The sequence below is a fragment of the Erpetoichthys calabaricus genome, chromosome 13, assembly GCF_900747795.2.
Source record: "Erpetoichthys calabaricus chromosome 13, fErpCal1.3, whole genome shotgun sequence".
Classification (NCBI taxonomy): Eukaryota; Metazoa; Chordata; class Cladistia; order Polypteriformes; family Polypteridae; genus Erpetoichthys; species Erpetoichthys calabaricus.
The window spans coordinates 57,669,180-57,741,268 of NC_041406.2; the positions used below are offsets into that span (position 1 = coordinate 57,669,180).

The 72,089-nt window shown below is 38.6% G+C and overlaps 1 protein-coding gene across 1 annotated transcript; it reads left to right on the forward strand.

Annotated features, from left to right (window-relative positions):
• Nucleotides 1-19,278: 19,278 nt before the first annotated feature.
• LOC114663751 (sorting nexin-13) lies at nt 19,279-60,104 on the forward strand. The gene is made up of 5 exons (XM_051935549.1): nt 19,279-19,488; nt 44,095-44,207; nt 46,100-46,202; nt 59,390-59,479; nt 60,054-60,104. The coding sequence occupies exons 1-5, from the start codon at nt 19,477-19,479 to the stop codon at nt 60,102-60,104; spliced, it is 369 nt and encodes a 122-aa protein (XP_051791509.1). The 5' UTR covers nt 19,279-19,476.
• The last annotated feature ends 11,985 nt before the right edge of the window (nt 60,105-72,089 follow it).

Genomic DNA, 72,089 nt, shown 5'->3' on the forward strand with positions numbered 1-72,089 from the left:
GGGCTCCCTTCATGCCAATGCCAATGTCCTCTCCCAGGTTCTCACAACCTCTTTGTATGGTCCACCTGTCCCTCTAGGGCCAAGCTTTTTGGGTTGGGGTGTTGTGTCACATATGTGCACCAGAGGGTAAACTTCCAGGTTTGCATAAAGTAAGCAGTAACATGCTGGGATGAAAGGGGGCACTGCTACTAACATTCTTGTCTCCTTCGTCCCTCACAGTCTCGAGAAATTGACTCTTGAAGGCACAGAAGCAAAGGAAGCCCTGCCCCTTCTGGTCCAAACAATATGAAATGAGGCCACTCACAGAGGATGGTATCTCACTTTTAGATGCAGACCCAGTTTCTGTGCTAACCCGGGCAGAAATGATTACTGTTAAAGGAATATATTTTAAAGTGGTAGATTTTCATTGTTTTGCCTGATTTTTGCCTGTAATGAAGCAGATATTTTTGCCCAGTTGCCATGTGCCACCCCAAGCAACCTGCTTTATCCTGTCCCAGTACACACACAAACAGTGACCAGGATTTCTTCACATGATTTGGAGCAGTGGGGTAGCAAAACTCACTTCAAAATTATACTCACTGTAAAGGAAACATACAAAAATAAAAAATTATTGAATTGATTGACAGCTGACAAATAAAGTGCATATCAGTGTGTTTACCAGCTGATATGATATACTGTGTGTATCTTCTATATGACATATTAGTCAAGCCACCTTACTTTCTGTTACTAATGTGAACTTTAGAAGAAGTAATTCAGTGCCAATCTGAAAATCATTCTGTTGTTATGATGAGAGAGATGATAATGTGCCATTTATTCCTGCATTTTGTATGAGTTTGCAAGAGACTTTCACTATGCAAAACACCTGTACAAAATACACTGTGTACTGTTAGTAAAATACAAATGTCTTTCAGCTTTCACTTTCTGTCCTTAGGGAGCTGGCAAGCCTGTTTTTATGCTAACTTCTTTGAAAACACAGAGTGTGTATGTTAATCCTGAGCTAACTGTACTTTTCAAAGATTTCAGTTCATATAAATGAAAAGTTAGAAAACATCCCTACGTCCGTAAGTGTTCTGCCACAAAATGCCACCAATGCTTACCCTGTCTAGAATATAACAAGCTTTTGCTGCCCATAGGGTTGCCCATTTGTATAAACTACACATTGAATTATACAACTCACAGTCAGAAGAAAAAAAAAGCAGGCTGGCAAGTATTTGTAAATGATGTTTATCTTTAAAATGCTGATCATATGTCAAGAGTATTTTCTGTGCTTCTTGGAAAACAGCTTGATGGCTATTAAATATTGAAGTAATGATAAGGCATTGTTGGCAGTTCCATTATGTTAAAAAGTACAAAAGATTACAGTACTTTAAAACAGTCTGCAAATGAGTGTCACATTCTTGTGAAATTTTTTTTTTACTTTCAGTAAAGAGATAAGAAAAAGAAACAGACTGGTAAAAAAAAAAAGAAAAAAAAAACTAGCAGGAATGCTGAAGCAATCGTCTGAAATTTTAATTACAGATCCCTTCCCTGCAAGGATTGGATAATTTCACGTAGATGACAAAGACCTATTGGGCAAAGTGCACACACATGCAATAGATACTTAAAGACAGCGTGACCTGGAAAAACTGGTATCTGTTTCTTTAGTTGGGCTTCATGTCGGGAATGAAGAGACAAATCTGCCTTAAGTAGCTTATCAAACAAAGAAGGAGTCGTTTGGCACAAATGTGGAAGCATATAAACAGTGGGTTCTTATTCCCAATTAGGAATGCTGCAGAAGATAAAAATGTATTCCTTCCTTCAGTGGAAAATAATGACAGGATGGTTGATTTTAAATGTGACAGACTGTGGCACTACTTCTGCCGTCAGCACTTCCTTGTTTGGGATTTCACTGAAAGATTATGTAGTTGGAATAAGGTACAGTCTAAGAATTTTCTATTAATAGCTTTTGTAAACTTAAACTGTATGCAGGATTGTTTTTGTTTGTTTCGCTTTTAAAGTGAAAAAAAAACCTGTTCATTTATTACTGGTTCCTTAATGCCTTTCTAAACTGTTGCATGCAAATTGCAGTGAGAGTATGTGTGAGAGAGACCATGTGGACTAGCATATCAGATCATCTTAGCACATATTTATGAGAATATTTGAAGAAAAGCATACATACTGTATATATAGGCACATATATATTGTAAGAACATTAAGCACAATGAAAATAGAAGAGTATTTTCCGAGGACAGTGAAAGAATCTCAAAAATAAATTAATATTAAAACATTGTCAAGAAAAGTAAAAAACATGTATTATATTATTATATAAAAATTATTACTTTTTTGAAATAAGAAAATAATCAGGGCATAGTATGTTACTTCAGTTTATGGGGTTACCCCAGCAGTTTCGTTTCATCACCTGTACAACATGTGTTTGGGTATAAAGCCACTGTAGACATTTCATCTGGCAGCTGGATTTGCAATTAAAATTTATTATATTTAAATGTGTTTTAGGTACTGCAAAATGGAAAGACATATACATTTAGTTTAGAAGCAGTAGCTTCTGGAAAACTGTTACACTAGAAATCTTTTAGCTCAGTTGTTTCAAGCTGGAGCCTATCTTAGAAAGCATAGGGTGCATTAGCAGGAACAATCCCTGGAACTGGCGTCAGTCCATCACAGGCTGAACACACAGACAAACACACTCACAAACACTAGGGCCAATTTAGCATTGTCAATCCACATAAACTGCATCTGTTTGCACTGTGGGAGGAAACCAGAGCACCCAGAGGAAACCCATGTGGACACGGGAAGAACATTCAAAATCTGTGCAAGAAGGACCCAGGACATGAACTCCGGCCTCCATGTTTATATATACACTGTATATATATATATATATATATATATATATATATATATATATATATATATATATATATATATATATTTTGCAGTTGGAGATCCACAAAGGGAGAAAAAACGAATCACGTATCATAAAATAGTTTTATTCCTGAGCTTTCAACCCCTATCAGGGGTCTTCATCAGAGGATAATGCTTAGACTTACAAGAATCAAAGGCAATATATAGCAACACATTCAGTATTGGGGGGGGGGGGAGGGGGGTGGCAGACACTAAGTCAGTATGATCAAGGGGGGGGGGTGTATCGTTTAATTAAAGTGCATATGTCCTTCTTAAGTTGGCATATGCTGGGTTTATGTCCAAAAGTCTGTTGATGGCGTTTTCATCTGATAGCCAAGACTCGGCCAACTCTCTGGCGCTTTTTGTACTGGCCTTAAATTTTACTTTTACGTTGTCCCAGTTGAATGTGTGTCCTGTCGATTTAGTATGTGCATATATCAAAGATAGTGCGTCCTTTCTTCTGACGGCGTTGCGATGTTCCTGTACACGTGTTGAGATTTTTTTTGACGTTTGTCCTATGTATACAGCTGAGCAAGAATTGCATGGAATACTCCATATATATATATATATACATACAGTGATCCCTCGCTATATCGCGCTTCGCCTTTCGCGGCTTCACTCTATCGCGGATTTTATATGTAAGCATATTTAAATATATATCGCGGATTTTTTGCTGGTTCGCGGATTTCTGAGGACAATGGGTCTTTTAATTTCTGGTACATGCTTCCTCAGTTGGTTTGCCCAGTTGATTTCATACAAGGGACGCTATTGGCAGATGGCTGAGAAGCTACCCAGCTTACTTTTGTTTCTCTCTCTCTCTCTTGCGCTGACTTTCTCTGATCCTGACGTAGGGGGTGTGAGCAGGGGGGCTGTTCGCACACCTAGACGCTACGGACGCTCGTCTAAAAATGCTGACAGATTATCTTCACGTTGCTACCTTCTGTGTGCAGCTGCTTCCTGAAGCAACATGCTGCACGGTGCTTTGCATACTTAAAAGCTCAAAGGGCACGTATTGATTTTTCACTGTTTGTTTTCCTCTGTCTCTCTCTCTCTCTCTCTCTCTCCCTGCTCCTGATGGAGGGGGTGTGAGCTGCCGCCTTCAACAGCTTTGTACCGGCGGTGCTTCGCATACTTAAAAGCCAAACAGCCCTATTGATTTGTTTCGTTTTCTCTCACTTTCTGACATTCAGTGCTCCTGACGCGCACTCCTTTGAAGAGATATGTTTGCATTCTTTTAATTGTGAGACAGAACTGTCATCTCTGTCTTGTCATGAAGCACAGTTTAAACTTTTGAAAAAGAGACAAATGTTTGTTTGCAGTGTTTGAATAACGTTCCTGTCTCTCTGCAAATCTGTGACCCAAGCATGACAATATAAAAATAACCATATAAACATATGGTTTCTACTTCGCGGATTTTCTTATTTCGCGGGTGGCTCTGGAACGAAACCCCCGCGATGGAGGGGGGATTACTGTATATATATACACACAGTTGTATGTATAGGTACAGTAAATCCATGCCTATGCTATAATCTCTCATCCTTTCTATCTATCTATCTATCTATCTATCTATCTATCTATCTATCTATCTATCTATCTATCTATCTATCTATCTATCTATCTATCTATCTATCTATCTATGTAATAGTAAATATAAACCAAAGATATTTTGCTATCAGTGAATGCAAGCTGTAACCTCATGAGCTCCTGGCACTAGTTACTCTGTACTTGGAGTGTGAACTTTCTTGAGCTACTCCCATTTTCTTCCATCTAAGTTACACTAAATTATCTGTTTCAAATTTGATGGGAATAGTAAAATTTATGTTAATCATTGTGCATTGCAATTGAGTGCTATACCACCTTCTGTCTTCCAACTAATGTTGCAGGAATAGACACCAACTCAATGTTACTCTATGCTAAAATAAGTGAATTTAGAAAATGAAAGGATATTTAGAGGTATGCAAACTGACCAGGTGGATTAGGTACCAAAGTAATTTCCAGGACATTTGTTTGCTTTATTTGTACAAAAAGAAAAAAATGGCATTTCAATTACAACTATTTTTTTTTCTTGTACAGACATAATCATACAAGGTATGCCTCAAAGGTAAACAAAATTTAAGATATTCAGTATTATTTTAGTTACACCTATGTTCATCACAGGTATACAGTTTGCATGATGTCTTTAGCATCTGACAAAAGGCTACTGGTCTGTGAACCAAGACTTCCGATATACTGTATAGTACAAATCCCTAAAATTCCTGCTGTAATGATTAGACCCACAAGACATGCATTCAGATTGGTTTCAGAGAAAAAGCAACCTGACAATGTGATAGTAAAAGAAGACTCTACAGCATAATACATTCAGTGATCACTTCATTAGGCCTGCCTATCTAGCACCATCTATGACTCTTTCTGCCTCCAGAACAGCCTAAATTTTTGGAAACAATAATTTGACAAGCTGCTGAAAACATCCTTTAGGGAGTTCTGTCAATTCTAGTTCAATAGCATCATGTAGTTCCTGCATATGTTTTGGCCAGATATACAGTATGTCTGTGAACTCTAAGTCTCACCTCTTCTTTGTTGTTTTGAGATCTGGGGACTGACCTACACACTATTAGAAAGAACCAACATACTCAGAAAAGAAGTTCTTATAGATGCAGTCAGAACATACAAACTCCAGAAAGACAGAAATTTAATGCTTTGAATTTGACTTCAGAACTCTGCAGCTGTGAGGCAACAGCACTAATCACTGAGTTACCTTACTGGCCAAACTGAAATATGAAATTTGTATTCTTTACGCTTTTAAGAGATTCTACTTCAGATGATTCTGAACATGTCTGAAAAAAATCCAAAGCAGACTTTGAACATGGTAGCTTGCTCACAAAAGAAGTCGAAGTTTTGCTTCTAAACGCAAGTGTAGATGCAAGCAACAGGAAACATACTGAAGGGACAGGCTAATTGTGGACGAATGAAAAAATGACTTTGAAAAGAGAGAATTGTTCAGAGATAACAAAGATAACAGAAAAGCAACATGAACATATGTTAATACACTTGTTAGCCGGTGATTCACTAGACCAAGCTGCTAAGAAAATACAAATAGAAAAACCTTCTTTAATGTGGAATTCTAGAAGATATTTTAGAAATCATTGACTATTATAAGCAGCGCTTTTCAAGAAATGCAATTTTTACTGTATTCAGTACATAGACTGAACTCTACATAGTCTCACCTATGTCACAGTTTATATACATTCAATTTGGTACCATCAAATGAAAAGCTAGTCACATCGCGTCTCAGAATATGCTATCAACCTGGTATCATGAAATTAAAAAGTACATTTGAGCCATGAAAAAAGAGAATCAAACAGCAGGACCTCAGGAAACTGTACATATGAATAAGTATGGTTCTCAAATACAGGCTTATCTTATATTCTTGCAATCCAAAGCTTGTGACACTTTATTGGCAAATCTTTTATACTTTGCACAGTAGATTTGTTCAGCTATCAGCATGTGCAGGTTGTGTGCAGATGTTCACCATTTTGTAATTTCAAACTTCTTAAAACTTTTACAGTAAATAATTTGGATGCATCTCATGTCTTTCTGTAATCTGTACATTATACCTTATTCCTTAGTTTTCCATTTCTTTCAAAAGGGAGAAAGGCATCATAAATAAAACATTGCTGACTTTGGAGCTAAGGTCCAATTTACATTGACAAGGTTGAGTACAGTTAAGTCCTTAAGTATTTGAATAGTGACGCAATTTTCATAATTTTGGCTCTATACACCACCACAATGGATTTGAAATGAAGAAATACTTAAATGATTCAAGTGTAAGCTTTCAGCATTAATTCAAAGGGTTTAAAAGAAATATAGTATGAGCCATTCAGGAATGACAGCCATTTTTATACACGGTCCCCTCATTTTCAGGAGCTCAAGGGTATTTGGACAATTGAATGACAAGCTGTTCCATAACCAGGTGTGAGCAGTTCCCTGATTATTTCACTAACTGTTAAGCAGGTAAAAGGTCTGGAGTTGATTCCAAAAATGGAATTTGCTTTTGGAAGCTGTCACTGTGAACTCTCAATATGAGGCCCAAAGAGCTGTCCATGCAAATAAAAACAAGCCATCATTAGACAGAGAAAACAAAACAAAAACATCCAAGAGATAGCAGAAACACCAGGAGTGCCCAAAGCAACCATCCGGTACATTCTTAAAGAGAAGGAACCCACTGGAGAGCTCAGCAGCACCAGAAGGCCTGGACAACCATGGAAGGCAACTGTGCTACATGATTGCAGGATTGTTTCCTTGGTGAAGAAAAAACAATTCACAACATTTAGCCAAACCAAAAACACCCTCTGGGCGGTAGGCCTATCATTGCCAAAGTCTACAATCAAGAGAAGACTTCATGAACTGAAATACAGAGGGTTTACCACAAGGTGCAAACAATTGGTAATCCTCAAGCATAGGCAATTCAGATTAGACTTTGCCAGAAAATATTTTTAAAAAACAATCCAGTTTTGGAACAGTTTTCTTTGGACAAATGAAATTATGATCAATATGTACCAGAATGATGGATAGAGAGAATATGGAGAAGAGAAGGAATGGCTCATGATATCTAGCATACCACATCATCTGTGAAACATGGTAGAGGCAGTGTTATGGCATGGGCATGCATGACTGTCAACAGAATTGGGTCACTGGTGTTTATTAATGATATGACTACTGATAGAAGTTGCAGGATGATTTCTGAAGTGTACAAGGCTACAATGTCTGCTCAGATTCAAACAAATGTTGAAAAACTGGTAGGATGATGCTTCACAGTACAGATGGAGAATGAGCCAAAACATACTGTGGAAGCAAATCAAATGCTTTTCAAGGAAAACATGTGGAATATTCTTCAATGACCAAGTCAATCAACTGACCTCAACGCAACCGAACATGCACTTCACTTGCTAAAGTCAAAATTGAAGGCAGAAACTCAAATGAACAAGCAGCATCTGAAGATAGATGAAGTAAAGGCCTAACAAAGCATCAGTAGGGTAGAAACCCAGCCCTTGGAGGTGGTCATGGGTTCCAGACTTCAGGCAGCCACTAACTGCAAAGGATTTCCAACCAACTATTGAAAATTATCATTATATTCATGATTATGTTAGTTTGTCAAAATACTTTTGAGCCCCTGTATAAAAATGGCTGTCTTTCCTGTTTTTGTTAAATTAAAACTGCAAGCCCACATTTCAATCACATGTAGACTGCATAATTTCAAAATCATTATGGTGGCTAACAAAGCCAACATTTTGAAATTGTATCACTGTCCAAATACTTACCTGACCTAACTGTATGCCTGAGTCAGTCTAACTCTTATCTTTCATTTGATTGGCATTGCACCTGGCCCTCACACTTCACCTTCAGCACATTTAGCCCACATAGCAGCTCCATGCATCTTTTTCGGGGTGAGCCTGACTGGGCAGCATGGGTCAACCAGTTAACAGACATTCACCAGTGAACAGAAGTCCCAGGCCTGGTTCCAGACCTCCAGGGTCATGTTATCCTAGTTACAGGATTTAGTTACAATATTCATGAAAATCATATTATAGATTGTCTGTTGTATGACCTCCCACCTTAGTCCAGTTTCATTTGGGTACCTCTACCAGAAGCAGATATCTGAAGACCGCACAGCTCCAAGGATCATTGAAGCACAGTGGTTCCTCCACCATGCCAAACATGAGGCATGTCTATGGACTAATATGTCAATTTATCAGTCAGTCTACTTTTCTATCCTCACTTAGGGTTACAAGGTCATTTTAGTGACCAAAATAGTGAGATCACATATACAACCAGCCAAAATAAGGTTCATTCACAGAGTTGCTGGTCCAAAAGAACCTAGTAGAGGTAATTCAGTCATGTAGTTAACTATTCCTAGATACCCTTCACAGGAGATGCATAAGGCATGGTGCTCTGAGTAAAAACCGAGGGACAGGCTGAGGACATACTGGAAAGATTATACCTTTTGTAACTTGCACTGGGCAACATGGAAAGAAAATGATGATGATGAATTTCACTGTGGTTATTGCCATGGTTAAAAACAGAATAGCAAAATAAAAAGAGAAAAGAGAAAAAAAGTACACTTCAATATCAACAAAGATAAACCTCTTCTTTTCTTGTTGTATCCTACACAATTTATTAGCCAGGATATAAATGTATCAAGCTCGGTGTGTTTACTTGTGCTTTAATACCCCAGTTATCCACAGGAACATGGTTTCTAAAATGCCATGTAAATCCTTATTCCAGTTAGAGAAACTGGGTTATTAGTCTTTAAGAAACCTGGTGAACAGATGTAGATTTCTCCACAAGTGTACCGGTTATTTGACCATGTAAAGCCTTAACCGGGTTACACTTAAGAATTTTGTATTCTATGAATGCCCATTGCACTCTGTGACTGAGCACATGCTTTCAGAAGCCACAGGTAGAAGTGTCCACAAGATTATTTCTAGAAGAAAATGCTCACATGATCACATTATTTCTTCTTCCGATTGAAATCATCTGAAGAACTATTTAGAAACTGATAAGAGGCTATATGACACTATACTAGAAAATGGAAAGATAGGAAATAAGATGGTAAGATTATTTTCATAAACACATTCAACTAGTTTTTAATTAGAAAGGCAGCAGAGAAAGGATTTAAATATCAAGCATCCTACTGAGAGTTGCCTTTTCTAAAGTTGTACTAAAGAATCACTTTATGAGTTAATTAAGCATTAAGATGAATGGGCACGGGTGGCACAGTGGCACAGTGGGTAGCGGGTATAGACCTGGGGACCTGGGTTTGCCTCCTGGGTCCTCCCTGCATGGAGTTTGCATGTTCTCCCCGTGTCTGCGTGGGTTTCCTCTGGGTACTCCGGTTTCCTCCCACAGTCCAAAGACATGCAGGTTAGGTGCATTGGTGATTCTAAATTGTCCCTAGTGTGTGCTTGGTGTGTGGGTGTGTGTGTGCCCTGTGGTGGGCTGGCGCCCTGCCTGGGGTTTGTTTCCTGCCTTGCACCCTGTGTTGGCTCCAGCAGACCCCCGTGACCCTGTAGTTAGGATATAGCGGGTTGGATAATGGATGGATGGATGATTGGGCACTTCCAGTCTGGACATTGGAAATTTAGGCACTGAATGTGAAGTTTGAACAATGGAACAAGGTTAGCTTAATGACAAATATATTTGAACAGCATTTTTAATTATATGAAGCTTAAAGAAACCATGCAAAATGTTCTAAACTTTCCTTACTACCTACTGTAGAAATAATAATTTTAGCTGTAGAGACAGTATCTCCAAACTATACCAATTTTTTTTTTATTAAAGTGTGCACTTTTAGGTAAACTTAATGGGAAGTGATCATTCAATTGAATGGAAGTCAGCACTAAATAAAATATACTATTCTTCTATCAGTAAGAAACATAGTTTAATCCTAATTGTACATTACACACACCTCTCTCAACTTGGACTAATAAGTATCTTAATTGTGATAAATTTCATTAGGCAACTGCTTGGGAATTTCCCCTGTTCAGACCTTATCCAAATAAACACATTACTTATTTATCAGCATGTCCTGGATTCACAATACTCCCTAATCTTCTGTCAGCTCTGTTTGGGGTAACATTCCATAGGACATCACCAATAAGTTGTACCCCACACTGATAACACACTAAAATGGCCAAAAAGAAAGAATCCTAACTCACTTTCAATGACACAGCTAGAAAAGGATTTCCTATTTATTTTACCTAAAATTTGAAAAAAATTCACATCACTAAGAAAAATCATTACACTTTATTTTTAACAGTTAAGAAAAATTAAACTTGTACATTAAATATTTAATAAGTATGCTCTACTGCTGTTTAATTTTCTTTGAAAGGTTAATTTTTCTGTATATTTAAAAACATATTAAACAATAGACACAAGGATGGAAATAAAAAAAAACAATAACAAGTTAGTAGTGAGCCATCATTCATCATATATTAATGCAAGCTCCTTATTTAGCAAACACAAAATCTTCCTAATATAGTGGGTGTAAACTCATATTTTTTAGCACTTTCTTGTTTGGGCAAAATTCAACTAGTTGAATACATGTCACATCGTGTTGTATAACATTTAACACACGCCTCCAGCTGAGTTAAAATTTTATTTTCCCTTTTCCTTATAAATCATATACATAACATCCCTGTCAGTTAAAAAATCAATATAAAGAAAGGCTGTTGGCAGATTCTTCTTCTTAAGTAAATGCAGCACTCTTAAATTACATTTGCTTTTAATGAAATTTGATAAATAAAGAGACTATATGATAATATTTTGCAGTAAAAAAAATCTGTATATGAAATGATAAACAAAAAAAGGCATTTCTAAACTAATGAAAAGCTTGAATGCCATCGGCACTTTCAACACATTCACTTACAACAAAAAGTGATAATTGAAAATGTGTAAGGAATCGTCTGACTAGGCTTGTTGGGAGTGTTTCTGATTTTCTTTATTGAATTTAGCTGCTTTAGAACATTTACAGAATTTAAGTGTCAGATACAAGATGGTGTTCCTTTGTCTTGTGAGATCAAGTAAGTCTGTATATAAGACAGAGGTACAATGTAAAGAGATTTCCAAAAAAGATAATGTAAGTAATAAGGTGTCAAAAGTATACTTTGAATGTTTTATTATACACTATTCCTATGACAAAATCCATTTTCTAAACCCATTTAATTGAGTTGTGCTGTCATGGTGGGATATAAACCATCCTTGTAGCATCATGCATAAGGTAGAAAACAATCCTGGATGGAGTGCCAGTCCACTGCAAGGCAAGCACAATCTTTGGGAAGTGGGTGAAAAACTAGACTATTTAGGACATAGGAAGAATGTGCAAACATAACATCAGCCTGTATTTGAATGCTCTGAAGACTCTGAAGTTGTGAGTGCTAAATACTGTGTCACCATGTCACTGTGTGCATCACATGATGCATGACCCAATAACAAAAATCAGGACGTATTACCTAAAATCCACACATACATTTAAACGCTATACTGAGGTAACTGTAAACAATCGGTTTCTTAGATTTCTACAAAACATCTTTGCTCCACCTACAGCCATACTTTTCTTTCTAGGCAATCACAAAACTGCACATCTGCCCTGACTACATCTACAGGCAGAGCTTGAACTATTTTATCATATATTATTTTTTAATGTTTACAATCATCTGTGAAAAGTGTTTAAACTCTTCATGATAATTATACAGATGAAAATGGACGATATTCTGAATACAGTAGGGTAAATTTTGTATCCATAAAATGTCATTATGTCTAAAACCTATGTTAACTATACCAGAAAAATGTAGTAGAAATTAATAATATATAGACATAATGTTTTGTTTATAGTTGCACTTTTAGTATTGTGTTAGGGCAGTGGTTAGTACTACTGTGTTGTAATTCCGGGAAATTATGAAAATAAATAGATGTTTGGATGGGTAAGTAACATAATTTGCTTATTAGTTATGTTAAATCAATGTCATAAAAACTAGCAATGATAACTATCAGGAAATGAACCATCCATTAACTTTCTAAAATCTCAATATAATTTTAAGTTTAAAGAGGGCCAGGGTTGATTCTAGCAACATCAGGTAGAAGGTAGGAGCTAGCCCATCACAGGGGCCACATATCATTTACATTTTTATTTACTGAATTACATTTTGTGCTTGTTTTTGTTTTCATCTATTTTCTGTAACTGAAAATGTTTATAACACTCTGAACTGTAAATAGAAAGCATGTCTTATCAAATAAACATCATTTTTAATTGTACAGTACAAGTACTAGATAACTAGGTAGCAGGTCCTTTCCTTATTGGATACTACAGAGGAAATAATTCTCTTTGCTTTGATAGAGCAACAGTTACTATAACCTATATTACTAACACCAGAGCCTGTTTCTTCATCACAATCAGAATAAGTGCTTCCTCGATGTAGACTAGATGCAGAAGTGGGAAGGGCGGTTTTCATTACAAACCACTGTGTTTTAAAACCAGAGCTCAATTCCTGTGTTTAAGTGACTCTGCTTAATAGGAGGCATCATTTCTGATCTCACTCAGTCATTTCAGAAATACCAAACAGTGTTTTCTTTAAACACAATCCCCTTAATAATTTGTAAGAGTATACTGTATTAAAATAAGTACAGTACAGAACAATTGAGCACATATCATTAAATATAGTATCTTACAGTATGTCTAACGCAGTTTCAGCACCATACCCAACCCAGATGAAGAGTTATACCACCAAATAACACATTATGTAAGTTGTCTCTTCAAGATATTGAAGCATATAAAGGGTTGACAGAGGCCCAAGAAGAAAGTATCCTCTTCCCTGTGTCTTTTAGTTGGCATATTGGGATTTTTCCTACTAAATAAGAAAAGGAGGAAGGCAAGGAAATTTTAAGATATCTTAAAACAGATTTTCACTACAGAATATTTTTGCTTCTGGTAAGACTGTAAACTCTGCTTTAAAAGTGGATTAATACTGATAGTGGTTCAGACATTGACAAACAGGATTTGAAATGGCAGAGAAAGTGACAATCTTCTCAAAACCTGGTATGAGAAATGGTTACATCTACTCTCTATATATAAAATCCTAAGCCTAAATGTGCAACGATTTTAAATGACGTTTTTAAGTGACTTTTTTGTCACGCTTTAAATTGGGCTTATTTTTAAACCTACATATATATGTTTTGGTATCATTCTTTTCAGAGTTTATCAAACTTTAATGTGATGTTGATTTTCAGATTCTTATTCCATTTTTAAATTATAAATTAAAATATCAAGAAAGTCATGGTTTATAAGAATGTCAGTTACAACGAATGGATCGTTTATTTATCTCTTAGAAATACACATTCAGCATAGTGGACCTCATTTTAACGGGAATACTCCAATTAATAAGAGAGTAAATATTTTATTCTCATTTCATGATTTTTACTCCGTTAAATAATAATTCATTTTTTCTTTTACATATCTATAGAATTTTGTGATTTTGACTCCAATAAATAAACATTTTGTATATTTACAAATTTTACTAATATTCTGGCTGCAACTGAGGGTTGGGTGCTGAAGGCGCCAGGGGAGTCTTGCCCCCATAGTATGGCATATAACAATTTAAAGATGAGGACATATATTCTATTCATCTTTAAATAATTATTGATAGTAATAATATGCAAGACTGCGGTGGGTTGGCACCCTGCCCGGGATTGGTTCCTGCCTTGTGCCCTGTGTTGGCTGGGATTGGCTCCAGCAGACCCCCGTGACCTTGTGTTCGGATTCAGCGGGTTGGAAAATGGATGGATGGATGGATAATATGCAAGAAAGAATCAAAGTCATATGTATGATCTATCTATCTATCTATCTATCTATCTATCTATCTATCTATCTATCTATCTATCTATCTATCTATCTATCTATCTATCTATCTATCTATCTATCTGTCTCAATGATTATCAGGATAGATTGTGAAATGCTCTGATGAAAATGCATCTCTGACCTTATAAAACTTCAGTCAATTCAGTTTTTCTACTCAGAACCTGGCTCTACAAATGGTTGGATACTGTTTAGAATGGTTCAAAGATGAGGACACATATTCTATTCACTTTTAAATAATTACATTTCTTATTTGCAATGGTAATGGACAGGTTGACAGACGGGATTAGACAGGAGTCCCCTTGGACTATGATGTTTGTTGATGACATTGTGATCTGTAGCGATAGTAGGGAGCAGGTTGAGGAGACCCTGGAGAGGTGGAGATATGCTCTAGAGAGGAGAGGAATGAAGGTCAGTAGGAACAAGACAGAATACATGTGTGTAAATGAGAGGGAGGTCAGTGGAATGGTGAGGATGCAGGGAGTAGAGTTGGTGAAGGTGGATGAGTTTAAATACTTGGGATCAACAGTACAGAGTAATGGGGATTGTGGAAGAGAGGTGAAAAAGAGAGTGCAGACAGGGTGGAATGGGTGGAGAACAGTGTCAGGAGTAATTTGTGACAGACGGGTATCAGCAAAAATCTCAAAAATGCCTTGACAGATATGATTGAAATTTGGTAATGTTATAGAAAAAAATTAGATGATTCATTTTTTTATTTGTCGATTTTATTAATACTGTGCCAACTAACATGCTCAGTGCTGTGTTTAGAGTGTGCTTTATGCAAATAAGAATGCAGCAGAAGTGACTGACGGGTCAGTAGCCCATATGGAGGATGGACAACTGAAGATGGCATGGTGTCCTGGACAGGAAAAAAGAAATGTGATCACATTATGAAAAGGAAAAATAAAGTTCAGCAAAGCTCAAGGAAGATGCAAAGCTCAATGGTTAGCTGGCACTGTTTCTTGCTGTTGAGTACTGACATTGTTAGATGCGTACAGGCTCTCACCTTGGTTTTTAATTCCATTCTATTGAACTCCAGCCTCCTGTCACAGCACTGATAGATGATCACCCTGCCTATGCTTGTTCTTTGATCATGGTACTGCAAACTCGAAGGAAAAAACAACATTCTTACATATCAACGCTTTAATTTCTAATGGAGAAACCACAGACATTCAGTTCTGACAACTGAATCTGGTGCTCCGTGCTCCTTGCGCTTCACGTTAATACATCAGTGTAACCTAAAGTATACTGGCAGTTACGTCTATTCAGTTTAAGAATTGCTTTGTGTATACAGAGGCACTCACATCATAGGGCTAATTACGTGTTAAATAGTAAACATATTTTTAGGAATCTGATCCCAAACATCTTTTAAAAAGTTTGAATATATGTTTTTCTGTTTGCAGCATCTTTCATTAAAATTGAACAGTATAAGTAATGTTAAGTTTTCAGACATTTAAGTACCAAAATGAAGAGAATCATCGGAAATTTGAAACGATTTGTTTACAAAATTTTGCTGTGCAAATTGTTAAACCACTGCAGGCAAACATTTATACAGCCATTTAAAATTCAACCACATAGTCCAATATGGAGAGCACATGAAAACTAAGCAAGTAGCACTTAGTTCCAGTAATGGTAAGTCTGTGACACAGATAACCATACCTGTTTATACTAACGCATCTCCATATACAGCTATATGGACAGACAGAAAGTACAATCAGGTAACAGTTAATAGATACAGTACCTGTTTTTTGTTTATCAAAAAACAAGGCTCTGATTAAAAGTGTGTGCAATGAAGGTTTTGAAAGATGATTAACAGTCAGGGTAAGAGAAGGCTTCCTCTCTCGTAATTATTCTTCTGAAGTCACGTTGCATTCATTTTATTCCAAATGTCAGACAAAAATCAAAGTGGATCTTAAGCAAGTAGCACTTTATGCAGCCATGACCAATTGTGGTGGAGTAGAACTATGGAAGTATGCTTGAACATAACGATTCATTGTATTGATGAGGAATATAACCTGAAAAACGGATACTTGCAAAACTGCTTTTCTCTTTTTTGAGTGTGCCTTTCATTACAGTACTTTCCTCAAGAACAGGAATGCCACTGCTCAAGAACTGAGTCTGGCAACAGCATTTAACAATGTGTTACTATCTAAATACTACTTGTGCTTGCTATGTACAAGTATTAATATTATTACATTTAATTATTTTATATGCCAGTACACAACAACTTCAGGTTGTGTATACATTAACTTAATATTTACGTTACTGTCATTTAAGATTTCTTCATGTGCATTAATTTTTACATACACATGCAACATTTGTTTTCTTAATATAGCAGAACCTCAATTCAACATTTCTATGTTTAAAATTTTCCCACATTTTATATTTTGAATGGTGAGTGGTTTTTCAGAAGGAATATTAATTTTCAAAATTAGGAGTGTAGAGAAAAGCCAAGCAAAATGACACCTTTTATTGGCTAACTAGAAAGATTACAATATGCAAGCTTTCAAGGCAACTCAGGCCCCTTCTTCAGGCAAGATGTAATCACATTTTGCCTGAAGAAGGGGCCTGAGTTGCCTTGAAAGCTTGCATATTGTAATCTTTCTAGTTAGCCAATAAAAGGTGTCATTTTGCTTGGCTTTTCTCTACATTCATAATGGCTAACACGGTACAACACCCTAGTACTACAAAATTAGGAGGAAATTTTGTGTTATAGCATTTTATAAATATATGTGTATCAGTAATTTACTATATTTACTGTATTAAAAACAGTGACAAATGTATCTTTATTGTAAAAAATAAAAAAGAAACATTATTAAACAATACATTTTTACTTTTTTAACCAATCCATTATTTTACAATATTTGATATTCATTTTATAAGTGATTCCCTAAACAATGATGGTTGTACTGTACTGTGTGTACACAGAATATGGGATATGCAGTTGGCAAGACAAGCTTATGTTTTCATTGTACTGTTAGTTGAAATTTATAATCACAATTATAATATCAATGGCAATAATCAAAAATTATTAATTTTGTTATAATCGTGCACTCCTATTAAAATGTTCAGTTCATTGCATGCAACAAGTACAGTAAATGTGCAGCCTGTAAATGTCAGTGTTGTCTGTAATAAGTTAAAGTAAACCATGATTTAGTGTATACTGCTTTCGATCAAAACCTCCAAAACTTTGTAACAGTACAAAACTACAGATGAAAGTATTACATTCAAATCTGATTGAAGCTACCACTTTTACTAGGTGTGCTACAGGATGAAATAATCTTACACACAAAATTTCTGTTATTCCTACTAATTACAGTTTCCTATTAAACTGCATTTTATAGTGACTATCAACAAAAGCCAAACTACTAGGAAAAGCAAGAATTGATCTGTGGCAGGAATGCTTTATTCATAGCCAATTGTATATAGCATATTCCAGGGTAAGGAGCTCCAGTGAACTAATAATATTATCCCCTAGTTATATATATAGTGGATATCTTGTATATGAAAAAGTACTAAGTTAGTTACATAGTACTTCTAATACATCCAATTACCAAACACCACTATAACTGAGGCCCACTCTCTTTGAAACTTTTCCAAATGAAACTGGGTAACACAGGTAGTATGAATATGGGATGATGGGAGCATGCAAAAACCTGGACAGTTTGGGGGTCTCCAAGGACTGGGTGGGAAACCCCTGGTCTAGATAACATGCACCTAAGCTTGAAGCACTCATTTAAAATAATGAAGATTTACAAACTTATATTCATTGATTGATTTTGCAGGATGTGGAATTTTAACTTGAGTGATTTTTGGTATAAATGTTGGTGCAATTTTAATGATATACCGAGTCTGACAAATGTTAAATGTAAACAATGGTTTGTTGTTCTTTTAATAAACTCTTGGTTTAGGAGTAGCAGAGTGGTAAGGCTTTTAGACTTCAAACGTTGAGGCAGTGGGTTCAAATTCTGCTGCAGACATTGTGTGACAATGAGCAAGTGACTTCACCTGCCTGTGCTAAATTTGGAAAAACAAAAAAAATGTAAGAAATTATGTCTCACATATTGTAAATCACCTTGGATAAAGGTGTCAGCCCAAAAACTAAATGTAAGTTAAAAAAACTTTCACTATTTTAAATAATTGAATCAAGCATAAGTACATGTTGTGTAGATCAGGGGTTGTCAACCCAGTCCTTTGGGCCCCTAAAGTGTCCAGGATTGTGCTCGCTCCCCGCATATCTGTACGGGACAATCAGTAATAGTGTCCTATCCCATGTTGTCCTTAGATGAACAATTTGATGGGCCCATAATTTAGCCCACAAAAAGCAATGGGCCCATATGGGCTAGCTACCTGCGATATTACATTTTTGCGCCACTCTCTGATAGGACTTTCATTATTGTGCCATGCACAAGCATTTACAAGTTGAAACATTTACGATACAACACAAAGAGCGCATACGTAAAATCCCCCGGATTTATGAGGGGGGAGGTGCCAGGTTTGCAGCCTAAACTCTCCTAGTTTAACGATCTGCAAAGTAGACAATAGAATTCTCCACAAGAATAACTGCTTTTAATCTTAAAAAATACTTTCAAACCGCATTCAGCAAAGTCTGCCATTTCATTACAAGTGTATAAATCTTATAAATCTGGTGCAATAGTATCACACTTTGTAATATTTTGGATGGAAAATTTAAGAATTTCTAGCAAATGGCAGTATGCTGATGCAGCTTCACAAGGACCCAACATTACTAAAGTCATATATTAAAATAAAAATGCGAAATGTATTTTAAAAAAGATTAAAATGGTCTTCCTTAATAGAAAAGCCCGTAACAAACTACCTAAGATTTAGCAACAGCTGACCATCTGAGAGGAGAAGCAGCAGGTAACACGGGCGGGGCCGCGCGAGCAACACGGTCACGAGGCCGATGACGTTGTTGCACTGATCCAGCCAATTAGAAAGGAAACGTCTTGCCGGTACGTCAAGCCTTTCAATATGGCTGCTTTCCGGATATGTTACAGAGAGTGGAAATAAAGCAGTTATATTTTTTTAAGAAAACCTCAACGACGAACAAATAACCGCTTAGATATCCAAGTGCTGTTTGCCTTTTTTTAAACATATAATGTGACGGCGTCAGGACGAGCGCCGCCTACCTCCTTGATTTTTTTATAATAATGATAGCAGAGGTAAGGACTGTCATGCCTTTAGTAAGCTGCAAGTTTGTTTTCCTTTTGCGCGTGAGTGTTAACACAATTATCAGTGCGTTCTAGGTATCCAAGGGTGCTCATTCTTTGGAAATATTGCAACGCAGTCATTGCACAGGAAGACGACCGCATTGACGAGTTGATCGCATCAGTAGCGGTAGGAGCGGCGGCAACCAAGATTTCTCTTAAGATCTCACTTGGTTTTGCTGTCAGTGGCAACAAGGGTCCTCAGAGAAAGCACGCACTCCGACACAAAACTGCGTTTGAAAAGAGCTGTCCGCAGATTTCGAAGTCTAGCCTTTTATGTGTAGGGTTGAATTGACAGTGAGGCCGTAGAAACACATAAAAGCACAACGCTGGTTTCTGCTTGGGTTGGACTTGCCTTAAAGTCGCTGTATAATACCCATTTCTCCTTTTTTTTTAAGTTAGATCGTGTATTAGCATGTCTCCTAATCTGTCAACACTAACTAGTCTTGAATCTTTAGTTTTTACAAATTATTGAATATTGATATTTTATCATCCTTATGCACACTTATTCTAATGCGTGGCTGTACAGTTGATTCTAATTCGTGGTTTTTAGTATGTTGAGGGATTTATTGTCATGGATTTCAAATGACTTAGACTTCCGCGTATTAGCCTTACTGTTTATTAGCCTATACCTATACTTACATATATACCTGTTTACGTGCAATGGCAGGCATTCATCATCAAGTAATTTTGTGTTAAAGACTCTGATATTGAAATCATGTTATTTCCGTTTAAACTGTCAAAGCTTTAGCTTCGGAACATGTGTTTAGTGCCTTGCGTCAGAAACCTAAATTTTCATTTTTAACCAACAGTGTAAATCAGAGTTAGGAATGGTTTGATTTAACATAAATCCTAAGTGCCCTTATGTTTGAGACTTTTTTGTTAGCTAGTAATGGTACTTATAATACATGGAATAAAAAATTAAGTCTTTTGACGTGGGTCTGCATTTTGATATTTTTAAATATGTATTTTTCCTTTATTTGCATTTACAGTAAGACAAGTGTGCTGAATTGGAGTCCTCCCAGTGCAGGTCTCTTAACTTAATATAAAATCTATTGATAATGTATCTTGGACTTATAAGTTACTTTGGATAATGGCATGAGCCAAATATATCATAACACTAATGTATGAAAGAGGGAAAAATGTTAACCAACATGTATTTAAAATTGTCATTGAAAAGTCACTTATTGAAGCTAAATATGATGGATTCAAATATAGTTAAGAGTAGTAGAAGAAAAAGTTAAAAACATACAGGTTTTTAAGAGTGTTGTCTCTTGGTTTATGATCAAATGTTAAATTATCTTGGGATATTAAAGTCAACCTAAGCCTAAACTGTTGCATTAGATTTGCTTGTAATAATTCAGTATTGGCATTAATATTATTGATAAAGGTGTTTGCACTGATTGGAATTGAAGATTTGCTTAGAATCCATATTAGCAAGAGCTATTAAGAAAATTCAATTAAATCTTGTACAAATGACAGTTATGATCAATTGGGTAAATGTTGATATACAGAATTAACCGTTTTTAAGTATGGCGCTTAAGGCTTTTTCTTGTGGTTTCATTTGTTTTTTATGGGAATTCTATTGTATAAATTATTTAAGTAAATAAGGTTTAAGGTTTCTTTATTTAGTCATGTTTACACAAGAAAACATGAAATTTGCCTTCTCAGTTGCATCTAATAACAGACAGAATGAAATAAACCAGACAAATAGAGACAAGAAAGGTTAAGGTAAGATACATATTTACACCAAAAAAAAAGGTAATTTTGATCACAGTATTTTTATTAATCTTGCATTGAGATGTATTTCAGTGAAAAAGTCAATATTAAAATATTAGTATAAACTTTTATTGACAGTTGTTACATTTTTACTATATACTTCTATGCTTATTATGCTGTTAGTATCATAAACTGCTGTGGATTTTAATTTATTTATTTAAGTAGATTTTTTTTGTTGTTGTTGAAATATACTTATTTTTCCACCTGTTTGATAACCGTTTCATACTGCTTCTTTTATCATTTAATGTGCTTTTGTTTTAAAGATTGCAAAAAAAGTTATGTTTTAATATTGTGCTGAAGTGTTATTGTATTATCAATAATGTTTGTTTTTGGAAAGCCCCTGCATCATTGAATAGTGTCCTCATTTCCCTTTATACTGTAGGCACATGAGGGCCAAGTGCTGGTCTCTAGCATGATTGGTTGAGATCTGGTGATTTAAATTGAGATGAGCTATATGTGGCAGAGGTGATGCAAACTGCCACTCCAGTAAATCTTTTTTTAAAAAGTTAACTTTCTCATTGAAAGACAAAATGGTTTTGTGAGATGACCCTGGAAATTTCAACCACCCAAAATGTTTCTGCCTAATGATCTAGTAAAAGAATTTCCATCTTAATTTGTAAATTAATTTTAGAATTAAAAATATATTGTATGCACATTGTAACAAATGGTATTTGCTGACATTATGATTTCAATTAACAGCAAGGTTTCATTATAAATTTTTCAGCCTAGTTAGTCTCATTCCCTCAGCAAGAACATGAATTTGTGCTTTAATATGGAGCATGGATGAGGTCTTTATTAATATACAATCCAGGAACCTCACTTATAAAACAATTGTACTGACAGATTTGGTCTTAAATTCTGTGGATTTGATTGCATCTGAAGATTTAGGTACAAACAAGGATTATGTAAAATCTGAAACTGGCATTAAAACTTTCTTATACACATCAAAATTGAAGTGCATGCATTCAGACTTTTCTTCTTTCACTTGCAGTGGTAGGCTACTTACTCAGTTTTCCCCTCATCGGAACACTTACTCCAAGTGGTAGGAGATTTATATAAAACTTTAGGTTCCACTAATATCAGGTGTGAAAACATTTAAACCTATGGTCAAAATAAAGTTCAGTCTAAAAGGAAAACCAAAATGACCATGCTCTTTTGAGAGCATGTAATAGAAAACACTGTTTAAACCCCTTTTTAAATAGAAACATAGTGTAAATTACTAAATTAAATGTAATTACTAAAATGCCTTATTTAGGGTTTGTTTGTTTAGTTTGAAACTGTTGTTTCAATTATCACTTAGTTTAAAATAAGACACTCACTTCATTGGACTAGCACCGTTAACTCGAGCAATGTTGTACATGTACATGTGCAACGCCACTCTTTATTTTGGAAAAGATCCCAGTCGTCCCATAGAAGAAAGTCTTTCCGAGACTGTGGTCATAAAGCTTATGGAGCCATTTCTGGACAATGGCAGAACCGTAACAACAGTTCTGTAAAGTGCGATAAGAGCTTCCACGTGCAGCTAAAGTCACTTCAGTACACATGTACTTTGTCAACATGCCCGTGTTGATCAAACACAGGAAGCTATGCAGTCTACTTGTGACTTTACGCCGTAGGAAGATAAGTAAATAAATCAAGGTAAAACTGGCTTTTATATAAGTAACATATAAATGTTTTTCAAATAAAGACCATCACAAAACATAACCATAAAAAGGACTTTGCACTATACTTCGGTGAGCTCTGTAAGTCCTGCTTTTTTTATTTTGAAGGATATGCACATGGCAGATTGACTGGCAGGATGACGCCCAACCTGTTGCTGCATCCAAACGGTGCCATCTTTCGTCTTTACACCTGGTGCAGCTGCATTGTTCTTATGTGTGAATGGGCGTTTCTTGTGGGAGAGGGCTTCTGTTCTGTTTCTCCGATGTAGAACCTTCATCCTCGTCTGAGTTCACCTCTGTTATTGCACGTCTTTATTTGAAAGCTAGCATTGTCAGATCGGGGGAAGTGTGAACGTGTCTGAGAATAAAACTGAATTAAAAAAAAAATAAAAAAAAAAACACTAACTTTTACAAGTACCATAAATTTGCACCAGCTATTACAGACTCAAATCATGTGTATGTTTTTATTCTATAACAGTAACAATAACTGCAGCTTGCTACTCAAAACAGACGAGCTTAAAATCGAACCAGAAGCCTCTTGATTACTATGAGTCTGCAGTTCTTACCACTGCACCACCCAAGCGGTGGTGTCGGCGTCGTACCCTAACCAGATTTCTTTTTCTATGGTTATATTCTTGAATAAAAGCGCGCTTGTTTTGTTATAATTGTACCTTTTGTGAAATTGTTTATTTGATATTTGGATTTCTGTCTTCACACATTATACACTTCATGTCTACATTTTGTCAATTATTACTAAAATATTAAAAAACATTTCTTTTTTTAGTTATGTGTTCAACAATTCCTGCCTCGCATTTCATCCTACATGTACACCGATTGTTGTAGACACGGAACACACATGAAATGCATGTATTCCAAATAATAATATATTACATACCCTCTACAACTCCAGGCACCTCACACCAAGATAAACAGACTTTAACTCTGAGAATCTTCTCTGTGACTTGAGCTGCGTTGGTGCATGTGGGGGTGAGGATGTTAGTGGATGGGATAGCAGGTTGCTTGTGCTGATCGACACATTTACAAAACAAAAGAAGCTGATGGAGAGGTGCGAAGGAATTAAATGTGGGCCGGGGTTATGATTTCTTTCATAGGCTTCAGAGATTCTAATTTTAATCATTTACTGGCTTTGTGTTTCCCTGTATGTTATATGTGGACAGAAATCTTTGAAAAGTAAGGAGCAATGACTGCACCTGCTGCAGTACAGGACTTCACCAATGACAGGTTACTCAGGAAAGCACATTTTCATAGAGTGGTTAGACTTTTTCACTTATAGTGATGGGTTGCTCATGAGATATTATCAGCTACTAAGAGCCATCTTTATGGATTTCTGCCAGCAGCTGCATCCCACTGTTGGGAGTTCTCAAACATGAAATCATGCTGTTCCAGTGGAGGTGCAAGCTCTTTCAACTCATGAATTCTTTGCAAAAGGAACCTTTCAGAGAAAACTTGCAGTCAGGTTGAGGGAATCTTAGCCTGCTGTTGTACAGACTGCCATTCATATGTTTCCATAGTTTTTAAGTTTCCCCTATAATAAAAGCACTCAAGGTCTGATTAAGAGGGGATTTGAGTGTAAGGTGGGATTCTCAAACATGATTGGTACAAAATATCAAACCCATATTGCCAAATGAGCACTTGCAGTGAACAAACACACAAGATTATGAAAAAAACTATCAATACAAGTTCAGCTCATATGCTGTTTCACATTCTGTTTTAACAGATTTACAGTTGAGTGAATTATCATTGATTATATGGAATTCTACCATATAAGGATATTTGATGGTGTTCTTTGGGCCACAAGAACATGATTGTTCTCTTGCGCACAGATTTAAGAATGGGAAGGATTTAGGAATGTTCATCATGTTTACAGATGTTTTATAAATCATTCACAATGTTAAAACCCAAGAAATTTGCTAAACATTTTATACAGTATAAAGAATCAGAAATGTTTAGACATTTACATGGAATTCAGGACTGGTGTCAAATCCCAGCAGTTTAGAATTAGCACATTTTTGTTTATTCTACCGAATGCCAGAAGACCACATTGACCATACCATGCATCTGTCATGACAACATGGCCGCTACTTATTCCATATTAGGCTTACAAATATTTATCATTCCAATGCCAGACAACAGGCAGAGAAAATACTGTACATTGTCACCAAGTTTGAGATTTACTTATTTAATTTGGAAATAAAAATACATAATCTCATAAAAAGTATTTCACCTTTTTTCAAGCAATAAAAGAACAGCTTCTTTTTTTCACACTCGCTCATGTTGGCATTACCAATCAAACACTGCACAGACACAGCTTTTTCCTCTCCTTTCTGTTTGCATCAATATATCAATCAAGTTGAACTGCACATCACTCTTAAAAGTGTAGACTCACTTGCTACACAGCTCACATACAAGTCCATACACAAAGACACTGCCTGTAAGACACTGATACACAAGCAGAATATCAAATTCCTTTTTGATTTAGATGTGCATATTTTGTGAAAAAAACTGTTTTACAATTAACAGTTACAGTTTTTCTACTAATTTAACATATAATTTAAAATATTTTTCCATACTCGTACTGCAAGAATAATTTTATCTGGTACAGTGTTCTCTCTAGTGTCTTTTAGCCGGGCGCTCCACCCGGCTTATTTAGTTGAGCACTGTCATCTCACATGACATTGCGAGATGACAGCCGCAGATCTACAGGCAAATCTAATGATCTACAGGGATGGCAAGGGACGAGCAGGTGGGTGGGCAAATATTTTAGAAGCAGGATCATAGGTGGCAAGGGGAGAGGCACAGGGTAGGATGTTGCCGATCATTTGATTCTGAACAAGCTAATAGCGGGGCCAAGGCGGATCGGAGTTCACAAGCAAAGAGTATGGGGAGTTGGTCTTTCGAGAGGGGGCTGTACATGGTGATAGTGTGGGCGGAGCAGCTTAATACAGTAGCAAGGAGTATGGAGAGGTGGGCGGGTGAGAGGGGGCTGTACATGCTAATAGCGGGAGCAGAGCGGCAGTTTACAAGCAAAGAGGATGTGGAGGTCAGAAAAAGGGCGTCAGGAAGTGACGTCTCTGTTCTCAGTGTCGGTGCAGTCTGTGCAGTTCTGCTAAGCATACAGCTGCTCTCTTCTTGTTCAGTACATAACAAACCAATATATATATATATACAGGTATCCCTTGATTAACGCGATTAATTAATCCATTGATATTGCCGTGTTATGCAAAACCGCACTAATTAAATATAAAAACTAAAGAGAAAAAATATAATCAATCCATCATTTAAAATGTGGAAAATCTACTTTACTTGTATTTGTATGTATATAAAATAAAAGTCAAAATGCAAACAAATTCTTTATTAATTAAAACTAACACCATGTTTTAGAAAAGGATTTATGGAGGGTCGTTTGGAGTGTTCGTTCTTTCTTCTGGCACTTGTAGATCTGTCTGTAACAAACAATTTGACTTTCTAAGTTGCGGCAGAAGAGCGCACTTCTGCCAACATCAGGATCATTAAAGCCGAGTTCCCTGCCAGTGTTTGCTTTTGTTTCGCCACGATCGTATCTTGTAATTATCTCAAGCTTCACATCTAAAGTAATAAGCTTTCTTATCTTCTTTTCACTTTCCAATGAGAACTCATGCTTTTGCTTGTTCATGTTTGGAAAGGGCAAGCGCTTAAAAGAAAGGATAAAAAAGTGAACAACTGGCGAAAATATGCAACGAAAACGTCCACTCTCAATGGTGACTGTTGGCAAATTCAGTAATCCCTCCTCCATCGCGGGGGTTGCGTTCCAGAGCCACCCGCGAAATAAGTAAATCCGCGAAGTAGAAACCATATGTTTATATGGTTATTTTTATATTGTCATGTTTGGGTCACAGATTTGCGCAGAAACACAGGAGGTTGTAGAGAGACAGGAACGTTATTCAAACACTGCAAACAAACATTTGTCTCTTTTTCAAAAGTTTAAACTGTGCTCCATGACAAGACAGAGATGACAGTTCTGTCTCACAATTAAAAGAATGCAAACATATCTTCCTCTTCAAAGGAGTGCGTGTCAGGAGCACAGGCTGTCAGAAACAGAGAGAAAAGCAAACAAATCAATAGGGCTGTTTGGCTTTTAGTATGCGAAGCACCGCGGCACAAAGCTGTTGAAGGCGGCAGCTCACACCCCCTCCGTCAGGAGCAGGGAGAGAGAGAGAGAGAGACAGAGAAAAACAAAACAGTGAAAAATCAATACGTGCCTTTTGAGCTTTTAAGTATGTGAAGCACCGTGCAGCATGTCGCTTCACTAAGCAGCTGCACACAGAAGGTAGCAACGTGAAGATAATCTTTCAGCATTTTTAGACGAGCATCCGTATCGTCTTGGTGTGCGAACAGCTCCCCTGCTCACACCCCCTACGTCAGGATCAGAGAAAGTCAGCGCAAGAGACACAGAGAAAAGTAAGTTGGGTAGCTTCTCAGCCATCTGCCAATAGCGTCCCTTGTATGAAATCAACTGGGCAAACCAACTGAGGAAGCATGTACCAGAAATTAAAAGACCCATTGTCCTCAGATATCTGCGAACCAGCAAAAAATCCGCGATATATATTTAAATATGCTTACATATAAAATCCGCGATAGAGTGAAGCCGCGAAAGGCGAAGCGCGATATAGCGAGGGATCACTGTACATTGGTGACTTATGACTCCGTGAGAGTTTGAATGCCATTATGGCCGCTGAGCTGGGCATGGGGGGGGGGGAGGGTGGTTACACCTGCATGTTCAGTCGCAACCTTTCGTTTCCACTTTAGCGCAATTTTTAAAAAAACGCGCTAATCAAATTTTATAGCTACGGTATTCAAGGGGCTTTTGCATTCAAAATAAGAGCGTTATTCAAAACCCGCGCTTAATAAAACCGCGTTAAACAAGGGATACCTGTACAGTTGTTTAAGCATTAGGTGTGTTCTGTGTGCAAAAATCTTTGTAGCACTTACTGTGGCTCCTGCTAAAGTGACTCCCTCTGCTGTTTTTATATTTGCTCATACTGAGGGTTTTGTTAAAGTGTTCTTATATCTGTCGTTCTTATATTTGCTCATATTTGGACCTGTGATCATATTGTATAAAGTATGCAGGAACCCTTGCAGCACACACTGTGTCCTGAGCAAAAGTTTTGTCACCGAATTGCTGAGGGTTTTGTTAAAGTGACCCATCTGCCATTCCTTTTTTTGTTCATGTCTTGCCCTGCCGTAGTGCAAGTGTGCATTGAATATCCAACAGGCTCCCACTTTCCCACTCAAAAGTCTTATTCATAGGTACTTTTAATTTTTTCCAAACGTTTTACCAACATGAGTAAAAAAAGGGTTCAGAAAACAACACTGCTGACGCCACAAACTAATGGTGGTACAGCGTCAACTCCTGATGTGGCAATTTCAGACAAAGACATTTAGAAGGTGGTCCATCAGGGGAAATCTCTTCAGCACACACTCTGCCAATTGATAAATCCAAGCACTGCTTATCCGGCATCAACAAACAGTGGTTTAAAGATTTTGATTGGCTAATGGTCATTGTGCCAAAATATTCAAGCAAACACCCCCCAAGGAGGGAGTTACCTTGGGTAAACGTGCCATGCACAAGAATTCAAAAAGAAAGCTTGCTGGACCATGAAAAAAGTAAAACCTACATTGAGTCTTCTGCTGACCTTTTAGGAAAACGTGTACTAGAGCAAACTGGAATCGGTCAAATTGAAAGATCTGTATCTGTGTTAAATAACTTAGAGAGATTCCTTTGTGGGAGCTTTAAAATCCATGTATTGGTTGGTAAAAAATGAGTTGCCACATACAACGTTGTTTGAAAAGCTGTTGGAACACTGTAAAGAAATGGGTTGTTCCTTTTTACAACATCTCTATGTAGGTAAAAGTGCACATTAGACTTCTGGAAGAATAATGCAAGAGCTGCTGGATGTCATAGCATCAGAAATAAAGTCTAACATACTGAAAAATATACACACTGAAAATTTTTTCAGTATTCTGTGTGATGAAACCACACATCTCAGTTGTAAAACAATGAATTATTTACATTAAATATGTTTGCCAGGTCACTAAAGAGGTCAGAATTAATTTTGCATCAACCTGCAATATGATTGATGGCAAAGCGGAGACTATAACCAGCACATACTGAGTGAGACTATGGACACTCTATGCTTGAAAACTTCTAATCTGGTTGGACTAGGGTCATATGGAGCGACTGTTATGATTGGGAAACAGAAAGGTGTGGCAAAATTGCTTAAAGATAAAACATCTGAAGTCTTGGTCAGCTGCCACTGTGTAAACCACCGATTGGCCTTTGCAAGTGCCCAAGCAGTAGCTGCTGTACCTTATTTAACAAAACTGAACGACATCTTAAGGCAGCTGTTCTATTTCTTACAAAATTCTTCAGTTAGGATGGCTGGTTTAACGGAAATACAAAATATTCTGATCATTCCCCAGATTAAGCTGAAAATGGCCAGTGACACTAGATGGCTGTCTCATGACTTTGCAGTACAGTCACTACGGCAGTGTATGATGAGTGTCATAGCTGCGCTAGAAAGAGAGGCCACTGAAAGAAATGACATCACAGCTGAAGGATTAAGCAGATGTATTAAAACATACAATTTTGTTTCCTCTCTGATGATGCTTTCAGACGTATTATCTTTGTTGTCCAACTTATCTAAGGCTTGACAAAGGCAAGATGTCAATCTTACCAAAATTGAGCCAGTTTTGCTCGCCACAAAATTGTCCATGATGGAGTTGAAAGACACTCCAGGGAGATATTTTCAAAGCCTTCATCATTGTCTGGCAGAAGAATGGTCAGATCTCTGTATTGTTTATACACAGAGTGATGTAATGTCATTCAAAACTGCAATATATGATAAATACCTAGAGACAGTTGTCAAGCACCTAGATGCAAGATTCCCTGACATGACAATTATTTCCAGCTTTTCAAAAGATTTCAATGCAGAAACTCACGATTCAAGTGAATCTGCTGAAATTCTTTTTGATCATTACTCCAAAAATGGTAGCCCTCCAATTGTAAAATATGAAAGTGGCAGGCAAGAGTGGACAGTTGCGTCAGAAATGATCAAGTCAATCATACAAAAACTTCAGTTCAAAATAGATTTTACTTAAAATGGCAACATCAGAGCTCAAAGAGTCATTTCCAAATTCAGCCAAACTAGCTCATTTTGGGCTTAGTGATCCCAGTGAGTACCGCTGAATGTTAAAGGGAGTTTTCTGCCCTTAAAAGGATCAAGACATGTTTGGGATATCACATGAATCAACGCATGCTAAATAATCTCATGCTGATCTCCTTGGAGGGCCCAGATCCTGGGGACTTTGATTATGGGAAAGCTGCAGACACCTGGGCCTCTAGGAAGAAAAGAAGAATAAGTATTTAATTGAAGACACCTTCTGCATATGCAAGTTGGCTTTGTAGAATATTTTAAAATTCTTCTTCATTAAGTTTCCCTTTTTTTTTTTTTTCATTGTTTTCACTTTTCTTCCCGACAGCGACAATACTGATGCCTCTTGGTTTATGTCATAACAATTGTTGTTTAAAATTTTTGTTAGGGTTGCAAGATCCTGAATTGGATACTTCTTAAATTTAATAAAAATATTCTGGCAAAAAGTGTCAGACCTTAAAAAAGGAAGTCATATTGAGCATTGGACAATAATTAATAATAATTAACTAATAAAAATAGTGCACATTTAATTTTCCCCATCACCAAATTTCTCCATCCCACCCCACCCAGTTACTTTTTCATGCCACCCAACTAGAAAAAAATTCTGGGGAGAACACTGTGGTATACTGGATTAACAGTTTTATCTGCCACTCTTTTTGCGGAGTATAGTTTGAAATGAGGTGACTACTTTGTGTACCACTTTAAGGCATTTAAAACAGCACTGACATCAGAACTTGGAGAAGAATACAGTGGTCTTGACCCTGGTCACATTAAAAGTCAGTAGTAACATTGCTGCCTCACAGTAAGAGGATCAGGGGTTCACGTCCCAGCCCCTCCCTGCGTGGTCGTGCTTTGATTAGTGAGAAAAGTGCTAAAAAAGTGTAAAGAGTTTTATTTTATTTTTACTATTAATGACAATTAAAGTACAAAAGCAACAGAAGAAGCCTCTGCAGGCTTCTTGATGCTTTCAGTCAGAAAGGTGGGACCATGTTTTCACTCTTGTAGGAACAAAGCAAGAGGAATCTGTAAGGGCTCAAAGCTTTGGTTTTGTACACATTTTTAAAAGTTACAATTTCTTTTATTTAAAACATAAACCAAAAGGCTGATTAATATACTGCTTTGCCCAACACAAGCCAACTAACTCACCTTTAAGAAGAATGGCAGCCCAGCTGCAATCCACTCCATCCATGCTTATAATGGCCAAAGCAGCAAGTGCTCATCAACATGTCACACAGTATTTGTTAAACATTGCTTATTGTACGCACCATATTGTGTTCCGAGTCCAAAAAATTGTGGACACTTCTTTTATTTGTATGCCCATATTATACCATCTAGTATCTCAGTTTCAATTAAGTATGCCTTCTCTTTACTTTGTTTGCTTGCTGTCTAACTATAACCTCTTCTTTGGTTTCATGCCTGGCTTATAAAAGGGGCCAGTGTTGGAATATTTTTGTATTTATAAGGGCATATTCAGGCCAACATAATTGGATTAGGTAAATGTTTTATTTATATATTTATTAATCCCAATAAATTTAGATACATACAGTACAGCAGAAGAAACATAAAAAAAACAGACTCCCAGTTATCATGACAATGCTAAATTGTAATTCCTAACAAGTCTATACTACAAGCATTCTAAAACACAAACAAGTAGGGCCTTATCTACAAAAACATGTATAAAATCATTGTAAAGCTGAGCAGATGAGGCTAGAATGAGGGCAAAACATACATGTGACATCTTTTTAACAAGCCACCTTTTTTTTTTTTTTTTTTTTTTTTCTTTTTTCTTTAATATGGAGAGAATAAAGGGGAAAAATAGTTAAGTAACATGTAATGGATAATGCAGTTTTTGTCATAGTGGTTTTAAACTACAACAGATTTGCTGTGGTAACATTCTACAGCACAGACAAATGTTAGGTTGTAGTTTCAACAAATAAACCTCCCTTTATTGCGGTACCCAGTTTAGGAAGTTCTTATATATTCATGTCAGCTTACCTTTTGGTTCTTTCTATTACCTCACTTTAAAAGCAGTGTCAGAGGCTGTATACAATAAACTCTCATGCACTTATCACAGTTATCAGTATGAGTGGCTGTTTAGTAGTATTATAACTTCTGGGTAAAAACTGTACCCCAATCTAGCCATTTGCATGCTAATGATAGTGAACCATTTGCCAGAAATGAGGGGGAAAAGTGGCAGAAACAAATTTATTAATTTCAAGAAGTTGTTGCAATGATCAACTGACACAAGAACATTGTGAAAAAGTGCAATTTGTGTAAAGTACAGACCCCACTGTAATGTCCATTAGAGAGTAAGAGATCAATCCCACTCTGGCAGAAGAACATTCATTATGGAAGGCACAAATTAACACACACAGTGCTGTTTGTAGCAGTGCACATCGGTCAGCTGAAGGTGCTCCTTTGTTTAGCTAGAATGGCTTGCAGAAGGCGAGTGTCATTGTCAGTTATGATCAATAATTTATTAAATGTCTTTCTTTTAACCACTGCCTTCAGAGAGTCCAAATTAATCTTTGTTAAAATTGTGTAGGTCTTTATTATTGCAATTTACCTTTCTAAGGCAACTTGTAATATGTAATATACAGTGCATCCGGAAAGTATTCACAGCGCATCACTTTTTCCACATTTTGTTATGTTACAGCTAGTGCTGGGTGGTATACCGGTTCATACCGAAAACCGTTTTTTATTTTTTTTATGATATGGATTTTTCTTATACCGCAACACCGGTTTAAATTGCCTAAACGACGTTCGGTACGTGGCGCAGCGGGAAACTGTTCAAGTGGGGACCTTTTTCACTGCTACACCGCTAAACACAGATTTGTTGCACTAGGGCTCTTTTTCACTGCTACACCACCAAATAGTGGGCGGTAGCATAGGTATGCCGCGCGGTGAAAATGGACAGAGAGCCGAAACTGAACTAAAAGTAAAGTTGAACATGATGAACAGAAGAACTTTTGCCGAAAAAAAGGAGTCACGTCCGTCGCCTGGAGATACTTTAGTTTTAAAAGGTCAGATGTGTAAATACTGTTTCTATACTACTGGATAATACTGCAAGCCAAGTTGTACTTGTTTTATTTGTACTGGGTACTGTGTAATAGTGTGACGACATGTTGACTTTAATCTCGACGCTTATGACGAGAATAAAGTCGACATGTTGATTTTATTCTCAACATTTCTACTTTATTCTCGCCATTTATGTCAAGATTAAAGACGACATATTGACTTTATTCTTGTACTTTGTCATTAAAGTAGAACATCGTAAACTAAACTTCATCGAAAAATGAATATTTAATTTACTGGATTTTCTCAAACCCCGTCATAAGTTATATAGCACATTAAATGCTTTAAGTGTTCCCCGAGCTTCTTAAACTGACTTCCTCTTGCACTAAGAGGAGGCCCCGGCAGCGATCGCCGCACAGAATACATTCACTTCATGATATTCCTGCTCTCTGAACATTTAGAATGCTAAGATACATACTTGATATAATTTTCAGGGCGAAATGCATTAAAGCATGTATTAATCATGTGGGGGCACCGCGGCATGGAGGTTGCACTGCTGCCTTGCAGCAAGGGTGTCTCGGGTGTACCCTGCCTTGCATTTGCATGTTTTTCTGGTGGGTTTACTTCAGTTTCCTTTCAAAGTCACGTAGAATGTGGGGTGTTGTTATGCTATATTGACCCTGCTAATGTATGTTTTGCTTGTATTCACCCTGCGATGTGCTGGCGACTCGTTCAGGGATGGGCGCCACCCTGAATAGATTGCATAATTAAACATGTATAACGAAGATATTTTTAAAGTTCTGAACACTCCGTGGGCTAGATTGCATAATTAAACATGTATAACGAAGATATTTTTAAAGTTCTGAACACTCCGTGGGCTAAGTTTATAACTAGTTTTAATTTCACAAAGACGTTTATCGTGTGGTGATTGGTTATGTGGAGAAAGAAAAATGAAAGATAGGAATTGGGGTTTTGGTACGTCAGATAGAGACAGCACACGTGGAATAAAGAGAGCCTGCTCAGAAGAACATCCATTGAATTCTGTGTTAGTGTTTCCGACCACCAGATCACAAACCCAACATTTACACAATTTTTAAGTTAAACCTGTGCGATAGCCATTCATACATCCAGTTTTTTGGAGCCTCGTCACACCTGCCATAAAGTTCTCTACACTGAACATACACCTGGGGACCCCTTACTGCGACGGAGCAGCACTACCGCCTCACTACCGTGCATGTTTAATACCTGCTTTAATGCATTTCATCATGAAAATGATATCAAGTATTTATCTTAGCATTCTAAATTTTCAGAGAGCAGGAATATCATGAAGTGAATGGATTCTGTGCGGTGATCGCTATCTCCTCTAAGTGCGGGAGAAGTCAGTTTAAGAAGCGTAGTGATTAACAACTGGGTTGGGGAACACTTAACACAAAGCATTTAATGTGCTACATTAACTTATGAGGGGTTTGAGAAAATCTAGTAAATTAAACAATGATTTTAGGATGAAGTTTAGTTTACGACATTCTACTTTAATTATAAAGTAAACTATGAGAATAAAGTGGAAATGTTGACTTTAATCTCGACATAAACGGCGAGAATAAAGTGGAAATGTCGACTTTATTCTCGACATATAGTTTGATTTTTTTCTTCCCCGTGTCCGTATTTTTTTCTTCACCGTGGCCCTAATACGATTCTGTAGTGCTATACCACAAATAGCATTATAAATGCAAGTTTTAGTTTTATTATTTATGCATATAGCTTAGCTTGAAGCAAGGTCCATATTAATGCAGTTTGCCTAAATGATGGTTCAGTTGGTAAAGATGTCATCACCAAGATTGCACTTTTTATTTTATTTTATTTTAATTTGGTGAATACTGTGTAATGCACCTGGGCTTGAAGCCTTGAAGTAATAGTGCAACTATAAGTAATAATACTATTATTTATTTTATTGTTATTATTTATTAGTTTAAATATTATGCAGTTTAATGATGGTAAAGTTGTTTAAAAAGTCACTTTAACGTGTCAGTGGACAGAAATGGTTAACATTAACAAAGTGTAGTTGTTTTACAAAAAATATTTACTATTTATTCCTTTTCTAAGACATGTTCAGTGCAATACAACTTTTGACAAGCACTTCTGGATATTTTACTAAGTCTAAATGCCTCTTTGGATGGTTGAAAATATGTTGTCAAAATTATAGTTTAAGTTTTTGCAAAATTTGTTCAATAAAAAGGTTCTATATTTTGACTGCATCTGTCATGCAATGTGATTCCTTCTCTTCATTAGTGCCACCCCCTTGAAAACTATCACTTTATGGGGCCATGCAAACCTGTATTAATACTTGTGCGCACATTAAAATGTTTTTTTTGTACAATGTACAATGCACTTGACAGTGGAATAGGTTATTCTTAGCCAGTAACTGCAGTGGAAAATGTGGTTAACATCCACTCATGCATGGGAAAAAAATACCGTTGAATACCGTGAAACCGGGATAATTTAGAAAAATACCGTGATATAGAATTTTGGTCATACCGCCCACCCCTAGTTACAGCCTTATTCCAAAATGGATTAAATTCATATTTTTCCACAGAATTCTACACACAACACCCCATAATGACAATGTGAAAAAGTTTACTTGAGGTTTTTGCAAATTTATTAAAAATAAAAAAACTGAGAAATCACATGTACATAAGTATTCACAGCCTTTGCTCAATACTTTGTCGATGCACCTTTGGCAGCAATTACAGCCTCAAGTCTTTTTGAATATGATGCCACAAGCTTGCCACACCTATCCTTGACCAGTTTCGCCCATTCCTCTTTACAGCACCTCTCAAGCTCCATCAGGTTGGATGGGAAGCGTCTGTGCACAGCCATTTTAAGATCTCTCCAGAGATGTTCAATCGGATTCAAGTCTGGGCTCTGGCTGGGCCACTCAAGGACATTCACAGAGTTGTCCTGAAGCCACTCCTTTTGATATCTTGGCTGTGTGATTAGGGTCGTTGTCCTGCTGAAAGATGAACCGTCGCCCCAGTCTGAGGTCAAGAGCGCTCTGGAGCAGGTTTTCATCCAGGATGTCTCTGTACATTGCTGCAGTCATCCTTCCCTTTATCCTGACTAGTATCCCAGTACCTGCCGCTGTAAAACATCCTCACAACATGATGCTGCCGCCACCATGCTTCACTGTAGGGATGGTATTGGCCTGGTGATGAACGCTGCCTGGTTTCCTCCAAACACGAAGCCTGGCATTCACACCAAAGAGTTCAATCTTTGTCTCATCAGATCAGAGAATTTTCTTTCTCATGGTCTGAGAGTCTTTCAGGTGCCTTTTGGCAAACTCCAGGCGGGCTGCCGTGTGCCTTTTACTAAGGAGTGGCTTCCGTCTGGCCACTCTGCCATACAGGCCTGATTGGTGGATTGCTGCAGAGATGGTTTTCCCCTCTCCACAGAGGACCTCGGGAGCTCAGACAGAGTGACCATCAGGTTCTTGGTCACCTCCCTGACTAAGGCCCTTCTTCCCCGATCGCTCAGTTTAGATGGCCGGCCAGCTCTAGGAAGAGTCCTGGTGGTTTCAAACTTCTTCCACTTATGGATGATGGAGGCCACTGTGCTCATTGGGACCTTCAAAGCAGCAGAAATTTTTCTGTAACCTTCCCCAGATTTGTGCCTCGAGACAATCCTGTCTCGGAGGTCTACAGACAATTCCTTTGACTTCATGCTTGGTTTGTGCTCTGACATGAACTGTCAACTGTGGGACCTTATATAGACAGGTGTGTGCCTTTCCAAATCCTATCCAATCAACTGAATTTACCACAGGTGGACTCCAATGAAACTGCAGAAACATCTCAAGGATGATCAGGGAAAACAGGATGCACCTGAGCTCAATTTTGAGCTTCATGGCAAAGGCTGTGAATACTTATGTACATGTGATTTCTTAGTTTTTTTTATTTTTAATAAATTTGCAAAAACCTCAAGTAAACTTTTTTCACGTTGTCATTATGGGGTGTTGTTTGTAGAATTCTGAGGAAAAAATGAATTTAATCCATTTTGGAATAAGGCTGTAACATAACAAAATGTGGAAAAAGTGATGCGCTGTGAATACTTTCCGGATGCACTGTATATGTATGTAATGTTACTGAGTGCCTTCATGTTATGTAGTGTCTCACAATTCTGAAGTGGACAGAATGCCTTATGAGAATGTAAAGCAGCCAGTGAGTTGGGCTTCCTCCTTGCACTTATAGAAGTGGGCAAGCAAAGATGAAGATGGGCGATTCAGTTTTAGTTTAAAAAATAGTCTTTGCATCAACATTTTTGATTTTGAATAGGAACTTTGTAAATGAATTACACCTACCTACCTGATCTCAGAAATATTTTTATTTAACCCTGTCAAAGCTACATAGCTCATTGCAAAGTCTAAATTCATGTTGTAGTTCATCTTAAAATGCCATTTTTTACATGTTTTTATTAAAAGCAATAAATGGTTGGGAGTAACAGATCAATTGTTATACATATGTCCGAGTGAAGCTTTTATTTTACTGCTAATAATGTTCTATATCAGAGTCATAATTAAATTTCTAAAGTTAGTTTTTTTGCATATACAGTCAGTTTCTGAAATATTCTTGATTATGTTTTCCAGCAGTGCTATGCTGCCTTTTGCACATGAAGTTTAAAATGTTACTTGCGTTACTGCATCGTAAGTCGCCTAGTGTTGTATCCTGTTGAACTACAGTGTGTAGAGTCTGCTGTTAGATGTGCTTAAAGAGAAATTTCATCCTTTTAGGCATATAGATTAAATGTATGTTTAGCCAGAGCTACTTTTCTATCAAAGATGAGCATAAGTGTATTTGTGTTTGTAATTGTGTACTGTACTTGTTTTATAAAATTTTTTTATTTTTTTATTTTTTTCCCCCGAGATTTAGTTATTTCTAGGTGAACATTATCTTGATGACGTCATGGACAATCTAACAAGTTTAAAATGCATATTTTCATCTCTTGTAATTTTTAAATTTAAATTTTTCCTCCTGCTGATCAATTGGCATGAATTACATTTAGCACTTTCTACCTGTTCCAATGGAATTTACCTAATTTACTGTACACTTATTTACTTACGGAGTTATCAGCAAATTTGTGCAGGATTTTGCCTTGCATAATTGTTTTAATGGTTTTATAGCCAGCAAAGGAAAAAGATCAAATTGAGAACTTAATGATTTTCCTTGTCAAATATTACAGCATCTGTTAAATTATTACAAAGAATAATGAATACATTCAAGCTGTTCCACCATAAGTGTAAAAATGTATGCACTTTGTCATTTACAGAAATGTTATTGATTGTTTCTTATAATAAACTCATTATTTTGTGTATCTGTTGAGTTGGATATAGACATAAGTCACAAAAGTTGTAATGTATGCTTTATTCTGAATAAACAATTGTGGAAATCAGTGTGACAGGAATATTGTTCAAAAATAGGTTATGTGCTTTATTTATGAAGGTAGTTTCTAAGAATTTTTCAATATCTCTTATATATATTTCTCTTCTGGTTCGTCCTGCTTCCACTACAAAACTGGTCCCACCCACATGCAGCCGACATGGCTTTTCTCGATTCCTATTTGTCCTCTTCCAAACCCTTCCCCACACTGCCTGCGGCTCCTCTTCAAAACTGGTCCTGCCCACACGCAGCCGACATGGCATTTCTCGATTCCTATTCGTCCTCTTCCAAACCCTTCCCCCCGCTGCCTGCGGCCTCCCATACACCTTGCTATTTTCGTTATACTGCGATGGTTGTTTCCTAAGCCTTTGTTATAAAATGAATGACAGTATCTTCTCTGTCGACGGGTTTTTGTACAATGTCATCTTATGGTTTACCCACTTTTATTCCCTTATGGAGACATTGGCTGGCACAAAGATTTACAACATGTTCCCGATAAAAGAACTGGCAAGCGAATAAGACTTACTCAATGCCAAAATTATGCATACAGATTAGCAATGAGGAATACATTTAGTATTTTGCACTCCAGCGACAAACTATTCCAGCAGTACGTCTTAGATGCGTATGTTTAAACAGAGGGCGCGCGTCTCAACTATCTCAGATTAGATCAACAAGATCTGCATGTGGAACAATACAAAGGACTATCGGATGCACTGCAAGCAAACACTGAAAATAACGTATGTGTAGGCAAAATGATCATATTACCTTCCACATTTCCAGGAAGTCCAAGATACATGCAACAAAACTAACAGCAGAACTACCTTCTCAGTGTTTACCACAACAACAAGACCCAGTTGCTCAACTTTATGGTGATGTTAATTTCTCGACTGTGACTCCCCAAGAACTTGCTGCAAGAGCAATACTGAGAGTCACAAATGACAATTCTCTACATATTAACAACAATCTTCTTGATCTTATACAGGGTGAAAAAGTGACCTTCAAGAGTGTAGATACAGTGGTCAGTGATGATCCTAATGATCAACTAACGTACCCACAGGAGTTTTTGTACACCCTCACACCAACTGGCATGCCTCCCCATATCCTTCATCTAAAGGTGGGAGCTGTAGTTATGTTCTTCCGAAATAATTATGCCATCAAAAGGTCTTTGCAATGGAACAAGACTCATTGTTACCCGAATACATACAAATATTATTGAGTGCAAACTGATTGCTCTCCAAAATTCTGAAACAATCTTCATTCCCAGAGTCTCTCTCCTTCCTTCCGACACCAATCTCCCTTTTAAATTTAAACGCACACAAGTCCCACTCAGACTCGCCTTCTCCATGACTCTCAACAAGTTCAAGGACAAACGTTTGCAAAGATTTGCGTTAATCGGCTAGTAGTATACAGTATATTCTTTCTAGAGCAGTGGTAATTGAAGCAGTTCACAGTATCCCCAGGATGATGCAGAAGCTAGTATTAATGCCGACAAATGCAGTTATTTTTTTTTTACATGATTTATACCAGTGCCTGTTGAGGAAATCCAAATTTGTATCCTGTGATTTGGCAGGTCTGTCATGTGAGAGTGCTTTGCTTATGTTTAAGGAATATTAATGATGCATATAAATCTAGCCAGACCCTTCAAGTTACCAACTGTAAATACGTACAGCTTCTTTTCTATGTGTAACGCTGATGTTAAAAGAGAAATGACAGTAACTCTTTAAAAGAAAAAATGAAAAAGTGATGTTGCCAGTACATCACACTATCCATATTTAGAGCAGCGTATGGTATGATTTTTACCAATATATATAACAAGATTACATTGCATTCTGTTTTTCACATTTTAGTCTTGTTTAAAAGCAATATATTGAACTTTGAGCTTTTAATGGGCGGAGTGGTGGCTCTGAGGCTAAGGATCTGCACTGGTAACCCGAAGGTTAATCCCCGTCACTGCCAAAAGAGATGCTACTCTGCTGGACCCTTAACCTTCAATTGCTCCAGGGGCACTGTACAATGGCTGACCCTGCGCTCTGACCCCAAGGGGTATGCCAAAAAAAACAAGTAATTTCCTTTGGGATTAATAAAGTAAAATAAAATAAATAATGTTCACGTTTTAAACACAAAATTCTTTGTTTTAAAAGAAAGCTCAAAGTTGAATAGGACTAACAAGTGCATGATGTCCATACAATTATATAAGAATCAGTATTCATTCTTGAGTTACAGTATGCAGAATGTTTTCTCCACAGACGCAGATTTATTCAAAACTGATTCTAGGTATATTAAAATGTGCTTTTCCATTGAAACCCCAAAGTCTGTGTTTTCAATGAAAATTATACATGTCAAATGTGAGTTTCTCCTGTAATTTCCAGGTTGTTTTGATTACTGACAATCTGGCTTAAAGAATGATGTGAAAATAACGGGGTTCGAGGCTTAATGTCATATGTTAGATACTTTCAGTGCAAGTCAGATTTTTATGTGCCAGATTTCAAGTCTGTTGCTGTACATAATGAATAAACATACAAACAAGCAAAAAACAGATTGTGGTTTATAATGTTTATATAGAGACTGAACAAAAACTACTACAAGAACAGGAATATACAGTACTGTGCAAAGGTTTTAGGCAGGGGTGAAAAAATGCTGTAAACACAGAATGCTTTCAAAAATGGAAGTGTTAATCATTTATTTTAATCAATCAACAATATGCAGTGAATGAACAAAAGAGAAATCTAAATCAAATCAATATTTGGTGTGACCACCCTTTGCCTTCAAAACAGCATCAATTCTTCTAGGTACACTTGCACACAGTTTTTGAAGGAACTCAGCTGGTAGGTTGTTCCAAACATCTTGGAGAACTAACCACAGATCTTCTATGGATGTAGGCTTCCTCACATCCTTCTGTCTCTTCATGTAATCCCAGATACACTCAATGATGTTGAGATCAGGGCTCTGTGGTGGGCCATACCATCACTTCCAGGACTTGTTGTTCTTCATTACGTTGAAGATAGTTCTTAATGACTTTGGCTGTATGTTTGGGGTCGTTGTCCTGCTGCAGAATAAATTTGGGGCCAATCATACGCCTCCCTGATGGTATTGCATGATGGATAAGTATCTGCCTGTATTTCTCAGCCTTGAGAACACCATTAATCCTGACCAAATCTCCAACTCCGTTTGCAGAAATGCAGCCCCAAACATTCAAGGAACCTCCACCGTGCTTCACTGTTGCCTGCAGACACTCATTATTGTACCGCTCTCCAGCCCTTCGATGAACAAACTGCCTTCTGCTACAGCCAAATATTTCAAATTTTGACTCATCAGTCCAGAGCACCTGCTTCCATGTTTTCATGCATACTTGAGTCGCTTGGCCTTGTTTCCACGTTGGAGGTATGGCTTTTTGGCTGCAACTCTTCCATGAAGACCACTTCTGGCCAGACTTCTCCGGACAGTAGATGGGTGTACCTGGGTCCCACTGGTTTCTGCCAGTTCTGAGCTGATGGCACTGCTGGACATCTTTCGATTTCGAAGGGTAATAATCTTGATGTGTCTTTCATCTTCTGCACTAAGTTTCCTTGGCCGACCACTGCTTCTACGATCCCCAACGTTGCCCATTTCTTTGTGCTTCTTCAAAAGAGCTTGAATAGCACATCTTGAAACCCCAGTCTGCTTTGAAATCTTTGTCTGGGAGAGACCTTGCTGATGCAGTAGAACTACCTTGTGTCTTGTTACTGTGCTCAATCTTGCCATGACATGAAACTGTCTTCCACAACATCACCTTGGTAGTAGAGTTTGGCTGTTCCTCACCCAGTTTTAAGCCTCCTACACAGCTGTTTCTGTTTCAGATAATGAGTGTGTTTCAACCTACGTGTGACATTGATGATCATTAGCACCTGTTTGGTATAATTGGTTGATCATACACCTGACTATAATCCAACAAAATCCCTGACTTTGTGCAAGTGTACCTATAAGAATTGATGCTGGTTTGAAGGCAAAAGGTAGTAACACCAAATATTGATTTGATTTAGATTTTTCTTTTGTTCGCTCACTTTGCATTTTGTAAATTGATAACAATAAACAATCATTTATATTTCAGAAAGCATTCTATGTTTACAGCATTTTTTCACACCTGCCTAAAACTTTTGCACAGTACTGTATATTCTAAAATTTTTAGGTAGTGGTTGCCGTTAGCCTTTTGGGAGATAACTGAGTTATGCATGGACTTGTTTATGATTTGGCTAAGGTTGTGATAATGGATATTATGTGTAAATTGAATGTGTCTTAATATTAAGAGTGTTAACCAAGATGCAATATTTTTTGAAGTAGCATTTTATCTATATGTGTATTTTTTATATATAAATATACAGTATGTATTCACAAAAGTGACTAATTATACAGTATTTCCTTGTTGTTTTTCAGAATATTTTTTATTCATTCAAAATATAGTGTTTTCCATGGTTTACTCAAAATATTGTGTTATAATACACTATATGGCCAAATGTTTGTAGATACCTGACCTATCACACCTACAGTATACAAGCTTGTTGAACATTTTATTCTAAAACCATGTACATTAATATGGAGTTGCCCAAAGCACCCCAAAAACAACCGTCACCTTTTGGTCTATAACATCCTCCAGAATCTTGTATAAAGTCATCCCCAAACAGTGGAGTGTGTCTGTGGGAATTTGTGGCCATTCAGCCAAAAGAGAATTTTGTAAGTTTGGGAACTAAAGTTGGACAGGAAACCTGCCTTGCAGTTCATGTTACAGTTCATCCCAAAGGTGTTTAGTAGAGTTGAGTTCGGGTCCCTGTGCAGGCCTCTCAAGTTCCTCCACCAAAAACTCATCAAACCATGGATTTATGGCTGTGGCCTTGTGCACAGTCATGCTGGAACAGAAGAGTACAGTACCTTCCCAAACTGTTGCCACAAACCTGTAAGCACACAACTGTCTAAAATGTCTTTGAATGTTGTTGCATTAACAGTTCCCTTCACTGGGACTAAGGGAACTAGCCCAAACCCTTATGACAGTAACATGTTTAAAGTCAGTAAGCTCTTCAGTACTACCCATACTGCTGCCAGTATTTCTCACTGGAGATTGTGTAGCTAAGTGCTTGATTTTATTAACCTGTTAACAGTGGGTGTGGCTGACACAATTGAACTTAATAATTTGGAGGGGTATCCTCATACTTTTTGCCACATAGTGTTTGTCTTTATGTTGCATTTAGTGTTTATAGTGTTTTGCTTACTCTTTTTTATTTTAGTCATATTTTATTTCGTTTTATTATGCCTTTGAAATATTTTTTGGCTAGAATAGAGTTTGTAATATAGTCAAATGTGAATTTGAATTGTTTCAAAATTGTTGTTTACTAGTCAAGTTCTAATTAGTTTTTATATATTTGCAACTAATGAAAGTTGAATACTTGAAGTAATGTATAATGTATAATTTAATATATAAATATATTTTTTATTTCATTTCAGGCCAGTCTTTCCATATGGGGATGGGGAGGCCTTGTTGTTGTTCTTTTCCTTGTTACATTTGGACCATTTGCTATATTTTACTTTGCTTTTTACATCTTATGCTTCATTGGTGGGTAAGTCAGTAATACATTTTTAATTTTTAACACATATACAAAGCATTATTTGCATCACTTTACATTTATATTGTACTTATTTCATGTTTATTTCCCTTGTTTCCACTGTTATCGTATTACATTATTCAAGTCTCAGTCATGCTTTGTTGAATTTAAGAAGTGTTAAGACAATGGCAGTAATTTTACTTGATTTTGTTGTGGAGTGGAGAAATGAGGGGGATCCAGAATTATTTAGGACAAGTGCAGTATACTTCAAGTAGCACTAAACTATTTATATTGAATTAGTGCTAGTCATTTGAAACAATATAGTATTCATTTAAAGTAACATAAAGGAACTGTCTTAAAATAGAGGTAACAAATAATAAACCGTTTTTAAATACTTTATTGTGTTATATAATTTCAAACTGCTTTACTCCTAATAACTAAACAACCAGATTAATGAAAAGGAATTTTTCACATTTAATCTATTAGGCTAATTTAAACCAAACTGTGCATAAAAATATCTGTTTCTACGAGTCTGCATATACTTTGGTTTGGAAAAAAGACAAGTTAACTTTGTTTGGTCTAAGGAGAGACCACGATAGGGTAACATTGACTATAGTGCTTGGAATGCTAACTTTAAAGGCATGCTTCTCGCATAGTATCAGGTATTTTTGGGTGAGCTTCATCATTATTGGATTGTGGTGATCATTGCAGGCCCACTACATAAGCAGGGCATTTTCTCAATTGCTTACTTCTTCGTGCAAGTAACTGACCTCTTCCAAGGAGACCACCCAGCATTTTCATTTATTGCAGAAGGCAATTTCTCTTTTACAGACCCATCGATCATTATTGGCATGAAGTTTTGATTTTTTGATGGGTGGCATCTCTTCCTTAATTGTTTGTTTCACATCTAACAGTGCATCATCTGCATATTAACTGTGATAGCCCAGATCAAGAAATGCTGTGAGGGGAAGTTTAGTGTTTTTAGTATGAAGAGAACAAAGATAATATAATGAATTATATTGACCAGGCGTCTATTGTATAACAAAACACTGAGGTCTGTGTGTTTCCGGTTTGGCTTTGTTGTGATTGGTCAGTTTGGATTTGGGGACATGATTGACACATGAGGAGGAGTAATGACGTAGGAGCCACGCTAATAGTCATCTTCAGAGACAAGACATATAATTACAGATAGTAGGTGGGCAAGGCTGTTTGAAATTTCACAAGTCTGAGAAAGCAGGCTTTATGGGAATGAACTGAAGAGCTGAACAATGTTGTAGCTCCAGCCTTGATAGGACATATATTCAAGAAATGTCCTAAAGTAAAACTTGTGGGTGAAGTTGTTTTTTTTTTTTTTTTTTAATCTGTTGGAAAATTTTGGATTTGCAATCCAAAATACTTTCGTAATAGAGATTGGAAGTGTACAGAATGGGAATAAACTGTCTGGCAATAAGCTCACCATGATTCCTTATACTGGACTGTTAGTGGATCAGTTGATGTTGCTCAGCTGGAAGAAACCTAATACATCTTCCATAATTCAGTAGAAAAAAATCACTAGGAAATATCCATGTTTCTCAGGGTGGAGCTGTTCAGATATTGGTTACAGTCTGGAAAGGATTAATATTATTCTAAAATAATTCTGCTGTGCCCCTGCCTACATTTCTCCATACCATAATGTGCTTTTTGTTACTAATTAACTTTCTGTATTGGATAAAGTTGGAGCTTCTAGTGTTAATAACAAATCTTAACTGTTTTCTTGATTTCATAGATTGATTATATTTTTGATTCGATTGCTTTTTCTTATCTTTTGTTTAAGGCATTGAATGATTATAGTATTATAATTCTTCCATTGTAATGCAGATATATGAAAATAAATAAAATTCCATTATTAAAAAAATCTTATTTTGCAGAGGTTTTGTAGTTACACTTTTATTTGGAAAAACGAACTCAGAAAAATATCTTGAAAAGTGTGAACACTCATTTCTGCCTGCAACATCAGCTGGTATATCTAAGGTAACTAAATTCAAACTTTTTCTAATGTAATTAAAAAAAGAATGTCTGGATAACTATAGTAACTGTTAACTGGTAATACAGTTACCAAACAGATATAATTGAATTTTTATTTACTGTCATTCAGTGTTTTATATATCAATGTCATAAAAGCTGTATTGGCATTTGTAGCTTAGATTTGCCTTTGTCCATAAAGGCCTGTACAGTATGTATTGTTAAAGGGCAAAACATTGATGGAACAATTTCAAGGTTCTAATTGCTTTTTTTCTGACTAGTTAGTAACATTGCTTCTCTGCATGCTATCCTTCCTCTTTTTGAGTTCCCACTTTTACCCCATTTACCTAATATGGAGACAGTATTGCTAAACATCCCTACAGAGAAAGTGACAATTATTACGCTACTGTATTTCAGTGCTTAATTTAATGAATGAAAAATGTAATTACTTTCAATCTATGCTACACATACTGTAGTTTAATGCAAAAGAAAATGTTTTAAGTTGGAGAGATAGCAATCTCAAGTATACCTGCAATTGGACCCAACCTAGTACTAAACCACAGTTTAGGTTTTCCCACGGCTAACATCCTATTTGAAACCTTTTTTTCACTTAGATGTAAGATGTCCATGGAGGTTCAATAGAATTTCACCGTCTTTCAGTGTATGCCTAATGGAATTCCCTTTCTCAGTTTTGTATCTGGCATTGCAACAAAGTTGCATATTTAACTTTCTGCCTTATTTTACTTGCTGAACTGGAATCCTGTACTGTGCTTTAGTTTCCAGAAGTTGTTTGGGGGGAAAAAAAGCTTGGCTTGGGGTCAACCCTAGCTTTTACAAAAAAAAAACAAAAATTGTATCTTTCAGTACAGATATTAACTTCCTACATCTGTCCAGTTATATACTTTTCCTTTCTGTTCTGTATTGTTTAAATTCCAAGTCATTTTCATATTATAATGGGGAGAAATAAATACCTAAAATTAGGAAGAACATTATATTATTCCTATAATTGAAATGTACTTTATTGAATAGGAAATACTGTTCTTAAAAATAGATTAACAAACTGAGTAACAGTTGGCTGAAGTACTATGGGTATAAGAATGTGGACAATGCCAGAATCCTTTTTAGCTGGGGTTAGAAAAGTTGTTTTGTTTTTTTCTCCTGTTGATCCCAGCTACAATGATGTATTGGAGCTCTATAAAAAGGGTTAAAAGGTACTTTTAAAAGAGGAATTTAACAACATTTATTTATATAGCACATTTTCATACCAACAATGTACGTAGCTCAAAGTGCTTTACAAGATAAAATAAAAGAAGTTAATATAAAATATAAACAAAATACACTTATTTTTAGTTCAGACATTGTCCAGTATTGAACATCCCACCCGTAACCCTTTGCACCCTCCCTGTCCTATGGTTTATATTTCCCCTCCTTTTGTTTACCTGTAGTTTTTGGCTGCTTACTCCACTTTAGGAAGTCCCCCAGTGAAAGCTTAACAGAATTTCTTTGTAGCTTAAATCCTGTTTAAAATGGAATTGCCCTTTGCCTAATCTGATTTTTGCAGATTCATGCCAATAAAATATTTCTTCAAAAACGTTTGTACATGTCCCAAAAATAAGATAGAATATAAATGTTCACATTGTACATTATAGGGCAAAGACTGGATCAAACCCAGGGTAAAAATATTGGCTTGGGCAGTCGTTTTTATTGTGAAAGAACATGTATTTTGTGTTTGATTTTAGAATAATAAGTAAATTGTGTTTAAAACTGGTTAAATTCTGTTGATTTTGTGTTCTTCTTTTGCTTATGGGGCACAATTTTGCACATAGTGCTTTTGTAATCTGTCTGGTGTATAATAATAATCAATGTAATAATTAACAAGACTTTTCGCAATACTTCCACTTTCCCTCTCCTTCTCTTTCTATCTCTCTCTAGCTCTCTCCTCCTGTCTTTCTTTATACATACATATATACAGTCATATGAAAAAGTTTGGGAACCCCTCTCAGCCTGCATAATAATTTACTTTCAACAAAAAAGATAACAGTGATATGTCTTTCATGTCTTAGTAACATCTGAGTACTGGGGTGTTTTCCAAACAAAGATATTTAGTGAAGCAGTATTTAGTTGTATGAAATTAAATCAAATGTGAAAAACTGGCAGTGCAAAAATTTGGGTACCCTTGTAATTTTGCTGATTTGAATGCATGTAACTGCTCAATACTGATTACTTGCAACACCAAATTGGTTGGATTAGCACGTTAAGCCTTGAACTTCATAGACAGGAGTGTCCAATCATGAGAAAAGGTATTTAAGGTGGTCATTTGCAAGTTGTGCTTCCCTTTGACTCTCCTCTGAAGAGTGACAGCATGGGATCCTCAAAGCAACTCTCAAAAGATCTGAAAACAAAGATTGTTCAGTATCATGGATTAGGGGAAGGCTATAAAAAGCTATCTCAGAGGTTTAAACTGTCAGTTTCAACTGTAAGGAATGTAATCAGGAAATGGAAGGCCACAGGCACAGTTGCTGTTAAACCCAGGTCTGACAGGCAAAGAAAAATACAGCAGCTGCATATGTGATTGTGAGAATGGTTACAGACGACCCACAGATCACCTCCAAAGACCTGCAAGAACATCTTGCTGCAGATGGTGTATCTGTATATCGTTCTACAGTTCAGCACAATTTGCACAAAGAACATCTGTATGGCAGGGTGATGAGTAAGAAACCCTTTCTGCACTCACGCCACAAACAGAGTCACTTGTTGTATGCAAATGCTCATTTAGACAAACCAGATTAATTTTGGAACAATGTCCTTTGGACTGATGAGACAAAAATTGAGTTATTTGGTCGTAACAAAAAGCGCTTTGCATGGCGGAAGAAAACCACCTGCTACCTACTGTCAAATTAGGTGGAGATTGCATAATGCTGTGTGGCTAGTTCAGGGATTGAGGCCCTTGTTAAAGTTGAGGGTCGGATGATTTCAACCCAATATCAACAAATTCTTCAGGATAATGTTCAAGCATCAGTCACAAAGTTGAAGTTAAGCAGGTGTTGGATATTCCAACAAGACAATGACCCCAAAACAGTTCGAAATCTACAAAGGAATTCATGTAGAGGGAGAAGTGCTGCAGAAGGAGCTGCTGGACCCTTCTGGGCACTAATTTCGCCACACCCGGAAGTGCAGCCGGATGTCGGCAATCAAACACCTGGAGCACTTCCGGGTGCCCAATAAAAGGGGCCAGCAACCAGAGTCAGGTGTAGGAGGACGAGATTGCCTGGGAGGAGTGCAGGTGCCAGGGAGAAGAGTGATTTGCTTGTGGTCTTTTGGGACTGTATTGTGGCTGGGGGACACGGGAAAGATGTGCCCTCTAGCTGAAGAAAATAAAAAGTTTATTTATTTTACACGTGCCTCTGTGTGAATCTGTGTCGGGTTGGGCGCATATATAGTACCTTTTTGCGATAGATATATATGTGTGTGTGTGTATGTATGTATTTATATATATTTATATATATATATATATATATATATATTTATATATTTATATTTATATATTTATATATATATATATATATATATATATATTAATATATTTATATATATTAATATATATATTGCGGTGGGTTGGCACCCTGCCCGGGATTGGTTCCCTGCCTTGTGCCCTGTGTTGGCTGGGATTGGCTCCAGCAGACCCCCGTGACCCTGTGTTCGGATTCAGCGGGTTGGAAAATGGATGGATGGGTGTATGTATATGTATGTGTATATATATGTATGTGTGTATGTATGTATATATATGTGTATGTATTGTCACACATGTGTGAATAGGAGGCAGCTGACAGGCTTAGAGATGAATGGTAAAACATCTGTCTTGGGGGGGCGGTGTGCACTAATGCTCTTTGTAAGTTCCCTGCAGGCCTTTCCCGGGAAATCCCACCAGGAGCCACTGCCATCACTTCCGGTCCCGGCCCCAAGGACGATATCACTTCCCCCAAACTTCCTATAAAGGCTCACACTTTTCTCTGGAAGTCAGTTCTGTTTTGGACTCTGTCTTGTAAACTTGAGTAAACTACAAAGCATTTACTTTTACAGCCAGGATACTGAATTATACGGGTGGCTGCCCCAAACCTTGCCATGTCTCTTGTCCCTTCTTCTCACAGTGGTGTAGCCAGCAGGATGATGTCCCTGACGAACCTGGGACAGGACTCTAAAACAACCCAGGTAGGAAAGTACTGGGGCCGAGTTTCTGGGCGGGGAGTGCTGCGGGGGGTCAAGAAGGACCGGGTGCAGGCTTCGTTCCACAAGGGCAACCCTGGGCTGAAGCCCTATCTGGGAGAGAGTGTTTAAGGGACCCACAGGCATGGGCTGGTTTCTGGGGAGGACGCAAAAGGGGCTCATTATGCTCTCCGGGGTAGGAAAGCTGAGCCGCCCATTGGGACCAAGGTTTCCTGATAAGGATGGGCCTTCCCCAGGCCAGCAGGTGAAGGATCTGCAATCCTGGGAGTTTAACCCAAAAAGAGCACTTCCAGAACAAGCTCTGGCACCAGGTGGGTCTGTGGCTATGGCCATTTGAAAGGACCCCACTACAAATTATGCAGCAGGTTGCCCGCTTTTTGCTGCTGCAGCATTTACCCCAGGACTTTGCCCAGCTGGCCTGGGATGACTTCCATTCCTTGCAGGAGCTTTTACAACTGCTAAAGACCCAAAGGCCAGCCTTGAAACCTGGGGGGGCAGAACTGCCCCTTAGTAGAATCCATGGGAACTACATCCCACTTAGGAAGTCCCTCCAGCTCAATCCGGAGCCTGTTCCGAAGTCGCCGGACCGCCTGGCCTGCGACCTGTCAGGGAACGAGGTGGACTGCAGGTGGACGTGGCGATGTTGTTTGTGTGCCCTTAGCAACCCTCTGGCGGATAACCATACTGGGGAGCTACTCATTAAGGGACATAAAGTGACGGCCTTGTTTGACTCCGGCAGTAACGTGTCTGTCGTTGCTCGCTTTTATGTTTTACCGCATCAGTGGATTAAAAGAAAGACCAGTCTTAAATGTATTCACGGAGGTGTCCGCGTGTATAAATCTGCCCGGTGGTACGTATGTCTGGAAGGAACCCTTAAAAGACTCACCGTGGCGATTCTTCCGGATCCACTGTTTCCAGTAATCCTAGGGCAGGACTGGTCTGAAAGTAACAGCGGTAGACTAGTGAGTATTCCCAGACAAGCTTTGGGCCTAGTTATAGGTGAGAAAGACTCGTCTCAAGCTGCCTCCATGCCTTGTAAGCAGCTGGCAGAGAGTGGGGCGGAAGGCCAAGAGAGTGACGCAGAAACTCCTGGACCGTCGAGGGCTGCTACGTCATCTACGAATGCCCCGGCATCTCGGGAGGAATCTCCGCCCCTTGAGTTCAGACCGGACCCGCTCTCTGAGTTGCACTTTCAGTTTAAAGCGACGCTGGCTTCTTTCAAGAGAGAACAATGGAGTGACGACGCTCTGAAACATGCAAAGGATGCAGTGGTCCTCGTCAACGGCCGACGCACTCATCAACCCATGCCACAGGGACCTCGCTTTGTCATTGAAAATGACTTGTTATATGGGGTTGCGGAGCATGAAGGGAAGGACCGGAAGATGCTGCTAGTCCCGCGAACCTACCAGCGGCAGGTCTGCGAATTAGCACACTCCCACCTTCTTGGGGGCCATCTTGGCTCCAACAAAACACTAGAGCGAATCATGCTCCTTTTTTTTGGCCGGGGATTAATGAGGAGGTTCACCGTTTTTGTATTTCATGTCCGGAGTGTCAACTGCAGCAAATTCCCAGGAGGGACCATGCTCCTCTTGTCCCCCTTCCCCTGATTGATGTCCCTTTTGACCGGATTGGGGTCGACATAGTAGGACCCTTGGAACCCTCAGCCCGAGGACATAAATATATACTCGTCCTCGTGGATTATGCGACCCGATACCCTGAGGCCGTTCCCTTGCGCTCGGCTACTTCCAAAACAATCGCACGGGAACTACTAGGAGTCTTTGCGCAAGTTGGCGTCCCTAGAGAAGTCCTAACGGACCAAGGGACGCCTTTTACCTCGGAAACGTTCACGGAGACTACCAAGCTACTGAAGATAAAGCATTTCAAAACCGCGGTGTATCATCCTGAATCCGATGGGTTAGTGGAGAGATTCAATCAGACTCTCAAGCAGATGCTTCGTAAGGTGGTTAGCGAGGATGGGAGGAATTGGCATCAACTCCTCCCCCTCGTCCTCTTTACCTACCGGGAAGTCCCCCAAGCCTCTATGGGCTTCTCACCGTTTGAGTTGTTATACGGACGACAGCCCTGGGGTATATTAGATATCTTTAAAGAGGGCTGGGAAGGAGAGGCTCTTCCCTCGACAAATATTCTGGAATATATATCGCCCAGTTGCACGATAGATTTGATACAATTAGACTCATTCTAAAGAGTCATATGGAGGAGGCGCAAGCAGCACAGGCCCGCCTTTATGACCGTGGCACGACTGTCCGGGAGTTAAATCCAGAGGATCGTGTCAAGGTGTTGGTGCCCACCTCTCACTCCAAATTGCTCGCCCATTGGCTGGGCCCTTATGAAATTAAGGAGAGGAAGGGATTGGTGGACTATTTGGTGAAACAACCCAATCGTCGACCAAGCGAGCGGGTATATCATGTGAACCTGCTGAAACCATGGAAGGAGAGGGATCCCGATCCCTCCTCCGGTCAGCCCCGCTCAGCTCTTTGCTCAAACAACTGCTCACCGAAATTAAGGGAACTTATCTCCCAGGCAGAGGCAGGAGCTGGAAGCAGCTATCCGCTCCGTCCCAGAGGTGGTGAGTGAACAACCCGGCCGGACCTGTCTGGTTGCACATGACGTATTGACTGACCCGGGGGAGATTGTCTGAGAGCGGCCCTATAGACTCCCGGAGGCAAAGAAAGCTGAGGTGGAACTGGAAATCAAACGAATGCTGGAACTAGGAGTGATTGAGGAGAGTTTTAGTCCCTGGTCCAGTCCCATCATCTTGATTGCTAAGCCCAACGGCAGTTGGAGGTTTTGCAATGACTTCCGTCGGCTTAATCAGGTTTCCCAGTTTGATGCTTATCCCATGCCTCGTGTGGCCGACCTCCTCGAGAGGCTGGGACCAGCTAAATTCCTGACCACACTTGACATGATGAAGGGGTACAGGCAGGTTCCGTTAATGGAGTCTGCGAAGGAAAATACCACATTTAGCACTCCTACATTGGCAGTATTGTGTCCTTCCATTCGGGTTACATGGGGTGCCTGCAACTTTCCAGCGTCTGGTGGACAAAGTGCTCCGACCCCATAACTCGTATTGTGCTGCCTACCTGGATGACGTTGTCATCTGTTCCAGCACGTGTAAGACGCACATACAGCAGGTCACAGCAGTATTGCGGGCACTAGGAGAGGCCGGGCTTCGAATCAATCCCAAAAAATGTTTCTTCGGGTTGAGAGAAGCCAAGTATTTGGGCTACCTGGTTGACCAGGATACTGTGAGGCCACAGTGTTCTAAATTAAATGCCATACTGACATGGCCCCGTCCGCGAACCAAGCAGCAAGTCCGATCCTTTCTCGGTTTGGCCGGGTACTACCGCCGGTTTGTGCCGCGCTTCTCAGAGAGAGCGGCGCCCTTGACTGACTTGACGAAGAAAAGAGCTCCCAACCTAGTGGTATGGTCTGACAAAGCAGGGACTGCATTCAGTGATTTAAAAAAGGCTCTGACTTCAGCACCTATGTTAATCACCCCTAACTTTTCTCTTCCATTTGTCCTCCAGACGGACACTTCGGACACAGGCTTGGGAGCCGTGTTGAGCCAAAGCGCCGACGGTGTTGAACACCCTGTAATGTACCTAAGCCGGAAACTGTTGGACCGGGAGACCAGGTATGCAGCAGTGGAGAAGGAAGTTCTGGCAATTAAATGGGCAGTTATGCAGCTGCGGTACTACCTCTTGGGTCGGGTGTTCACTCTGGTGACGGATCATGCACCCCTAAAGTGGATGGCCCTTCACAAGGAGTCGAATCCGCGAGCCACCAGGTGGTTTCTTGACCTGCAGCAATACAAGTTTTCGCACGTTCATCGCCAGGGGTCTCTTCATGCCAACGCTGATGCTGTGTCCCGGGCTCACGACCTCTCGGTACAGGTCCCCCGACCCAACGGGTCTGGGCTGAGGGGGAAGTCTTGTCACACATGTGTGAATAGGAGGCAGCTGAAGGGCTTAGAGATGAATGGTAATACATCTGCCCCTGGGGGGTGGTGCACTGACGCTCTTTCTAAGTTCCCTGCAGGCCTTTCCCGGGAAATTCCACCAGGAGCCACCGCCTCGACTCGGGACACATCACTTCCGGTCCCGGTCCCGAGGACGACATCACTTCCGGTCCCGGTCCCGAGGACGACATCACTTCCGGTCCCGGTCCCGAGGACGACATCACTTCCCCCAAAGTTCCTATAAAGCCTCACACCTTTTCCCTGAAAGTCAGTTCTGTTTTGGACTTTGTCTTGTAAACATGACTAAACTATAAAGCATTTACTTTTGCAGCCAGGATACTGAATTATACGGGTGGCTGCCCCAAACCTTGCCATGTCTCTTATCCCTTCTTCTCATAATATATATATATATATGTGTGTGTGTGTGTATGTGTGTATATATATATATATAATATATATAATATATATAGATGCATGCAGTGGAACCTCGGTTCATGAACGTCTCGGTACACGTACAAATCGGTTTACGACCAAAAAGTTCGCCAAACTTTTGCCTCGGTTCACGACCACACACTTGGTATATGAAGAAGCCAGTTTCCCTTTTGGTTTGTGCGCGCCGATGATTTCCGCATGTGTTGCATTGTTCTCGGTCAGACGTGCGTGCTTGCACGTGTGTGCGTGCTTTCGCTGTGAACTCTTTGTGCTCTATTTCATTTCCGTTCTGGTTCGTACGTGCTGATTACTGTATTTAAGCACGTGTTCAGCCTCTCCCTGTTCATTGTTCTCAGTCAGACGTGCGTGCTTTACCTGTGAACTCTTTGTGCTCTACAGTATTTCGTGTGCTTATGCAGTTAACCATGGCTTCTAAGCAAGTGAAGAGTGGTGAGAAGAAAGTTTTTAAGAAAACTGAAATCGAAGTAAAGAAAGAAATTATTGAAAAGTACGAGCGTGGCGTTCGTGTTAATGATGTTGCCGCCGAGTACAAGAAGTCAAAATCTACGATTTCGACTATTCTAAAGCAGAGAGAGTCTATTAAAGCAGCTGATGTTGCAAATGGAGTTACAGTGTTAACCAGGCAGAGGCCTCAAGTGCTGGAAGAGGTGGAAAAACTGTTGCTCGTGTGGCTGAATGAGAAGCAACTTGCAGGGGACAGCGTAAGCGAGGCGATGTTATCCGAGAAAGCCAGGAAGATTCATGGCGATTTGCTGCAAAACTATCCTTCTACGAGTGGTGAAAGTGAGGAATTTCTCCACTCAGTTCCTCCTCACTTCCTTCATGTTAGAACTTGACTCATGCAAGGTGAGTTTTCTTGTTGGTTTATGGTTAGTATTTGTATTACGGTTTTTTCAAATGTTAATTTTTCAGTTTGTAGCGTGAATTGTTGCAATGTTACTTTTCTTGTTTGTTTGTTAAATTTCTGATTTTTCAAATGTTTCCCCTGTGCTTAAAACTCATTTAAAAAGAGTGTTTACAGCGATCGGGTTGTAAGGCTATTAGCGTGAACTCCTGCAATGTTACTTTCTTGGTTGCTTATGGTTGGCTTTTAAATAAAGTTCGGATTTGTTCAAATGTTCCTTTTTTTCCCCTGTGCTTAAAACTCATTTAAAAAGAGTGTTTACAGCAATCGGGTTGTAAGGCTATTAATGTGAACTCCTGCATGCAACATAGCTGTGATCCTGAACCTCCAGTGGGGGACTGCTTATTGTTCATGTGTCAGTGCTTAGCAGCAATCAGTCAATTCTGCATAGGGGAACTGCTCATCATTTACATGTTGGTGCTTCATAGTGTTCGCTACATCACAAAGAAAACTGGTCATTCATTGTTCGTGCCTTGTGACGATTGCTTAATATTCATGAGGTAAAGCTTGTGCAGTATAGTGGCATTGAAGAAATCGATCACAAAAGGAAAGTACCAGCTCATCTATTATTCACTCCTGCTTATCTGAGGGATGTGTACTAATGGCCACATCTTGCTCAGCTGTATATAGGCACATGACTGTATTAGTAAGGAAAACCATTAACCATAAAACTATCTACATGTATAACTGAATGATGTATAATCAAAACATGTTATTACATATGTCATGTTTTCACAGTATGCATGCAATAAACAAATTAGAATGTATTTTTTTGTTTATTTGAATATATATTTTGGGCCAAAATGCCAAACTTACTGGCAGTAGGCTCTAGTTAGTAGCTTTACTACATCCGTCCATCCATTTTCCAACCTGCTGAATCCGAAGACAGGGTCATGGGGGTCTGCTGGAGCCAATCCCAGCCAACACAGGACACAAGGCAGGAACCGATCCCGGGCAGGGTGCCAACCCACCGCAGAGCTTTACTACATAAACTGCTTAATTTGCTTTAGAAAGCAAAGCAGCAAGTTTGTCCTTTAATATTTAATCATTGTCTCACACTGTTGCCAGGGTTATCTGTAACATTTTACTTCCATACCAAGATAAAAATATTTAGAAATGATCATGTTCTGGTATCTCACCTGTAGTTTTTTTTAAAATAACATGTTTTTCTCAGGGGCGGCACAGTGGCACGGTGGGTAGCGCTGCTGCCTCGCAGTTGGGGGACCTGGGTTCGCTTCCTGGGTCCTCCCTGCGTGGAGTTTGCATGTTCTCCCCGTGTCTGCGTGGGTTTCCTCCGGGCACTCCGGTTTCCTTCCACAGTCCAAAGACATGCAGGTTAGGTGGATTGGTGATTCTAAATTGGCCCTAGTGTGTGCTTGGTGTGTTTGTGTGTGTGTCCTGCGGTGGGTTGGCACCCTGCCCGGGATTGGTTCCTGCCTTGTGCCCTGTGTTGGCTGGATTGGCTCCAGCGGACCCCCGTGACCCTGTGTTCGGATTCAGCGGGTTGGAAAATGGATGGATGGATGTTTTTCTCAGGCTGTAATAAATCATTTTTGTGATCATTGCTTCCAAGCAGTTTTCACTTCCATTACTATTTATGAAATAGTTGAGTGCAGCCATCTATTATAAAGTTAATTAATCTAATGTGTATTTTTCAAATTATTTTCATACTATTAAATTGCTAATGTTAAAGCATTATTGTAGGAAAATCCAAGTATGGCAGAATTACTTTAATCCTTCACCTTTTTTCAATCTGTTTGTCAGTAGTGAAATTTAATAACAAGCGCTTATGAAAAAAGACCAACCACTAAAAACATTTTCTAAGGTGATATTTCCATAAAGCCATATGTTTGATTGTTTTGTGCATGGTTGTCTGATTAGTGCCCTGTACATTGCAACAGAAAAATAAATTATGTAGTGCATGATTTTTGACTAGTTAAAATGAAATTTCTTTACTCGCTAAAGGAGAAGTACTTTGTGATAGATACAGTATTTTAGTAATCTTCAGGTGTTCTGTCCTTACGCAGATTCAATGCACAATTATCTTCTTTATTTGATTTTCTCTTTAGGTACTTTTTAATTTTCTGTACTTTCTTATAAAATATCGCTTAATAATGTCACCTTTTCTTTACTCTTGATCTTCCCTTGATCACTTGTTTTATCAGGCTATTTCTTCTCAGTGCGTGCCCAGTTAATTTTTTTTTTCTTCTTGATGACTGACAGAGTGACTGAACACTCTTCTCATACCTGATATTGTTATTTCTTCATTTATTTCTCTTTTCATTCAATGTATAACTTATTTTATGTCTTTCCAAACTTTCTGTATTATTTGCAATGATTCAGTTTTTTCGTGTTTTTCTTTAACATTACCCACAAAGATAGCTACAGTCAAAACATAATTCAATATATTTTTTATTTAAAACATAATCAATCTGCTTAGTTAGTATTTTTCTTCATTCTGTTTTTGATTTCTTTAGAGGATTGTCTGTTTGTCGTGATAAGCCTGATTAGTGTAGTTCTTCCACCTCACAACTTTGAGTTTTTAACAGTAATATAGTATTTAGTCTTCTAGCTCCTATTTTAGATAGCCTCATCATGTTTTTATATATATTTTCATTACATTCTTTTGCTACATCATTTAGCTTGATGTTTAAAACTGCAAACCCTTTCTCTGTATTAGCAACTGGTGCTTTGTTATCTGCAAGTCTGAATGATGTTACTGTTTCTTCCTCTAAACAATGCACTGTCTGTTAAGTCTCCATAGGCTCTCCCTATCATTATTTCTATGTAGACCTAGAAATCTGTTTTTTTGCAATATGCAGTCCTGCCTTTCACCTCATTCATTTACTGTGTTATTTGTTTCACTGTTGGCTACTTGCACTGTTTCTGTGTAACTTATGCATAGAGCCTCATAGTATGTTTTATGATGTTTATTCAAGAATCTGACTCAATTTACAACATCTGTCTGTCTAGCTAGAGAGATGGTACCTTACCTATCCCAAGGGGAAATGTAGCTTTTTAGTGATGCTCATTAATAAATATTTTAACAAACAACAACCCCCCAATACACACCAGAATTAAAATTAGATTTTTAAATAGTAAACTTACCTTTTAGTTTTAAAAAGCTGAGAGAAATTTTGAAACCATCTATGCTTTACGCAAAGTACATATGCCAAAAATGTTTTGATAGCTTTTGATTGACCCTAATTTTACCCTTCTAGAAACAGTAGCTATTAAATTAAAGGACCTATGCTGATTTTTATCCGAATAAGCAGATTCTGTGCAAATCCCACTTTTAGTTATTTTATTGGTTTTTTAAACAAAACAATTGATTAAAAGATATTTTTATTTAATCTTCAAGAACTTATTTTCTCTTGAATCAAATCAATGTGTATTATATACAGTAATGTGTTCATTTGTATTATGTGTTTTAAGTATTCAATATTGTACCTTGAAATTTACCGCTGGTCTTATACAAATCAGAACCATTTTAAAATCATAATGCACTTACAGCATGAATACATTTTTAATATGGAAATACAAAAATTGTGTGATTTAGTTGATATTCATTTGTGGGAAGTCTTTGGGTTTGTTTGCTAATACTCTGACAGAATATAATTTCTTTGTATTTTTAAGACATTAGAAGAAATGAAACAAGAAAGTAAACCAATAAAAATAGACAGAAGATTGACCGGTGCCAGCATTATCGATGAACCTTTACAGCAGGTTAGTATTTATTTTTATTTGTCATTCTTTTCTTGTATGAACACTTGAATATCATTTTTAACTACTGCTGAATGCAAGCTTTCTTTGATCTCCAGCATTTTGTTATGGAAATATGGGTAAGACAATAAAAACCATAAATGGACTTGAATACAAATATATAGAAAACTTGTTATTTTTGCATTTAAAAAAACCTGAATGCAAGTCACACCTACATTTCCAATGATAATATGCTGTATAAACACTTAATTTCCATATTTTATTGCTAGCACATTTAGTTTGGTGTAGGGGTTAATATGCAGCCTGCAGTTCTCTTACATGTGTAAATGAAAAGCAATACTGAGATTTAGTATGAAAGAATATTTTGTGCTTATCTGGTCATTTCTAGTCAGCCCTATCTGTCACACATTTTATTTGTTTTTGCTCATATTAATAAATGGTTTATTATCATAGATCAAATGCAAAGTCTTTAGCCAGTGACAATTAATGCATGTTGTAACAGTGGTCTGTACATAACAACATAAAATTATGCTGATATTAAAATTATGTTAAATATGTTAATTGTGCCACTATTTAGGGTAGTTCTCTTTTAGATGCCTGTAAATCAAATATTGTCCTTTTTGAGTAAAAGAGTCATAAAGGGCTGCATCAAAGAAAGACATTTGGTGTAGTATTATGTAGGTTAAGGGTACCAAAGTACAGCAGGCATAATTAAACATACAGGCCATATGTACTGAGGAGTTAACAATGTACTTGTCTTTCTGAATAGCTGCTGAAACCTTTGCAGAAGAAGAAAATTGACCGTACATTTCTTACTAATAAGTGTTTGTATTAGGGCTCATATAAACCACGTAGACTCATTGCATTGTAACATTGATGTGCTTTATTAAATCCTGATTGTAATTTTTTACAGGTGCATGAACTATTGACATTATTTACCCTTAAAAACTATCAGTTTGCTTCAGTGAAACAAAGCCTTAAGTGTTTTTTGGTTTTTTTTTTACCCAAAATATTTAGCCTAGAATATAATGCAGTAAAAAGAGGCAAACCAGCCTGACAGGTTTGAGGTATGAATGTATGTGTTGCCTAAAGCATAACCAAAAGTTGACATAGATCTCAAATACCCATATGCTTCTTTAGGAAATGCACTGTTTTACTTGTCTTGGTGAAGCCAAATGTATAACTTGTTTACAGTAAAACTGTCAGTCAAGAACCATGTCATTGCTAATGTTCCACTCATCTGAGCAATGTCATAGTATTAAAACATTAATGATAAAATTACCTCATGAATATTTATCTCATTTTTTTTGCTGTAATCCATATTACTAACCGAGAATGGTAAACTGGATGATGGACGCAGGCACATCCGGCCATGGGCCGTAGCTGCAAAAAGACGTACTGCGCCGGCGCAACAAACAGTCCGCGAGAGTCGGCTGAGGACCCGAGAATGACGGACAAAAGAGGTCGAGAGAGGCGGATGAGGGTCCGCGAGAGACGCAGGCGCAAAAAGAGTCCGACAAGAGCACAGAAAACAGGAGTGAGCACATACAGAAAGGAGTCACAAAAATGAGGCTCAACAAGCACCAAAATAAGTAAAAAAAAACATTAAAGAGTACTCAAACGAGGGGAAAGCACGAAACACATTGCACACGAAGCTACACACAACAAAAAAAAAAGAACAGACGAGCGCACAATAGCAAGGCACGACCATACCCCCGCCACCCTACAGGCACGGGACGGGACGGGACACACACCAAGAGGGGGATTCAACAAGCCCATGGAAGACCAAAAAAAAGAACACAAAACCACCCCACAGACCCTACAAGCAAGGGACGGGACACACACAAAGAGAGGGATTCAAACAAGACACAGGAACACAAAAAGAAACAAAACGCTCGCGCAACAACAATCCCCCCCCACACATCCATAAGATGTGACACCCAAAGCCACATATTCGAAAGTGAACGTCAGCACCTTCACACTAGGCAGCATAGGTGTCGGCATAGGTGTCAGCATAGGTGTATGTCCTTTCAATAAAGCACTATTAACCGTTCAACTGCAGAAAAGGCTCCATATTAACAGTGAGTGCAATTATCCTTATTACTTATCCATATTTCGCATGCTGAGAAAGAAACAAGTCATGAATACACGCTCACGGGTACAAAACGATTCGGAAAGGATAACGGGAACAAACACACGTACACGAAAGAAACAAGAAAATAGACGACGGCGCATAAAACGCGCTTCTGAAACACCGGGAGAGAAAATGTCAAGGATCGAAAAAAGGAAAGCGCAAGTGACACCGTTACAGAGACGTGCCCAAATGGACAGACACAATGAACGTAGACGCATTCAGCGCGCGGGTCAAAATGCTGCATCGAAAGAAGCACGATTACAAACCGAAAGAGCTTGCGTGTCAGACATACAAAAAAGTGAGCGAAGAGACAGAATAAATGAACGGAGACGTGAACGACGCGCAAATGAACTGACAGAAAAAAAAAAAGCAAGACGCGAAAAGCGCAAAGCTCAAATGACCGACATACAAAAACGGACAAGGCTCGATACAAACAATGCACGGCGTAGACTGAAACGGACTTTGCGCAAAGCCGAGGCGAATAAAAAAAAAGAAAAAAATAGCGCGTCACAAATAATGGACATGCAACAAAAAGGCAAGCAACCGCAAAAAGCAAAACATGCCCGTCGGGGTCATCAACGCCACGCACCTGTTAAACGCTTACGACAATTGGCTGAAAACGCCTTCAATAAGGAATCCACTATTGAGGAAAATTCATTGGGATTAATGAATGTCATTTGCAATCATTGTCATTCACTTAACTTCACAGAAGAAACAACTGGCAATACAAATAATGAATTTACACGTTGTTGTCAAAAAGGTCAGATTGCACTGCCTCCTTTACATTCATATCCTGAATATCTAAAGAAGCTTCTAACTAACGATGTGCCTGAAAGTAAAAACTTTATGAACTGCATTAGATCCTACAATAGTTCATTTGCTTTTGCATCTACCGGAGTAAATATCAGGCCACCAAAAGGCAATGGCCCATACTGCTTTCGCATATGTGGACAAATGTTGCATCGCATTGGAACAGTGCACCCTGAAACAAATCAACAACGCAAATATGCACAAATCTACATCCTAGATCCGGATGAGGCGATCTATCAACGCATGAACCTTCCTGAAAACAAACAATGCACAGAGCTTATAATGAGAAACGTCACTCATGTCATAAACGATCACCCATTAGCTAAATCTATAAAAATGCTACATGAAGTTGAAAAGGAGGCAAATACAAAAGCAAATGCAGAAGGTATAGCAGCAACTACAATTGCTTTGGTCTTGATAAAGGACAAAGAACAAGATCCAAGACGATACAATCTGCCCGTCGTTAATGAAGTGGCAATTGTCTTTCAAAGTAAAGATGGTGAGCCTCCATTTCACAGAGATATTGTTCTACATTTACGTCCTGATAAAAACAACACACCTACATTCAAACGCATAGACATTTGCTTTCCGCTTCTTGATACTTTAACATACCCCATATTATTTCCGACTGGACAGGAAGGATGGAGTGCTACAATTTCAAGAATTAAAAAACAGCAGGCACAGAGACGATCACGTGTATCCATGAAAGAATATTTCTCCTACAGACTCTCAGTAAGGGACGACTTTAATCCATTACTCAATGCAGGAAAGCTAACTCAACAATACATCGTTGACGTTTATGTTAGAGCGGAATCAAATGATCTGCAGTGGATAAAAAACAACCAGCCTTCACTTAGAGCCGATAAATACAAATCGCTGCTGGACTACATTAATCGGGATGCTGACGTCATGGAGCACCCGGCTGGAAAACCTGTTATTCTACCATCATCCTTTCAAGGCAGCCCACGCAATATGCAACAACATTACCAAGATGCCATGGCTATCGTAAGAAAATTTGGAAAACCAGATCTGTTTATCACTATGACCTGCAATCCTAAATGGACAGAAATTACAAATAATCTTAAGCCGTGGCAGAGAGTCGAACATCGTCCTGATTTGGTTGCAAGAGTCTTTAAACTTAAACTGAATAACCTCCTACAAGATATCAAACAAAAATCTCTATTTGGAACTGTCACAGCCATTATCCACGTTATCGAGTTTCAGAAGAGAGGTTTACCACACGCCCATATATTACTAATACTTGATGAGGATTCCAAAATACGCACTGAATCTGACATCGATAAAATAGTCAAAGCTGAAATTCCAGACCGTGACACCTCTCCACGCCTTTTTCAAATTGTTATAAAGAATATGATTCATTCACCATGTGGCCCTACAAATCCAAACAGTCCATGTATGCTTAATGGCAAATGTTCAAAAGGCTTCCCCAAAGACTTCCAAGACGTTACACTTGGTAATATAAATGGATACCCTAAATATAGAAGACGAAAGACAACTCAATTACAAATTCGTCCAGGTCATTCAATTGACAACAGCTGGGTCGTTCCATACAATCCTTATTTATGTTTACGCTACAACTGCCATATAAATGTGGAGATCTGCGCTACAGTAAAAAGCGTTAAATATCTATTCAAATACGTATACAAAGGACACGATTGTGCTAATGTCTCCATATCTGAAACAAATGATCACGATGAAACTCGAATGTATGTTGATTCACGGTACGTCAGTGCTCCGGAGGCCATTTGGAGAATATTTTGCGTTCCTATGCACCATCAGAGCCACACAATATGTCGCTTACCAGTTCATTTGGAGAACGAACAAACTGTCTGTTTTCATGCAGGTCATGAGGCACAAGCAGCAAAGAGAGCAGCCACAAAAGATACTAAACTAACTGCGTGGTTTAAACTCAATCAAAACGATCCCAACGCTCACCGTTGGAAATATTGGGAAATACCTGTTCACTATGTTTGGATTGACAATGGCAATTTCTGGAGAAAACGACATCACCACGGTGATAATGTCATAGGACGAATGTACACAGTCAGTATTAAAGAACCTGAAAGGTTTTACCTTCGATTACTTTTTCAACATGAAACCGGAGCTACATCATTTCACGACATTAGAACTGTACAAGATGGCTACACCATCAAACTCTGTCAGACATTCCAACAGGCGGTAAATGACAAAGGATATTTATTAGATGATACAATTTGGCAAAAAACTCTACACGATGCGATATCCTATTCAATGCCATGTCAAGTTCGACAACTATTTGCTTATATCTGTGCCTTCTCATCACCATCAGATCCTTTGACCCTCTGGAATACAAACAAAATGGGAATGATTGAAGATATTTGCCACAAACTTCATGATACTAATAATTCCTACATCGACTGTGAAGCCTATGCACTACACGACATTCGATTGGCTCTTATGCTCCTTGGGTATACATTGGAAAACTTCCATTTACCAAATGTTCCAGATTCCTTACCGGATATAAATTACACACCTATTGATCTACAACAAGAAGAACGAATTGCACAAACTATGCTTTCCTCTTTAAATGAATTACAATCTGATGCTTTTCAACAAATTATTCATGCCACGGAGGACAACAGCCCTATACCCAAATGCTTCTTTCTTGACGGCCCTGGAGGAAGCGGAAAAACATACCTTTATGAAACACTTATACATTTCTTTGCTGCAAGACAACAGATAATTATCGCATCTGCTACAACCGGAGTGGCAGCAAATCTGTTAATAAATGGTCGTACATGTCACTCAATATTCAAAATACCGGTCCCAATCACAGAGACATCAGTATCTACTATGAACATTCACAGTAGCAATGCCCGAGACATCCGTCTTGCAAAGCTGATAATTATTGATGAATGTACAATGGCATCCAGTCACTTACTCAACACCATTGATAAACTTCTACAAACGTTAATGAATAATATTATTCCCTTTGGAGGAAAAGTTCTTTTATTAGGAGGAGATTTTAGACAATGCTTAGCTATTGTTCCACATGCCATGTGCTCAGCTATTGTTCAGTCCACCTTAAAATACGCAGACAATTGGCATTGCTTTAAAACAATACAGTTGGTACAAAACATGCGATGTCCAGATCCAGAATATAACAGTTGGCTAATACAACTGGGAAATGGTACACTCACAAATACAGATGGACTTCACCCAGATATTATTTCCATTCCACAATCCTTTATCTCAGACGACTTAGTAAAAGAGATATTTGGAACAGCAATCACATTAGACCAAATACCCCTGTTAACACAACGCACTATATTATGTCCAAAAAATATTAATGTTAATCACATTAATAACCAAGTCATTTCATTACTTCCTGGAGAGACACAGATCTTTCTAAGCTCAGACAAAGTTGACTCTGATGACGACAATGAACATATAAATTTCCCCTTAGAATATTTGAACACTATTAACCCTGCCGGATTACCACAACACGACCTTGCCCTTAAAAACGGAACAATAATCATGCTATTAAGAAACCTTAACACAAAACAGGGTTTATGCAATGGCACACGGTTAGTCGTCAACACCATGACACGCAATGTTATTCAAGCAACAGTTCTTACAGGATCACATGCTAACAATACTGTTCTCATTCCTAGAATTGACCTTACAAGTTCTGAGCTAGAATTACCTTTTACATTGAAACGCCGACAGTTCCCCATTAAACCTGCATTTGCCATGACCATCAACGAATCACAAGGACAAACCATGGACGAGGTTGGCATCTACCTCTCTGAACCCGTTTTTGGACATGGACAACTTTATGTTGCCTTCTCACGTGTTCGCCGTTCATCTGACGTTAAAGTTAAAATTATAAAGAATCCATGCCAAGGAAGACTCATTCAAGGAGAAGACACCATCTTTACTACTAATGTTGTATACAAAGAAATATTCCAATAAAACATTAATATATGACAAACACTCTATTTGTTCTTTCTATGGGCATCATCCAAAGCTGCACACTATTCTATATCTAATTCATACATCTGACTCTTTCTCATGTCCCAACGCCAGGGGTTGGCGAGCGAAGCGAGCAGGGGGCGGAGCCCCCTAGTAATGTTAGAAGAAAGAATGAAAAGAATTGTATAAACTAGTACTTATGCTGATCCAATATCATGAAAATTCCAAATGCAATCTTCCTCCACTGTTCTTTTCTAATATAGGCTGATAGCTGCAGGTTATTGTCTGGATGGATCAATTTTCTGTTTTACAGTATGTATATCTTCGGAGTAGGGTGTTGGAGGATGGCGGGGATTAGGTCCATCTCTTTGCTGTTTATGGGTTTATTGTATTATGCAAGTGAATACACATTATAATTTGATTCCTAATTGTCTGTTTGATGACTTATACCAACTGTATTAGCTCTCCTGTTTCACCCATAGAGGGGAGCATTGGATACCCATAGAGTATTAGCATTGGATTTCTAAATTACGAATGGCATTTTTTAATTTCTTGATTTTACAGTAAACACATACATCATGACTAATTGTCTCTTCTGTTTAATATATACCAATACCTGTGTACCTCATTATCAGCAAAGAACTCTGAAATGCTACTGCCTTTGGAGTCAAGGAAAGGCCAGTGATATTGTTGAATGATATTGCCACAAGTTTTGACTTGCTTAAGTTCTGAAACCTCATGTTGTGCAAAATAATGAACTGCACACACTTTTCTTGTACATAATAGTATAAGAACAAAAAATACATATATAGTGAGATTTTTGAGACCTCGACAACCCCCCAACTGCGCAGTGTGCCGATGCTCTTATCAATGGAGGCAGGAACTGTTTGTCTACTGCCCATGCAACTGCAGGTTTGCAGACACCCCTGGTAACACGTATGAGAGCAGTGTTCAGTCACCCTGTCAGTTATCAAGAAGAAGAAAAAATCCGGCCCACAGACGAGCTTGCGAAGATGGCTCCTTCAGTTGACCCGGAGTGCTTACTGTTCTGCTTTGAATGCATGGCTGCTTTGATCCTCTGGGACAGGGGAGGCTGGGCGGATATCTTGGCCCCTTTTCAGACGGGGAAGGCCCTACAGGTCATGTTAAACCTTTCTTCTAAGAGACTTGATAACTATGATTTCCCGAAGAGACAAATCCATCTTCATACGGCTATGAGCTCCTTGGCCAGGGGAGTTCCGGTTGTGGCAAATCGATCCAGAGCTCCCTATCCAGGGACTGGTGCAGGACTTAGTAGACATTATCCAAAGCTGTTTCTGTGGACATACCTTTGAACGCATTGTGAAAAAGCTCACTATTGACGCCGTTTAGTTTAGGATAAGCGATGACCTCCGTGATGAGATGATTCGGAGCAATGTCAAAACTCTGTTGGATTTGACCCACAGATATGAAGGAACTGAAGCCACATGGAGGCAGAGGTGTTATCCTAGTCTGGTTCTGACTCCTGTACAGGCGGCATGTCCTCATGCTGCTGGGAAGGACCCTTCGACCAGTGCCCACGCAGAAAATGCCATCGGGGGAATTCTGCAGCCGGGACTGACCGCAGATGCTTTCACTGTGACTAGTCTGGACATCTGGTTAGGGAGTGTTGTTTCCCACCTGCTCAGTCCCTGGACAGCAACTTGGCTGAGGTCTGCTGCTCTCAGGCCAAGTTCTTGGTAAAGGGTAACTTTAAGGTCTCAGTTGGCTTATCTGGGCGTGAGGTCCCAGTCCTGTTGGACTCTGGTAGTAATCTCTGCACAGAGCATATAAACATTCGCTGTGTTCATGGGGATGTTAAGGAGTATGAGACAGTACTACACCCCCTGAAATATGAAGGAAGGAACTTTAAAGTTTGGCCTGCTGTATCAGACTCTTCACCCTAGCCTTTCCAAATTGAGAAGAGGAATGCCCTATTCTCTCAGGTCTTGGCCATCTGCAAAATACTTTCTTCTTTAGTACAAAGTGAGGGACTCAGTGCTGACAAGGTTGGCAAGGAAGCTAGCTTGGAGATTGAACCTGATTTGGCCAGTGAGGGAAGGGGCAATCCCTCACCTGAGCATCTGGGACGGTGGGAGGGCGTTTCACAATAGGCACTGGCAATTTCAGCCTCCCCAGATGAGACTACTGCTTCGGGCTCTGGGGAACCATTGTCTAGGGAGGCAAGGTTGGACACCCAGAAAGGGTTGGGGGCTGTTGTGTGCTGTTATGTGTTGGAGTGTGTTGGACTCTGGGGACAGAGGAGCTAAAACACAGTCCAAGTTTTTATGCTTACAATGAGCAGACTGCAGTATAGATTTTGCATTTGAATCAAGCACATCTCACAGATGATTGTTACTAGGAGGAACAGGAGGGCTCTAGTTTCAAAATTCCTCACTTTTTTTTTTTTTTTATTAAGATTCGCTTCTTGTATCTGGAGATTTCCAATCTCATTTTGGGCGGACTGATGGAGCATTTTGTGGTCCCAAGTGGGCACAGAGAGACGGTGTTGAAAATTGCTCACACCTATGTCTTGGGGGAGTCATCTCTGCGTGGAAAAGATGAGGGATCATATTTCGAAACACATTTATTGGTTGAATATGGGCAGAGATGTGAAGCAGTTTTGTAAGACTAGTCCCTGCTGTCAAGTTGGTTCTGCTCATAGACCCGCTACGGCTCCTCTTTCACCAGTGCCTATTTTGGGCCTCCCTTTTGAGACAGTTGTATTAGACATTGTTAGTGCACTTCCCAAGAGTAAGAATGGTTATCAGTGTATACTTGTGCTGCTTGATTATTCAACGAGATATCCCGAAGTGTCTGCTTTGCAAAAGGCTAACGCTGGACTGTTGCTAAGGTCGTGTCAGAGGTGTTCACTGGTATTTGCATTACATGTGAGATTTTAACTGACCAGGGCACACCCTTTACTTCCTGCGGCATGAAACAGCTATGTGAGAGTAAACAATGGCCTGACTATACGATTTAATAAGACTGTAAAGCAGATGATTTGGCGAGTAGCTCATGATGACCCAACCTCCCAGACACGGTGTTCCTTTCTCCTGTTTGCTCTTTGGGAATCTCCTCAGGCATCTACCAACTTAAATCCATTTGAAATATTATTTTGTAGATGACCATAAACGATGTTGGACCTTTTATGGGAAGAATGGATGGGGGTTGGCACTGATATTCACAAGGTTGCTTCAAGAGCATATTTGTAAATTGTTTCCGTCACTATGATGCATCAGTAACGCAAACAGGAGACCCAAAAATGTAATTATGATAATAAAAGTAAAATTTGTGAATTCAAAAAGGGCAGTTGGGCTCTGGTTTTGATTCCATCTGACCCACATAAGTTTCTGGCGAAATGGCTGGGTCCTGCGGTAGTGGAGGAGTGCATGAGTCCTGTGAACTTTGAAGTTAGGATTCCTGAAAGGCATAAGCCTGTGCAAATCCTTCATATTAATTTTTTGAAGGAGTGGCACGATCCTAATGAGGTGTTGGCCTCTACCGTCACAGTCTGTCAGACTGAGGTTGCTATTGGTAATGATTTTACGGAAGCTCAGAAGTCTGAATCATTGACCCTGACCAAAAGGAACTCTGCATTTCTTTTCATCTGTACCTGGCAGGACTGAAAATGCTGAACACGATTCTGGTGTCATTCCAGAAACATAGAGGACTGTGATACACGAGGAGGCGAAGCAGATGCCCAATTTGATTGTGAGTCGCAAGAGTTTGTTCTGGTTCCAAAACCAGAGAACTCCGTTCAGTTTTGCATAGATTTTTGACACTTGAATAAGATTCTAAATTTGATGTGTACCTGATGCCACATATTGATAACTTACTGGAGAGGCTCGGGCAATCCTCCTATGTTTCCACCCTGGATCACACGAAGAGGCTGGCAGGAGCCACTAGAGGAATCCAGCTGCGACAAGGCTGTGTTTGCTACTCTGGACAGGTTGTTTGAATTTGCCAGACTCCCATTTGGTTTGACATTTCAGCAGATGATGAATCAGACTCTGCAACCCCATTCTGTGTATGCTGGAGCATATCTCGATGACACAGTCATTTTCAGTAATGTGGGTTGCATCTCGTCCACCTACAGGTAGTGCTTGCCAGTTTGAGGTTGTCTCAGTTGATAGCTTAACCCTAAGAAGTGTAAACTGGGGATGTCGGAAACGCATTATTTGGGGGTACTCTATGGAGAACAGTTTGATTAAACCTCTTTTGGACAAAGTGGGTTAGGTGCTTGTGTATCCATGTCTGGAAACACTGAAGCAGGTTCATGCTTTCCTCGCATTCACTGGCTATTACCGGAGATTCATTCAGAATTTTGCACATAGAACTGCCTGTCTCACTGAGTTGATGAAGAACACAAAGAACCACAGCATTGTCAGGACCGATGATTGTAAAAGGTCCTTCTATGACTTAAAGATAGCTTTTTATTTGTTTCCAGTTCTGCGGGATCCAGACTCTTCTAAGGTGTTCATTCTACAGACAGGTGTGAGTGCATTTAGTTTGGGGGCTGTACTTTCTAAGAGTTTCAATGGGCAAGAACATCCCATCATGTTTATAATTATTCGATCATTTAAAAAAAAATGCGTGGCCATCAAGTGGGCAGTGGAGGTGTTCCGCTATTACTTTTGGGGTAGGTGGTTTATCCTGGTGACTGATCACACCTAACTCCAGTGGCTCTGCAGACAGAAGGATGTGAATTCCTTCCACACTAGGTGGTTTATTAATTTTCAGCCATTTGATTTCGAGGTTCGCCACTATCCCTGTTCAGCACACATCAACACTGATGTTCTCTCGCGTCTTGGACTGTCGCTTCATACACACTGGTGTGAACAAAGCTAGGGGCGAGGATGCAAAATTTTTAAGACCTCGACAAGCACCCAACTGTGTGCTGCGCTGACACACTTTTTAACACAGGCAGGGACTGGTTGTCCACTGGTAATGCAGGAAACATTTAAAATCTACCACTGACCTGGCCGTGTGCTCACTTTCTGTCTCCTTTCTTGTGCAGGAAGGCTATCTGATGTTTTGGTCTGAGAAGGGAGCGAACGCAGGACGACATCATCGTCACTGCTTGCATGCTGCATGTGTATGACTGACAGCTCCTGTCTGAATTAATGTTTTGAGAACAACAGTAAAGCTTATTTTTTGTAAGCCTAAACTCACCTTCTTCTCTCTTGTGCGAGTCTGTGACCCACACATCACAATATATATACTGTATACAAGGGGTTACAAAGCAATCTCTAAAATACTGGGACTCCAGCAAAACACTGTGAGAGCTATCATCTTCAAATGGAGCAAACTTCAAATACAGTGGAACCTTGGGTCACAAACGTCTCGGACCACGTACAAATCTGTTTACGACCAAGAAGTTCGGCAAACTTTTGCATCTGTTCATGACCACACACTCGAGTGACGAACAAGCCAGTTTCCCTTCTGGTTCATATGCGCCGATGATTTCCGCACGTGTTCAGTCTCTCCCTGTGCATTCCCTGTGCAGCGAGAGAGAGAGAGAGAGAGAGGAGCGAGAGAGCCCAAGCAGGGGTGTACTGGCCGACACTCGGTGAGGCAGAAGGAAGTGGTCGCTCCAGCTGAGCGATCAAGGAGCTGGAGTGACCAGAAGAAGTAAGTAAACATTTAGTTTACTACTAGCAAAATACCCGCGCT

Bases quoted from the DNA above. Each gene is read 5' to 3' on its own strand.
- LOC114663751 (XM_051935549.1), top strand. The intron at 44,208-46,099 runs GTAAGTCAGTAA...CTTATTTTGCAG, and splicing joins ATCTTATGCTTCATTGGTGG to AGGTTTTGTAGTTACACTTT. The intron at 46,203-59,389 runs GTAACTAAATTC...TGTATTTTTAAG, and splicing joins CATCAGCTGGTATATCTAAG to ACATTAGAAGAAATGAAACA.